The sequence below is a fragment of the Amblyomma americanum genome, chromosome 5 (assembly GCF_052857255.1).
Source record: "Amblyomma americanum isolate KBUSLIRL-KWMA chromosome 5, ASM5285725v1, whole genome shotgun sequence".
Lineage (NCBI taxonomy): Eukaryota > Metazoa > Arthropoda > Arachnida > Ixodida > Ixodidae > Amblyomma > Amblyomma americanum.
In genome coordinates this window covers 149,678,240-149,750,328 of record NC_135501.1, presented here as the reverse complement: position 1 = coordinate 149,750,328, position 72,089 = coordinate 149,678,240, and the positions used below count along the sequence as shown (strand labels likewise).

The window sequence follows — 72,089 nt, the reverse complement described above, 5'->3', positions numbered from 1 at the left end:
GCTAACAAAATAATTGAAGTTGACCCCAGAGGGTGAACCAGTGGATGCAGTTCGGCAATGTATCTGTCTTGTGTAATAGGTAACTAAGTGTGGGAGTGCATCTGTCTATTCCGATAAGGAAAACATAAGAAATCATTAGAAGAAAATGAGAGAGGAAAGTATATTTCCTCTAATGCAGACTTCATATACATGTGTGTGGGCGTGGAGGAAATGACCACTTCAAAATGAAATGTTGCAAAAGTGGTGTGCTCAAAAATAAATTTGAAACTGCTTCTCTAACTTGCTATCTCATTGAGTGCGAGCTTATGTCTTTGTAGTAGAACAAGAAAGGGCACTATGTCCGATTCAGGTATAGAACTTTTGCAGACAAAGCTATTAGCACTGCTGTAAAAAGCTTTGGCTTAGTTTTGGCATCAATATTGATAGACTCTGAAGACGTGCTGATGAGAAGATCAGTGAATGTATGCATTTGGTCCGAAGCACAACGCAACAAAGGCAGGACAAAGAAACAAAAAAGACGCCTAGATAAATATCTCCTGTTTTGTCATGGAGGTGATGTCTACGAGGGAGATATTATCAGCGTTAGAGCCTTATGTACGGGGACTTCGTTCCGTGTATGGAGTAGGGATTGATAGGTGTTTCAAATTCTGTGACTTCACATGGCGACTGAGGAGCTATTTTGAAGACCTGGACTTCTGGAACATCACAACGAGAAAAAATTCGTTCGTGGTAATATCCGCTAAGCAAGAAATACTATGCGAGAGCACAGTTTATAGTAGGCGGACCACACCATGTACATGAAAACGCGATTGAGTTGTCCTCTGACACAGGGAGCCAGCTACGCGCGTCTTCAACTTTTTCATCGTCAATGCCAATTTACTCAATGTACGCCGGCGACGTATACTTCGGTGCCACGTTTCTGCAGCAGTGTTGTTAATGGTAACGCGTATTTCTCAAGTGCAGTGCTTCTGGCACAACGTTTTCCAAGCCAACTCTTGCAGCGTACATCTGTCTGTCACTAACACCACATAGCTCACAACGCAAATATTAGTTTTAGAGTACTGTTAGTTGATGAAGAAGGCGATGCGTAATGCACAGGGTGAAATTGTTTTGCAGTTTAACACGAGACATGATCGCCTGCGGAGATAATATAGTGCTCTCTTTCAGTGGCCAGTGAAGCTGATCGGTTTTTGCCGCTCCAGGTTCAAACCCCAGTCGCGGCAGTATTTTATTTATTTATTTATTTATTTATTTATTTATTTATTTATGGTGTTTACAAGGTCATCATCAAGGTAAAGCTTCACACAAACTGGTGAACCAGTTTGACCGCGTAAAGTCGGGCTTTTACACTAAAAAAAGACCTGCGGTCAGTTGCTTAAAATAAACTTTGGCGGTTTTTGGCATCCGGAGTTCCCGGGTTCAAGCCCGACCGCGGCGGCTCCGTTTTTACGGAGGAAAAACGCTAAGGCGCTCGTGTGCTGTGCGATGTCAGTGCACGTTAAAGATCCCCAGGTGGTCGAAATTATTCCGGAGACCTTCACTACGGCACTTCTTCCTTTCTTCTTTCACTCCCTCTTTTATGCCTTCTGTTACGGTGCGGTTCAGGTGTCCAACTATATATGAGACAGATACTGCGCCATTTCCTTTCCCCCAAAACCTATTATGATTAATTTTTGGCATGCATCTTATTTAGGGAACAATTTCATCCCACAAAAATACCAGTGCCCACTCATAGAAACTAAGGCCTCACAGTAAAAGAGAGATGAAACGATTGTAATGTATTCTAGATCGGCGAAAACGCACTGCTTCGATTGGAAGAAACGTTGGAGACGAAGAAAGATTCCTTCTGTATCGCTTTTTCTCTTTTTTTTCGGATAAGGTTTAATATTCTTTCTAGAAGAAGATGAATCAAGAGCAAATCAGAATAATATTTTGAAGCCCTGCGGTCATTAAGGCATATAGAGAATATGCAGCATTTAAAAGCTCGTGATTTCGCAAGTACAGGTACATTTGCATGTATGTTTTACATCAGGGTGCTTTTTTTGGTCCTGAAACAACATTGGCGGTGTTGTGTCAGAACTGAAATTCTTCACTTATAAGTGATGATTAAGACGCCGAGCAGGACGTTCCGAAAGAATATTCAGCAAAAGACCGTATACACTCTTTCGTGTATGTTATAGAGAAATGTGCTGAATAAACGAAGCCATTATACACATTTTCATTAAAAATGTGCTTTTGAGATACTGGAGAGAACAGCGGTCATGCAGCCATTGCGTTAGAAGGGCATAAAAGAAGGTAATGTTAAGTTTATCATTAGTTAAAGGACTACCCAGCAGCGACAGTCTTCCAAAACATGAATGATGGAATAAGAATTAGGAAGCATGCGATGAAAGCTCGCACAATTTCTCTATTGCTATTCAGCGAGTGTATATAAGATATGAAGGTCGTTTATTTGATGACAGCTTGTTGTTAACTTGCACGCAGAATTTTCAGTGATCTCCGATCTGCTTATCCACGGCGATGCCACTTAAGGGACGTATTGGCGATATGTCTGAGACCTGAAAGACTGATCGCAATAATGTGGGGCTACATATTTATATTTAGTCGAGTCCTTAAACGAGCCTTGCGTGGCCAAAATATTTGTTCTCGTTGCAGCAATAAGAAAGAATAACGGAGCTGGTCACCTTGAATACATTCAAAATGCAGCGTTGTCTTGTGTGCGCAGTCATCATCCTTCTTTGTGTGCACACTCTAATGCCAAGGTATGTAGTCTGTAGTACCGGAAAGTGATTCCCTCTTGAACTTAAAAACGGCAGCATGTTTTGATACTTTCCTACTGGTCATTAATATTTCTTGTAACGCGTATTGACCTCTCATTGCAATAATTCCTGAACACCGCCTAATTGTTCACTAAAGAGCTTTGTGCATGTGGTAAACACAGAGAAGCGGTGCCGCCAGCCTTTAAACTCTTGTTCGGCAGACGTCAAATACCCCCCCCCCTCCCTTGGTTCTCTAACGCTTGCTTTTAAAAAAGTGCAAAAGGCCTTAAGTGGATCTCGCTATACTGCTTGCGAGACTGTTGTGTGCTCTTATGTCTGCCGTGAAATGTTTGCAGTATCCGGTATTACCGAAAAAAACTATTTATAGCTCTCTTTCCAAGCACCTTCAAAACATATAATCAGCATACTATCGAAGTAGTGAATTACTCCACCATACAAACTAGTGAACATTGGATGAGAAGATAATGAATTTCTTGTTGAAAGTTGCTGCTAGTGAATATCTGACGACTGGAATAAGAAGGGCAGGGGTGCAACATAGCGGATGTTCTAACGTGTTCACAACAGTAAACAACCCACATCTTCTATGCGAAGCCAGTGGGAAGGTTTCCAGACGGTGTTCCATGCGCGTGAAAGCCAAACTATGGAAACAAGTGTTCTACAAGAGGGAAGCAAATTGCAAAATGTCGGACTCAGCAACCTTCACTCTCACCCACGCCCTTATACATGATTCAACAGTTTGAAGTGACGCAGAATAGGTAATTGAAGAGACACCAATAAAACCCATGTCGCGTTTAATATACATGTCAATTTTTGAGAAAATAAATTCTACAAATAAACAATAATATGAGACGTGGACTTCGTCGTAAATGGACAGAAATTTTGCAGCAATAATATGAAACAGAAATATACTTACGAAATGAGAAATGTTTTCAAAACTCGGCATGTATTAATACGATAGTGTAAAAGGCCCCGTTACCCAGAAAATATGGCGTCCGTGTTGTCCGCGTTGCCGGCATTGTGAGCGAAAAATAAGTTGGCGTAGGCTGGCCCATGTGTACAGTACCACCAGCCGGAGAAGCAACCTAGGTGGGCCACCTAGGTCACGTGACCTTGAGGCGTCACCACAACCTGCCCGCCAAATTGTGAGCAATCTCTCCACCGTGGCGGGTGGCTGCCTAATCAATGTTTAATAGCGAGAGGTTGCTCGGGAAGATCAACTTGGGTCGCACAAGACCCACCAGTGGCAGCACCTGCCATCCCAGGGCAGTGCCACTTCGCTTAACCGCTGAAACATTCTGGAAGTTGTGGTGTAAGGGCTCCCAGGGGCCTGTGAATGTGATGTTGAGAATGACCAGTTCCGCATATATGGGCATGAACTCATTATCTGTGTTGCGTGATATCTCTGAGGCGAAGCTGAATTGTCCCTGTGATATTTTTCTCTGTGTAGTATAAACACAGGAAAAAACCACTACGCATGACTTAATGATAAGGTTTTTGTAAACTGGCTGCAATGCAACTTCAGCTCTAAGGTGGCGGCTGCATTCCTCGCACAATCCATCATATCTGACATAAGAATCTTTGAAATGATCGACCGCTAGACCAGACACATGTCATTACAGGTCCGTTACTTCATTTCACTATGAGAAAGGTGACCAAAATTTGTTTTATTGCCTTGCCTCATCACTGTGAAAATAGTGCTTTTGTGCAGCGCAAAAATTTACATACAGAATATACAACGCATAATCAATTTTATTGGCTGCCATCTTGGATTCTAGAAACCGAAACTATGCCGCCATTTCGTCCCCTGACCTCATACTCACATAGTTCCACATCCATCCACCATATTGAACCGTGACATCATCATTTGCATGCGGTGGGTGGTTGTTTCTACAATGCTATTACAGATAACGCTGAAAATCTCAGTAAGAGATGTGCCGTTTTCTCGTTGCTGCCACAGACGACGCTGTTATCACAGCGTGACAGCAGACCCCACGAAATATTGAAACGTGATGCGTAAGAGCTCACGCTCTTGAAAGTTCATGTTGTTATTAGTGCTCTTTTGTACTCGGGTAAAGTGACAAATCTTAAACTTGATGGAGATCTTAGACTTGCTAATTTTAGTCCTAGCCATGCTGACAACGCCCACTAGAAAGTATTTTCTAACCAAGCAACAGAAACACGTCGGTCAGTCATGGCTCAGAAATATACAAGAGTACACTTCGACACGTCAGGTACAGTCGTGAGTAAAAAATGTGAGCATAGCGACGTCACCGCAGTGGTTAAAACCCCACTGCGCGGCTGGCGGAGCGCCGTGCTTTGCGAACACACCTCGCACTTTTGTTATCGGCGGGATCGTAAAAGCCGCGCCGCCGAGTTTTGCTGTTGCCGCCCCTGTAGCACATCACTAGTGCTAACCTTCTTTACTGGCAACCTTACGCTTTAATGTGTGGTTTATTAATTAAGGGGGTTTAACGTCCCAAAGCGACTCAGGATATGAGGGGTGCTGTAGTGAAGGGCTCAGGAAATTTCGACCACCTGGGGTTCTTTAACATGCACTGACATCGCACAGTGCACGGGCGTCTAGAATTTTGCCTGAATAAAATTCGGCTGACGCGGCCGGGTTCGAACCCGTGTCTTTCGGGTCAGCAACCGAGCGCCGTAACCACTGAGCCACCGCGGCGGCCGCACGCTTTAAGAGTGTGACGTGCTACCGTTAATTGGTTAATGCCCATATATGCGGAAATGTTAATTCTAATCTTTACATTCATAAATCTCAGGGTGTCCTCATAACACTTGTGGCTCAGCTATGGTCAATCTATGGGTCACAGCCCTGCGATGGCAGGTGTTGCCACCGGTGGCACACCCATTGATATTTCCTAGCAACCTCTCACGACCAATCATTATTTTAACTGCCGCCTGCCACGATGGTCAGCTTGTTTAAAATGCTGTGGGTAACATGTGACGACGCCACAAGGTCAGGTGACCTAAGAGGGCCACGTAGGCTGGTTCTGGAGGGATTATGCGGCCACAGCACCGAAGTCGACGACGCCGGATTTTCTCCAGAATGGAAGCCTTAACTATTTGCGTTAATACATTCATTGGACTATCCACAAGCTACAAAAACTGTTTTGAAGAATATTTACACAACTGTTTGTAAAATATTGGTCCGTTGAGGCAGGTAGGCCCTTTAAAAGTGTGTACAGCCCTGTCTTGCAGGCTGTAAGCTTCAACGATAAGAAACATGAAGCCAGCAAGATAACATTTTTCTCGGTTTCCAGCGTGAACGGGTGTAACACAAAATAACGGCCAACAAGGAAACAAGGCGGCGTAGAATGTGTCGCGAGGGTAAGTGGCTAGCTTCATTACATTCACAGATTTTTCAACAGTCACCCGTTGTCACCGATGTTTCAACACTGATGTAAACCGATCACTGCTTATTGAATTTGGAATGCACATGAATGATTAGGGATGTTTAAGGAGCTGTCGATGTGCTTGCATGGTAAGAAGTATGAATTAGCGCCATTGCTATTGGTACGTTGAGAGGAGAAGGTGCTTTCCTTACAGTGTCAAACTGTGACTAACTAGAGCGGATTATAGAGAACGTACATTAACAACACAGGTCATCTTGTAAACTGGAAAACCAGATGGCAATGCCGTCCCTGCAACGCCTGAGACTCAGTACTGGTTTACGCCGTTCCGATTGCTCCCGATTCCATCAGCTGAGCCCTCTGACAAACTTGCCTTCACATCTCGTGGGTCTGCTTCACCTCATCGTCGCTCTCTCTTGCCAATGTGCCGTCCCCCTGCGTTTCCTGAAGCACGAACGCGTATCCATCAGAATACAAATGTGCTCGTCGTGCTCTCGCTAACGTTATTGCCGCCATCCTTGAAGGTGTGACTAGTCGTCTTTCTTCCTCTTACATTTTTTTCCGCCACCGTTGATGGTTCTACGGGTGCTGCCGTATCTGTATTAAGCAAAAAGCTTCCAATTTCTTGTAAATTTTAGTTCTCGGTATCGTCAATTAGAGCGTGGCCAACTATACAGGGTTCTAAATTATTGCTCAAAATAACAACCCTGCGAAGGTAGACACTCACGGCCTCCTAAATGAGGTTGTTCCAGCACCAGGCAGCAGCAGTCCGGAGGAGCGTATAGTGCGTGCGGCATGCAGCACGCGATATAGGGCCCTATAGGAAAGTATCACCGAGAGGGCGCCAGATAACGCGATTCGTCACCGAGGTGCGGGCGCGCCTGTCGCGTCAGGACCAATAAGCGGGTGCGCACTGGCAGCGCGAAAATCTATCAACTGCTCTTGAGATGGAACGAACATTTTGAGGGGCCTCTGAAAATTCCACACGCTAGCTCTGTTCCTATGACCCAACACAACAGCGTTGACATCGGCGGTACCGTCTACAAGTACTGCTGCCAACAGCCACGAACACAATCGCCGTCGGTAGCGACAGGCAATAGATGTCTCATGGAAGAAGATCGGCAGCACAATCACCTAACGAAGCGTCAGGCGAGATTTTCATCACACAAGAGAAGCGAGTTCAAGAACGCTTCGGAAGCGGAAACACGGGTCAGCACGCGCGTATCCTTGCAGTGGAGTAGTCTAGTCGTAGCAAGGATTACACCGATACTTTTTCTTATGGCAGCGCCTGGCCGCGCGAAGGCAGTCTTTCTCATCCCTTTCGACTCTACGAATTCAGCGTTATGCCATTCACACCATCTATTGCCCAGCGATGTACGTAAAAATGAACAACGTTTTTTAGGCCTTAACGGAACATCTGCCTCTTCCAGCGGTGGAATCTTGGATTTGGATAGTTTGTTCTAGTTGGTCTGGGCCGGTTCTTGTATGCATAGCGCTAGACAAGCGAAGACGACACAGAATACACAGGACAGGTGATAACTTGCAACTTTATTTCAGGAAGGCTTCACCACTCGGATTATATAGCAACAACGTAACCGCAACCAGAAGATCCACATGCGCTTTGCATTAAAATCATAGTCAAGATGCACAACGTTTAGACAGAACGCCCAGTTGCCGGGAAAAGGAAAAATAGAGAGGAAGGGGAAGGTTAAGAAAAAGGCCGGAAAGAAGAAACCGTTGAAATGGAATGATATTTAGGTTTCATGAAAAATCTGCTAAAATGTAATTAAAAGATTAAAACGAAGTAAAAGTTATAAGGAGTAACAGAGAAACAACAAAAACGCATGTTAGAAACTAGTGTACAAAGCTCCTTCAAAAAATATACGTGATTTAAAAGACAGTATGGCAATGAACGATTTTTTTTAATTTGTGATGCATGTGAACAACAACGGAATTGAAAAGCAACAAAAAGACGGCAAAGGCTGAAACCCTAAAAGCTTGAGCAAAATTAATACCAATAACAAAGACTCCAGCGTAGAAGACTCCTACACAAAATAGTTGTCGTTTAAAAGAGACTAAGACACTTAATGAATGACATTAAATCATGATGCATGTCGATAACAAATGGTCTAAATTCCAACAAAAAAAAAACACGGCAGAGGTAGAAACGTACAGCTAAATGTCGAAATAATAAAGAAACTAAGACCCAAAAACAAACAAGTTTTTGATGAAGCAGGGAAACAATCATGTGCAGCAGCATTAACACCCCTACAAATGACCTTCCAGAAATTCTAAGTCGCTCTCGCGCAAATTAAGGGAAGGGATGCTGACGAACTTCCGCCAGTACTTTCTTATCAAATAGGCTTCATTGACTTCAGGGTCTGTTTTTTTTTCTTAAGTCGCTCTTATGAATTCATTACTCTGTATCCTAAGTAGCATGGTTGCTCTCGCTTTGTCTCGCATGCTTTCTAATGCAAGCCATGCGAGACAAAGTGAAAGCAACCATGCTAACCTAAGATCTCGGATAGAAGGCCACGTCTCCTGTTTACTTAGACAGGACATAGTATTAACGCTGAATAAAAGGGACGAATAGAGAGAAGTCAACGCAAAGACTGGACAATAGGCATCAACTGACTTTATTCACAGAGGACTACTAGGCAACGATGGCTTTCCAAAAAAAAAAAATTACTTCCAAACCGCATGCGCTGTGGGCTTTCATATTCATGAAGCTCACTTTCTGGGCAGAAAAATAAACACTCGGTTCACTAAGATAAATTTTCCTTTCCATGCGCATAAGATAGGCTACCAGTATCTCTCGCTCTTTCTGGTCCACATGCACAGAGATTACACATGTCTCCTTATAAAAGAGAGCACCATATTATTCACCGTGTTCACACAGTGTGCAATGTACCGCCAAGTGCCTTGATTCTTATTGGTCGCTGCAACAGTCCTGTACTCTATGAGGCGGAGGTTTATACATGCCAGTATGACCGATGTAACATTTTCATCAAGATTAAGGAATGCTGCAGACCGATGTGGTCCTGTAGGCAAAATACGGCTTTTCATGTTTTGTGACACAGGGCAGGTTTTTCTTGGTTGTATCATTAACAACTTTGCATAGTTTTCCGGTTTTATTCGATGCAGTAAGCACATTCTGATGTTTCCTTTCATCTCCATGTTTTAAAGGTGGTGTGTGAGCTGGTGAACATAAGGCAGCGCCACGCATCTAGACTGCTTTTGAGCTTGTCGCTGAGTCGTCTCCGTCCGTTCCGCCGTTTTTGTGTCGTTTATTAGGCTCTCAGCGACCGATGCTAGTAGTCTCATAGAAAAACCTGTCTTTGTCACACGACATGCTTGCATTTGCACAATTTCTAGCACCTTGTGCGAGAAGGACTTTTCGCGAATAGCCAGAAGGCATGCCTTACACTGCCTCCTTTTACCAATTTGGAGTGGGTTAAATCGAAATTCGGAATTCCTTTTTTGGGCCTGGGGTAGTCTATGCATCAAACGTGAGTCACGATAGAAAAAACACGCATCCATATACTATAGGCTACCATTATGTCAAGTCTATGAGTGAAATTCTGAACATAGGAACAAGGCATAAAATTCAAAGACATGATAGCCTACATGCTCATTTCTGTCTTTTTAGATTTTCTTTCTTTTCGGACAAGGTTGGAGCATAACAGGGCAACTGGAAATTAGTGGGAGAGCCGATTTTATGGCATGGCGTGATCCTGGTGATGAACGGTGCTATGTTTCGGACGTGTCGGATTTTTGCCTACGGCTGGAAGTAGTGAGAGTGACAGCTGGGAGTCTTCACCCTCACTTCTTTAGCCAATACTAGTACTTCGCCATCGGAGGAATAGCGGAGCCAGAAAGCGTTACTTATCTATTATTGTGTCACATATTTTGTTTCGCAGGACTGCTACAGGAGCCAGTGTGGGTATCAAGGCTGCGACGTCTGCGTAGGCTCTAATAACTGGTGTCACGGATACTGCAACGTTGCCACGTAGCACTGAAATAAATCAGCATTGATACCCCACAATGACCTTCTGTTCTTGGTGTTTTAGCTATATTATTTTATGCCGTTTTCTTATTCTTGTTATGTGGCACATCAGCACCTCACGGAAGCATGTAACCTAAAACATCTGATTGACAAAATGTTGCGCACCAAAGCTCTAACAAATATGTTGAACAGTTGTGGGAATCGATGAGCGCTTAAGGCCTCCTTAGACACACTGGCATATGTGGTACATGACCATTATCTTGCTGGCATCGATATGCAGAAGTCAAGGGAAAGATACGACGTTTCAGTTTCTTGATTTACCTTTCTGCCGCACTAAAGCTTGCGTCCGATGTCAGTGGGACTACAAAGTGAAACTCTGCACAACAGGAGCCAATTTTTAATAAACATTCAAAGCAACAATTTGTTTCCAGAGAAAATTTATTGGGGATCTGCGTCCTGCCTGGAGTGAAGGCGTCGGCGATTGTATGCTTTTCTTGTTACAAAATGATACAGCAGTTTAAACAATGCGTTTTCACAATAGGTTAATGCCTCAGTACTTCACATGCAAAACTTTTCTGGCGATCACTGCTTGACTCCGCTGAAGCATGGAGTCGAGGAAGCTGGCAGTGAATGTCTTGTCCATGTTTCTCTAATTTTTCAGCAGATATATATCTTTTTGGTCACCGAGGCTAACTCGTTATTTCTCTGTGGATACGTGACGCTTGTCCAAATATAATAATTTGACATAATTTCTGCAGCCTGTATTGGCCACTGCTTATGAACCCGGTCCTCATCTTAAGGCAATTTTTGAAAAACGTACAAGAATGCTTTGGGTCGTTATTTTGTTGCGACACAAATCCTAAATTAAAATTCTTGCGTCCCCATCGACGTGGAATCTTTTCAAGAATTCTTTGAGCAAGTCCTTCGCTCGTATTACGTTTAATTTGGTCAAGGAAACAAACTATACAAGCGGAGAATCAACCTAGCTCCATTACAATCGCGCCTGTGTCGCTGAACGTAGAAAGGTGATTTTTTCGAGCTAGTGGGTAATTCACATAAGGTTCAATAGCGCAAAAAGCAGGGACAAAACAGAACACAAGCGCCAATTTCCACGAAACGCTTTAGTCGCGCTTAGAGGGTTTATTAAGGGTATAGTCAAGAGCAGGGGGACCATGATGGGTTAACAGGCTGACGATGTGAAATCAAACATGCAGAAAGCAAAAACAAAACACAACCAATTGCAAACCAAAGAACCCCTAACAACATGCAAGCACATTTTACAAGTTCGCACAGTGCCCTGCATCCAAGAAGGCAACGTCTTTTGTTGATATTGAAAACGATGGACTGCTTACACAATTTTCGCTAAACAGGTCTATCGCCTTCTGGAAGGTGGTCATCACAGGCACATAAAAATCGCGGTTGCACAGGGCCTGCACAGGCGGGGAAAGGACACAAAATATACAGCTGAACGTGAGGGTGGTAACAAAACAGTGGTGATGACGTATATACATATGGTTTCGCATGCCATCAAAAAGATTGGCCAGAAAGTAGGATTGCAGGTTTGCATGTCTGCACCTGAGAAATTGTCCCGCATGTGCAAAGCCACCAGCTCCGACAGCACTCATCAGAGTCAATGTTCGATTAGGCACCAGAACCCGTTTGCACCGTGCACTGGCAACATGGTACAGTACAAGACACCGCTTTCCTGCGGGAAGTAGTATATTGACCAAAAGGGTCGTTGCCTAAATGAACGCTTAGGTGAGCACTGGAGGAATATTAGAGATGATGATGATGATGATGGCCTCTGGTTAAATGGCACGTACCCACGGTGGGGAATTGGCCAGGGTACATTGTTGATACATTGTTGATGCATTGATAGGGATGAGGGAGGGTCTGGACATTTGACACATCATTGTCGTTTTCATAAGTCAGAATTGAAAATCTAGCTTTGAGGAATGCCTAGTGATACGAAAAACGGAGATAAAAGACAAAGATAGAAAATTGAAGCCTTTGCGATGGAAAAAACTTGGGATTGAAAATTGTGTAAGCAGTCAATCCTTATTACCGTCAACGAAAGATGTTGCCTTCTTGTATACAGGGCACTGTGAAACTTGTAAAACACGCTTACATGTTTTTAGGTTTTCTCTTTGATGCAATTGATCTAGTTTTGTTTTTGACTTCGCGTTTGATTATACATCCTAACCTGATAACCCTTCGTGTGGTCCCCCCTGCTTTTGACTTTACCTTCATAAACCTTTTAGCCACCAGTAAAGCGTCGAGTGGAAGATAGCGCTTGTTTTCTCTCTTGTCCCTGCTTTTTGCGCTATGGAACCAAAGGTTTATTGTGATGGGTTTATAATTAGGTCTATATAAATTGCGTTTCGACGGCTTACACAGCGAGTCTGGTCATTTCCGCACGGCAAGAACTTATATGGTGTTTTACCAGCCCGAGAAAACGCGTACGAAGGAACATGGACAAAGACAAACGGGCGCTGAGCTGCAACGTTATTTTGGAAAAACACGAAACCCTTACATACAACCCTCCGAGGCACCGCCAATCAGGAAAAAAACTCGGGAAATTAATTCACGTGTCAATCAGCACGAACAATGACTCTAACTACATATAGACGAACGGATAACAAGCCAACCCCATATAAGTGAAAAAACAAGCAGCGCGCAAAAAATTGCACAAAGGAATTTTTTCTCCTCTCTTTTTTCACATAAAAAAGTAAAAGGTGCTAATAAAACGCGACACGAAAAAACGCGTCCTTTAAAGTGAAAAACAAATCAAGACAATACACAATATGGAAGCCCTAAGACCATGGACCCGATGAAAAAACATGATGCACATTAAAGCCAAGAAGGAAAGCGTCTATACGAAAGTCGAGGAAGATGACAATATGCGTTGAAAACGAAAAAATGCATCTGCAAGCAAGCATGCCAATAAAAGCGAGAAAGAGAGAGACGCGACCTAAAAAAGCCGTGAAGGCAAAAACACTGTAAAAAAATAACATACAAGCATTGGCTTCCAACAAGGAACACAGATATATAATAAAATATCGAGGCAAAAGACAAGAAATCATAACACAGAAGCTAAAATTTAAATACTACAAGGGGAAAAGAAGGCATGGTATGGCTACTATGGACGGTGGGTAAAGAAATGTAAAATCAATGAAAACCAGACAGGAATGCGATCTCCTTCCGTGAAAGTAAAACAGAGGGCATACTAAAACATTCCCTCCTGAGATTTGAAATCTTCACTGCTTCTATTATTTTGCGAGTCATCTTACTGTGGAATTTATTTAGAATCGTGGTTTTTTCAAACACGGGTGCGCATTTTTCATCACGGCCTAGATGTTTGTGCTGACATTCCCTACAGTGGTGTGGAAGGTTCCTGAGTGAAGCTCCAGATAAATCCCCTTCTGTGTTCTATTAGCCGTTCGTTGATACAACGGCCTGTTTGGCCAATTTACGCCGTCCCACATGTCAGAGGAACAGAATACGCTACTCCTTCGGCACATGACACCAGCGGGTCTGTGTGGCGTATTCTGCAATCGGTGTTCTTTTTCGTCAACGAATTTATTCTCCGGCACAGCCTGGAAAGGCTCTGGGGGGCCGAAAAAACGTACATCTGGTTTTTTACCTATTTTTAGGGTTGTGGGAGATCTTGTGTGTATAGGAAATAACGACTACCTTAACATTTTGCTGTCGCACTTTGGCTGAAGCGTTGATTCCTCTACGCCTGGTGCTTCTTAACACCTTTTCAGCTGCAGAGGTAAGAATTTGATGCGGGTAGCCTGAATGAGTTAGCCTACAGACTTGTGTAGCAAAACTTTTCTGCATTTTATGCTCGCACGATTTTGCTGCGGCAATATTGAAAGTAGTCTGAACAATATTTGTTTTTACCAGCTGCGTATTCAGCACCCTCGAAGCTGGTAAAAAGAAGTAATGTTCAGTCTACTTTCAATAACGCCCCAGCTAAATCATGCGAGCAATAAATGGAGGAAAGGTTTGCTACCCAAGTCTATAGGCTGACTCATTCAGGCTACCCGCATCAAATTCTTACATCTGTATCTGAAAAGGTGTTAAGAGGCACCAGGCGTAGAGGAATCAACGCTTCAGCTGAAGTGCGACAGCAAAATAATAAGGTAGTTGTTATTTCCTATAAGCACAAGATCTCCCATAACCCTAAAAAAATAGGTAAAAAGGCAAGTGTAGATGTTTTCTCGGCCCCCCAGCGCCTTTCCAGACGGTGCCGGAGAGTAAATTTGTTGACGAAAAAGAACACCGATTGCACAACACGCCACATAGACCCGCCGGTGTCATGTGATGAAGGAGTAGTGTATGTATTCTGTTCCTCTGACATGTGGGAAGGCGTACATTGGCCAAACAGGCCGTTGTATCAACGAACAGCTAATAGAACATTGAAGGGGACTTATCTGGAGCTTCACTCAGGAACCTTCCACACCACTGCAGGGAATGTCAGCACAAACATCTAGGCCCTGATGAAAAATGCGCACCCTTGTTTAAAAAAAAACACGATTCTAAAGAAATACCACAATCAGCTTACTCGCAAAATAATAGAAGCAGCCAAGATTTAAATCCCAGGAGTGAATGTGCTAGTATGCTGTGTTTTACGTTCACAGAACGAGATCGCATTGCGGTCTTGTATTAATTAATTTGACCTTTCTTTACCCACCGTTCATAGTAGTGATACCATGCCTTGTTTTCCCTCTGTAGTATTCAAATTTTAGCTTCTCTGTTTTCACTTCTTGTCATTTGCCTCAATATTTTATTATATAGCTGTGTTCCTTGATGGCTGTTACTGCTTCCATGCTGTTTTTTACAGTGTTTTTGCATTTACGGCTTTTCAAGGTCACGTCTCTCTTTTTTTTCCCTTTTAATGACATGCTTGCTCGCAGGTGCATTTCTTGGTTTTTAACGCATTTAGTTAACCACTTCGACTTTCGTATAGCCGTATTTCCTTTTTGGCTTTCATGTGCATCATGTTTTTTTATCGGGTCCATGGTTTAAGTGCTTCCATAAGATGTATTGTCTTGTTTTGTTTTTCACTTTAAAGGGCCCGATTTTTCGTGTCACGTTTTATCAGCATCTTTTCGTTTTTATGTAGAAAAAGAGAGGAGAAAAAGCTCCTTTGCGCAACTTTTGCGCGCTGCTTGTTTTTTCATCCATGTGGGGTTGGTTGTTATCCGTTGGTCACCATGAAAAACCAACTAGCCCGTCAGTTGACGCTGTTCAAGAACTGATATTCGTCTAATGAAACTACCCTTTTGAATTCTTGACGTATCCACGCTGGCGGTTGCTTTACCTACATCATCCTGAAAAGGTGACGAAATTAGTTTCATTGGCGTATATGGTTGGAGCTGGAGCCCTGTTGTTAAGTTCAGAACATTGCGCACGACGTCTCAAAGACCGTTCAGCTACTGTAAAGCCTGTTGAGAGGCCCAAATCTTCGGAAATGTCGATAAAAGTTAGTCTGCAGTTTTCAGACTCATGCGAGCAATGTGTTTTTCGACAAGCTGATTTATCGTTCAGTTGTGTTTTCGACAAAGGTAAACAAAAAACCGAACCTCCTCTGAACCTATATCTGTTAAAAAATGGAGAAGGCATGGACAGCGCTCGTTTGGACTCCAGTGAAGGCTGATTGTTTTTCAACCCACAGTTGTGACTGTGGATAATTGCTCTTCAAAAACTTTGTGACATTATGCTGATCTCACAGTCCGCCTATTGTTATAAAATTATGCAGTATTACTTGAAAGAGCGAAATATGACATCGGAAGATCACAAGTGAATATTAATTTATAAATTGCAGAAAATGAAGAAGAGGACATTATTGATTTGGTTAATGGATTTTAACGTCCCAAAGCGACTCAGGCTATGAGGGACACTGTAGTGAAGGTCTCCGGAAATTTCGACCACCTGTGGTTCATTAACGTGCACTGCCATCGCACAGTACACGGCCCTCTAGAATTTCGCCTCCATCGAAATTCGACCGCCGCGGCCGGGATCGAACCCGCGTCTTTCGGGTCAGCATCCGAGCACCATAACCACTGAACCACCATGGCGGCCAGAAGGTAATATTATATTATAATATAATCAGAAGTAGCTTATAGGTCTTTCATAATTATATTTCTAATTTATTCAAAAATTCAGAATATAGTATTCAGAATATTATAATTCAGAATTTCGTTCACTAGTGTGTCTAGCCTCGTTACATGAGTCGTCATGCAGCCATGTCGAGAATTGAAAGAAAAACACAGATCTTACTGCAGTTGGAAGGGATATTTTTAATAGAGAGGTACCTGTTACTCTGATGCTTCGGCGAAGCACGTGTCGATGCCCTTACTCAAGAGAGGGCCAAAGCGCAAAGATTTTTTATTGTTATTTGTTTATTCTTCAAAGCTGCCGGCACGCAGCTTTATCGCCTGGTCTGTGAGGCAAGAGCCTATTGTGGTTTCTTGGCAGGTCGTATGTCGAAAGTTCTTTTTAAGCTTTAAATTGAGCAAGACCTGGAGCGGCCAATAAAGTTTGTTTTAGAAGCCCTTTCTAGCATCTTTCTGACTACCGTCACCACTACGTTACAATATTCTCGTTTGCTTGAATAAAATATCCAGTGTCCAGTTTAGCGCTGTGTTTGTGTGTGTATGCATCACTCTACTTTCTTTTCGCTCACTATTCTTTCATGTCGAACCAGAACCGTCACGCTCAGCTTGCTGTTCTTGTAAGTGTTGTTATGCTGATTAAATGGGGCTTTCTTTTAGTATTAAATTCGCATGAGGACTAACATGAAGCTACATGTCAATATTGATGTCTCAAGACGAAGATTATTCCGCTCAGGTTGGCGTAGATTTACGGTGGCAGGCAGCGTTCACTGGCGATACGCCTGCGCTCCATAGAGAAAACGTTTTCTCTTTTAGCAGCGAGTGTGCTTTAAAAACAGACACATACTTGAGACCGGGAGATGCTGGAGCTTAACACAGAAGCGAATACTTTGATGTTGCGAAAATTTAACTTCCTAATTTATCTTAACTTCCTAAGAAATTCCTTGATTTAAAAACTTGATGAAACCGTCCGGTAATTCGGGCGTCAGTTCTAATTATTCTAGGCACTTTGAAAACATGTTTATATGCTTGCTCACATGTGCAGAAAACGGTTGCTTGTAACACTCCACAAAAACAAAAAGTCATCATTGTGAAATGTCACAAGGAACCGTTTCCTGCATGTGTGACCAAGCGTATAAACATGTTTTCAGAGTGCCTAGAACCATTAGAACTGACACGCGAATTACCCAAAGACTTCATCAAGTTTTTAAATCAAGGAATTCTTTTTGCAAATAGGCGTGTTTGATGGGCACTCGAACCTAGAGGCAACAACCTTTGCTCCCTTAGAGCTCGGCACACTCTAAGTTGGTTAAAGGAGGCATCGTAAAATCGTGCCCATCGAGCGCTTTGAACAAGCCTGCCCACATTTAATGGGACGCTGATTCAAGGGTCAGGTGTAACGCCTCTCAAGAGCAGGCTAGAAGCCATCTTTGTTGACGTCAGTTGCCGAATACCTGCTGAATAAACCAGTAAGCAGGCGGCCCGATCAAACGGAGCAAAAAAAGATGGCAGTTATACCAAACCTTCACGGCATTTGGCACAACCTGAACAAGATCGGGGCCAGGGCAGGCGTCAAGGTGGCCTTTTCCGCACCCGAAAAACTCTCCAAGATTCGCAATAGAGTGAATGTGCAAGTCGTGCACATAGCCTGTTCAAAACGCCACGAAAAGCGATTCGTAGGATGTTCTAAGAACGCCGTATACTCCATACCGCTTACCTGTGGTAAGCCGTATATTTGTCAAACTGGGTTGTGCCTCATTGTGTGTTCATTCCTCAGAGCTGCCGCCGCGCCCCTGTATGAATTTGTGGATGCAAGACGCGACCAGATTTTTCTTGATTGATCGCTTCTAGGTGGAGCCAATCCTACTTCGTTCAAGAATGTTCTAATAACTTTGAGCGCTTTATCTGAAAATTCGCTATCAGCTTTGAAATGAGCACGGTAGGGAGCGGCGGGCATTCTGTTCGACGACCGTCGAGCACGCTTGTTGCTACGCCGCCGCCGAGTGACTCAGTTCATTGTGGGCACAAGTCTCCAACATAAAGAGTTTTGTTTATACGCCATTTTAGCTGTCTTCCTGCTCTCCGGATCGCAGTCACCACTTCGTGACATCTCGTAGAGGTGTTGGGAAACCGTTCTTGTACCGGAAACAACCTTCAAGTCGTGACGCCAGCCCTCTGCGTTTCGCACCGAAGGACGAGCCAGCAGTTTCCCGAGCCAGCCGATGTACGTCTCCAGAGAAAGCAGCCTGAGCCTGAGTGAGGGAAAGCAGCCCTGTCGGATCGCACCTGACAATGAAAAGACGCCGCAACGTCAACCATGCCATCTTCAAAGACGCTGACCCCGATGGTCCTGCAGCAGCCGGAAATGCCGCGAACATTCATTGGGTCTCCAGGTGAAGATCCCGATGAATTGTTGGACCATTTGAGCGCGTTGCATCGTTCGACAGTTCGTATGATATCACTAAGTTAGTGTATACCCTTTTCTCAGAGGCGGGCTCAGCGCGCAAGTGGTATTAAAACCACGAGGCTTCCCTAACGATGTGGGGCTATTCAAGGGAGAACTTTTGAAGACATTCAGCACTGTCGTGAAGAAATAAAGAGCCGCACGACTCCGCGAGTTCAGGAGAGAGCTTCCAAAAGAGCCCGTACCCGGATACGTGGAAGAAATGAAGCACTCCTTCCGCCATGATGATCCCGATATGACTCAGGAAAAGAAATTTAAGTTTTTAATGCGCGGCGTAAAAGCACAACTCTTTGGCAGCCTCGTCCGCCCGCCGTCAAAAAAATGTTGAGGAATTCAGGCAAGAACGCTGCACCATAGAGAAGACCCATGACGTCCGGACTCGGCAGTACAACCGCTCTGCTTATGTATCTGCAATTCGTCCGGACACTGTGACCACCACCAGCGGCACCTTGCCAGAAGTTATCTGCGAAATCGTCTTCGAGGAGCTATGACGATTGCTGCCATTCTCCGCACAGCCCCAAGCAGCGACTCTCATGAATGTGATGCGGGAAGAAGTGCTGCAAGCACTTCGCACCCCGGTGGCTACAGAACCCCAGGCGATGACCAACGCCGCTGCCATACGCACTCATCAGCCCTATCGACACCCCCTACGTCCTCTCTGAGATGTATTACTTGTTTCAGAACGCCTCCTCCCTGCGCCCTCCCGCCAAGACTAAGAGCGACGCTCAAGTCCCAGAAAATGCTACGTCCGGAGGACTTCCGAAAACCGGCTGTTGTCCTTCCATTGCGGTGAGGCTGGCATGTTCACGTCCCTGACCGTACCGATGTATCGATCTTCGTGGAATTGCCGTTGACGCACAGCGACCACGCTTCGGCCAACGTCCGCAAGATATCGGCGAGTACCTGCGTCGAGAGGAGCACGGTCGAAACACCTTTCACGGACACCATCACCGTCAACCTTGCGCTTTGCGTCGCCACGCCGCAGCTACGCAGCCGCGGTACAAGGAAGTCTTGTAGGGAATACTAAAGAGAGCAACCTGGGGAGGTTAGGTTGCTCATGAATGAAGCATCGAAGATCCTTCTCACATATTAAGGAGACAAAATAAATTATAAATATTATAAATTATTATAAAAATAAGCTATTTATGGGTAACCTTGTGACTCTTCTAACTTACAGCTCCCACGCAACTCGCAGCTCTTCCGCACGACTAAGAATCCACTGCGTGTACGAAGCTCGGGCCATGCGCGTCCCGCAAGCTTTGATGCTAGCGGGCCTGACGCGTGGTCTTAACATCGTGGCCACCGCCTTGGCACCCCTCTCGGACCATCTAAACGTGTCTGCGTAGGGGTTGGGGGTTAGAAGTAGTTGTATGGAAACGTGCGGTTTCTTTTCCGCGTCTGCTCTCTATCTGGCTGCTACCGAAAGCATAGCCTATGCTGTGTGTTTGACTGCCTCTAGAAAGTTCTTGCCCGAGTTAACACGCAAACTGCTCCGCCTTGAGCTTCGGCACAGGTTTTCTACATAATGCGCTACTTTGCCGCGTGGTGAGTACGCCCCCCACTGACGCGTGAGTGACATGCGAGAACTTGTTACATTTGCAACACCTATAGGCTACAGAGATGTCCTGACAGTGACGTAAGCAGCAATTGTAACTGAACGCTCACTGCTTTGTCTTGACAAACGTCCAATGGCGCTCACACACAGCGGAACAGGCAGCAACGGTGGTAGAGTACCTCTATTCTAGGTATCGTAACCTTGATGGCTCCGCGCTGCCAGTTCTTTAAACGTTTATTTCGACAAGTTTTGGCATGTTTTAAGCGTGCGGCTTCATTAGACGATGCTGCACTACAATGCAGGCCTGCATGCAAAACAAGCCGCTCAGTAAGACAAAAATTCGCTGATTTAATTGCAGAGTCGAAAAGATTTTAACGTATTTTCGTGCTCTATTCTTTGGTGCAGTATCCGTTGCACCACGGATTATCGTTGCCGATGCACTTACAACCGCTTCCGGATGCTCCTCCTGAACCGCAGACCTAAAAAAAAATAATTTACGCATTATAAAACAACACAATCATTTTGGTTAGGCATACCGCAGGAAACAGCTCTACTTAAATTTAAATAACCTCCCATGCCACTAAAGATAAGTGTGGCATGTTTACCTTTGACTTTTTTCGCTGATTCTACCCCATAACTAATAATCTTACTAATGAAGAAGTGTATCTGTTCGAACGCTCTACTCAGGCACTCTTGCAACTTCTCGCATTTTGTGATTCTGTTTTTAATTATTTAGAGTACCTTCAAAGACCCACAAGGGGTGTTACAGAAGGGAAGGGGGGAGGGCACATTACTATACGCTAAAACAGAACACGGAACACAAAACTACGGGCATATACAGATGATGAAGCAGCCCAAGAAGCAACATACTTATTAATAGACGGTACGTCTGTTGGAAGCTCGTTCCCAAGTTTAATGCCTAGCAGCAATGGTGCAAATTTGAACTAGTTATTCCTGGAATTCGATAAATATATGTTTGAATGGGTGATCGAGGCATTGAAATATATGCGATGAAGGGCGAAGCTGTTCGTGTCGGAAGTGGATAGTGATGTTTTACACTTTGAAAAAAGTATTGAAGGAGATAACTGTGTCGTCGTTGCTGCAAAGTTTGAAGATTCAAGGAGTTTCGGAGCTGCGTAATACTGTTACGAGTGTAGTTGCTTCTTACAAAAGAAGTCGCACGGTTCTGTAATGATTCGAGTGACTGTGTTAAAGAAAGCTGATGCGGTTTCCATATAACACAGCCATATTCCAGCTGCGGTCTGACTAGTGTGCTGTGCATTTTAAGTTTTTATTTAAGGTGTTGCCATGTTAATGTTTTTCTATCATTCCAAGTGTTCTAATTGCCTTGCTGATGGTGTATTCAAAGCGCTGATCCTTTTTAAGTCAGTTGCCTTTATGACACCGCGGAATTTAAACTGATTTACCCCTTCAATAAGAGCATCGTTTATGTTTGTTTCGTGAGCTCACTGGCCCTTGTGGGAACAGGAAGCAGTTCCGAGAGAATCCGGTAGCTCGGGTGCCAGGTTCGAAGTGCTTATGTCGGTTTTTGCGCGCCTTTAGCCACATAAGTGGTTGATGGCCGGGAATAGCCCTCTGAACCCAATGCTGCTCGTGGTAATATGAGCACCATGGATGCTACTCCCATGTGCACTCAGGAGCCGTTTACCTCGCAAGTGGCGCCTAGCGTTTTGAAGCCCCCATTACTGGTACTTGAAGGTGCTGGAGCATCAGTAAAAACGCTAAGAGTTATGAATGAAGACGATGAAGTGAAGAACAAGCTAGAAGCTCCATCTGCAGGACAGCTGCAGGTATGATAGCACATTTGACTATGTAGTTAGTGAACGAAAGGATAAGGAATGTGACGAGGTACCGCTTACACTAGTCACATATAAGAACAAACAGACTGAAAGAATTCCTAATGTTTCGCCTGTCAAAGGAGTGCAGAAAGTTTAAACAGGTTATTCTGAACAGCGGGTCATCAGAAATATGGAAAGCCTCCAAAAAGAAAGTAACATCACTAAGAGTGAACAAAGGCAAGAGCTTCTCTTAGTGTTGCTTCCTACGCTGCTGCCAAGCGTCTTCTATTGCTAACAGATGTGGCGGGCACAGGTGCCGTAACCTTCATACCTGAGACATACAAAATGAACGTAAGGAAAATACGTACTGTACCGCTTCAGTGCCGTTATGGGCAGATGCTAGCATTTTTGAGAGACCCTGGACTGATACTAGCTAAACGTCAGACAAGATTCCGCCGCCAAGAGGATGGAGAGGAGGAGTCCTGTCCTTTTACTTCGTGATTCTCACGTTCTGAGATGATCGCCCTATGCCGAAAAGGGTGGACTTGCGATCTAAAAGTCATCCGTTCAAGAGTACTTAGATATTCCCCTTAGATTCTTCAAGCGTGAGCGGTTTGGCCTCATGGCGGAGATCTGTCACAGTCCGCGCCGATGCGACATCTGTTCGAAGGCCCATGAAAACAAAGAGTGTAAACCACTTCGACCCAAGGGCGTGAATTTTCAAGGTGACCATGCAGCTTTGTTGTCTGGATGCCGTCAGAACACAGCGCCTTCATATCTCCAACGACAAGAAATAATTATTGGATGACCACCTGTTCGAATTGCTCTTCTTCTTAATATGTGATGTCCATGGATTAGGAGCAGCTAATGGCAGCAGCTCTACGAGATGCGATATGAGCCATTAAGAGCATGGGCTTTGGCTCTCGAAGGCGGCGCCGCGTTCAGAGGCCAAAGGAAATCGTCAATAAAACTCAGTATCGCGCGTCAACCAAACCCAATAGCCTGGTCTTGAGACTAGCGGATGAAACTTGCACCTCTTTTTTAGAACTTTAGCACAAAGTCACATGCTGTGTTCTGTCTCCTTTCTGTGTCTTGTAGGCCGTTGAAAAGCCATAAACTACCAATTGTAGTTAGCCAATATCAATGGAGCACCATGTCGTAATAAAAAGATGTTACAGTTAGTGAACACGTAGATTTCATAGGCTAGAAAGAAGAAAAACTCGTGTCGGCGGGAGTGCCGACACGAGTCGGCACTCCCGCTGTTTTCACAAGCCGACTGCATTGCGTTGACAGAAAGCTTTTCAGATGGATTCCTAAGGCTAGGCATTATACCCATTCCATTCTGAACGGTGATTACGGAAACTACAGTTCAGTTTCAAGTTTTTTCCACCACCAACGTTGAAAATTGTGGCATTGGTGAGTACATCGAATGATGTCACTGTTTTATTTAGCGCTCAGCGTTTTTTTTTCTGCCTACGGTAATAAAAGCATTAACAACCATGATGAAAATACACTGCAACATCAAGACGCATAAGACATCATTATCGGCTATGCTGAGCATGAATTTTAAACTAACCTAATCACACTCTACGTTTTAGAACAACCTGCGCGGACGACACTTGGTTGTCCTTGTTTTCAGCTTTGCAGTGTATAAGGCTCCCGCGATAAGGATGTCTTCGTTATTGGCCCAGTTTCTGCTAATTTTTCATTACAGGAAAACTTAAATTTTCCATAATCGTTGCCATCATTATCAGCCTAGCTGCATCCACTGTAAAGCAAAGACCTCTTCCATATGCGTTGAGGCAACCTTTTTTTACCAGCTATAAGCACCCAGCTGACTTCCTATTACCCCACGCTGCCCTTTACATTACTTAGAAAGTGCTCCGTCAGCCTAAAAGACTTACCACTATCTCATGGTCAGTTTGCAAGTACTACCAATACCTATTCTTTCTTCGATTTTTACATACCATGAACTCGCATTTCTTTCCTGACCCATTATTTCCTCTTTCTCTCTCTTAACGTTACATCTATTATTTCCCTTTCTGTAGTTCGCAGCACTCTCCTCAGTTAATTTTCCGGCCTTTTCGTTAGCCATTAATTTTCCGCACCATAGGTGAGTACTGGGCAGTTAAGCCTGTTGTTATTCTTTCTTCCCGAAGCACACAAGTGAGTTGTTATTTGTGGCTGGAGAGTACCTTTCAAGTGCATTCTATCCCATTCATTGCAGTATTTATCTCATCCGTTTGTTCCGGGTTCGTGGTTACTACCTGGTCTAGATAGATCTATTCCTGAACAATTTTTTCTATCTTTCACTGCCTATCGTAAAAATTTTCGTGCTTCCGAAAAGATTGAGGCTAGTTCACATTTTTCAATCGTACTTTGCAGTCCACCTTTGAGTTAATGAGGAAGGCAATGCCATCAGCAAAACGGAGAGTACTAAAACTGTGTTGCCCATTGGGGCAAGTTCAAGGAGGATTCGTCCTCAGTATTCCATTTATCAAGGCACCACAACCTAGAGCGAATCTTGAGCGAATTTACACTGATCTTTTCGATATTTCGTATCAATTAGGTACTTATGAAATTCAACAAACACAACCCATATGACGTCACTAGTGAAATCGGTGTCGTTTACCACAGAGCAACCGTTGAAGCATCTGTGAATGAGGAGGAGCCAGCACTTACTTTTCCGACACATGAGTTTTTCTTATCTCTACTTGGCCTCAACTTTGAGTCGCAGCCTTCCACCCTGCATACCACAAAATATATAAAATTAATAGACGCAGTTTTGCTACCTTAACATCTTATCGCCTACATAACAGTACTGCAAAATGTTGAGAAGACGTTGACGTTTCTTTTTGGCACATGATTCTGTAAATATCGGGCTAAGCATGGTTCAGAACATTTCTTACATTTTATGAATGATTAAAAGAAAGAAAATCATGTTGCTTTCAGACCGGAGGCTGTGCAACAAGCACTTTCGTGGTGGCTGTAGGCTTAAATGTATCAAATCCAAAGCCTTCGTCAAGTCGAAATAGCGTTACTTTGCCCAAGTAACCAAGGCTGCTCATCAGAATGATAAGTGTTCTTTTGCCATAGAACCGTCTAAAGCACCTTGCTTCCGTCTGTGCGTGTGTTCACACAGCAGACATCGGGTGCTGAAAAATTGTTTTTTCACGCAATGTGCTGCAATTTCGGAGCCCACCTCGAGCCAACGCGTGGATGAAGCCCGTCCAATGTGACCGGTCGAAGGGGCCAGGAGGGAAAGCTGCAGTGTCGAGCGGGGTGGGGGGGGGGGGGATCCGCGGTGGGAGAAACAGGGAAGAAGTAGACGATGAAAAAGGAGGGATGGTGTTGCCGACAGAGAGACTGAAAGAGGAGGTCAGCGCAGCGACGCTGCTAGCCTATCGCTACCGATGCCACGAAGGTGATCGGCAACGTGAGCCCGTCTAATCGGGTCAGTGTTTCTCTTTCTCCCGAGCGGCTGCATCTCGTAAGCGAAGTGCTCGGTGAGAGATTCCGTCCAAGATTCTCTCTGCGGAAAGCAGGGTAAAAAAGTAAACGAGAAAACCAGCGTGCGCATGTGGCGCAGTAGCTGCTCTTTTAATACCCCTTTAATCGCCTTTTCAAGAGAAAGGTAAAAATATAAATGGACGTAGGAGAGAACCTGGACAAGCATATATTTTTCAAACTTCAAACCAATGAAAAATAAATTAAAACGACGGTCGCCGCGCTCGTGTTTGCGAGACTCGCTATCGACAATACCCAGTTTTGCTCGCCGCAGCGCTAGAAGCCGATCGACGCCGTAAACTCAGAGGAACTGCGGCCGACGAAGACCCCCCAGCCACGAGAGGGACTCTCGACAACGCGTGAAGGGCAACTTCAGGAACTGCCATCGCGGACAAGGTTCGCGCTAAGAGCACTGGGCGGCAGCGATAGCGTAGGAATAGGAAGCGCGAAGCATCTATCGCCGCCTCCTCCGCCGGCACGCACCGGTTGTTTAACTGAGCTGTTTAGGTAATTTTTTTCATTAACCTTAGGATAGAACGACCAACATGTTTAGACCAGGCCATTTTTAATGGACCTGCTTATGAAGCCAATACTTCATCGCACTTGGATTGATATGTCCAAAGCCAAACCCGAAATTTTCAAAGCTTTCTTTACCCACGAGATATTGCTTTTGTCAAGGAAAAAGGACCGCCATTTAAAATAGGGTAAAATGTAACACATTAAAAAAGGAGAACCAATTGGTAGGGTTTCTTTCGTGCTTTCCTCAGCACAGTCTTCATTAATCAGAAAATGTGTTCAGATCTTATTCACAATTTTTAAAATAGTAATAATCTGCCCTTTCTGCACCATTTTTTTTCCTTGGGCCGCGTCTGGAAAACTACTATTCTTGTTATTATTTTTATCGTGGTGATGTTCTCTGATTTTCTAATCTCTATTATGTTGTTTAGCGTTGTGTTATGCTGTCTATAAAAGTGACAGGTCGAGGAAGAGCACTGTGATCCGGGCAACTCTTTTTGCTGGAATAAAATTATTTGCCTCTGACATGCAAAGAACACTTTTATTTCAGAATATTGAATTACAAAGGTAAGGAAATGTGCTCTGTGTAGTCATGCGAACGCGTGCAAAATCAGACGTCACCTTTCTCTCCATGCCCGCCACGCACCAGCCGAAACAATTTTTTGAAATGAACCTTCGTCGAAGCGGTTAAATATATTCTGTCAGTGTTCATTGCCAGAATTTAGTCCCCATCTTCATCACCATCATCATCATTATCATCGTCATCTGCCTTACTACACCCACTGCAGGGCAAAGGCCTCTCTCATATGTCTCCAATTAACCCTGTTCTTTGCCAGCTGCGCCCACCCTATGCCCGTAAACTTCTGTATTTCATCCGACCAGCTAAATTTCTGCCGTCTCCTGCTACGCATGCCTTCTCTTGGAATGCACTCGGTTAACCTTAAGGGCAAGCTGTTATCTTGCTACTGCATTACATACCCTGCCGAAGCCCATTTTTTCCTCTTTATTTTGACTAGGATGTCATTAACCTGGGTATGTTCCCTCACCTTCTTTGCCCGATTCCGGTCTCTTAACATTACACCTATCATTTTTCTTTCCGTAGCTTGCTGCGTTGTCCTAAATTTGGTCTGAACCTTTTTGTTTACCTCCGTGCTTTTACCCCGTTGCTGAGTACCGGTAAAATACAGCTGTTGTACACTTTTCTCTTCAGGGATATCGGTAAACTGCCATTAATGATCTGAGAGAACCTGTCATAAGCGCTCCACCCCATTCTTATTCTTCTCATTTTTCTTTCTTATGATCCGGAGCAGCTGGAACTACCTACCGTAAGTGGACATATTCCTTCACCACCTTCCCTACCTCGCCACCAGTTGTGAACTGCTGTTTCCCTGCTAGACTGTTGAACATTAATTTGGTAATGTTTGGTAATTTATTGGTGGAGCATGTTAACTCGCATTCTCAGCGTTTGGATGCGCATATATATTCTACTCAATTAAGTGGCGTCATTTTCCCGGAAATCTTAGATATGCGCGTTAGACAGTACAGAATAAAGCAGCCAGATTGGCTCTGTCATCTTGCGCCATCACAGAGCAGCAACACTGAAGCGCACCTTGAATCTTTAAACTCTTGAAACGCGTAGAAGGTTTGCCCTGTTTTCATCCCAGCATGCGTTTTACCATAGCATCCAGCCATTCTCCTGGAATGAAATCTTTCCTCTGCCTCACAGCTCACCTAGCCTAGATGATGCGCACGAAAGGCCGCCTGATTTTCGTTCGCAGAGTAAAATGTATATATTCGCAGCTGGTATTGCAGTAAGTGAATGAAACACACTGCGAACAAATATCGTCAACCACAATAAATCATCGTCTTTGCGAACAGCTTAGTTTAAACACAGAAAAGGTGTAACAGCGCTTTATCCCGGTAAAAGCAGTTATATTTCTGGCGCTACGATTTGATGTTTTTTATGGTGTGGTATTTCTTATGTAATGCTAAACGATACGAGAGTTTTCTTTTTTGTAGCGACCTTTTTAACAAGCTTTGATTCTTCTGTGGCGTTCAGTTGTTAACTTGACTTTGCCTACTGTATCTCTCTGCCATTTGATATCGCACTGGTGCGGATTTTAAACGTTCCTCCTCTTTGTATTGGCAAGATGCATACTAAGTGTTTCGTCTAATACTGCCTTTATTAAGTCATTGCAGTCGGTTTACGTGCTCCAGCAGTCCCTCGAGCGATACACTGAAGGTTTTTTTCCATCTTTCGAATGTTTACGTGGTTGAGACACAACATGTGCTTATTACAATCTCCTGACCACACGTACCAGTGCTCGCGTCATTGTTTCTCTGGGCCGACGACACAGGCACACATAAGTCAAGTAAGCAATATGGCTACCCGCGAACAGCGTTCCGTGGAGCGGTGTATAGCGCATAATTCTATACCACCCCTCCACCCGCCAGGGGGTAAGCTTCAAAATATGCAGCCCTTGATAAGTTCCCGCCGTCGGAATCATGTTCGCGACATCTCGGCTACATACCTTGGCACCATGATGTGCATGCACAGGAGGAAGATGACCGCAACCCCGAGATAACGCTGCATTTTTTATTCTTTAGATGATATTTTGATATCCTGCAACGATAACAAAGAAATGTGCAAAACAGGGCACATTTCAACATATGACAAAATATTCGCACTTAGTTTTCTACAATGGTTCAGCAATCGTTCATAGCAATTGTTTTCCCAAGTTACTTAACAGGGCGGCGTAACATGCAGATAGGAGGGAACCGAGTTTCTCTGCCTGAACTTTTGCCCAAACTGTTCCCGATACAAACCTCTAAATACATCTTTTAAAATCGCCGCGAAAAAACGCTCCAGAAGCTCAGTTTGCGTGAACTGGAAATTTTTTATCACTCTTCATGTGTAGGACGATGGTTGCTGCGAGCTCTCTATGGATAACTTACACCGTTTACATATGCCGCGCAGCGCCGGGTTACGCATTGAATTTATGGGTCTGAATGTGATCTGTGTATGAAATAGGGTTTTTCTATCTATGAAAACTATCTACTTTGGCGTGGTTTATCATTTGCATTTCTCTGCAACTTCATTGCTGAAGTCCATAGTCAATTTTGATTACGTTTTCTAAAAGCTAGTCAAATTTTCTTCTGTGTCACTTTCTCGAGAAATTTTCTGTTTATGGCGGTACAGAGCCAAGCTCATTTCTTACTGTTCCACCTTAGCAGCTTTAAGTTCATTTCTTTAGTTACAGCTTATCTCACAAGTTATTTCCAGAGGAAAGGAAGCTATGAGCCCGAGGATGTCAGGAGACCGACAACTCCCAGAGGCGTGATGTCCTCGCTTACTCGTTAGACAAACAAGTCTGTAAGACGACGCGTTGCGCCGAGCCAATAGCCTCTGCTTCACTTCGGACACATTGCGAAAAAGTAAAGTAACGCAGACGAAGATTTGTGGCCTTCCCCTCGCACTTTTCTTACTGTTGTACAGATTCTGAACACCACTCTGATTCCATTGCTGGCAGAGTTCCTCGAGCCCAGAGTCGGTTTTAAATTTTGATTTCACACAAAAATTCTGTGGCTGCTTGGAGTGTTGGGTGGTTTCATGTCAAGGTATTTCAGTTGTGCTTATCTGACCATGTGCCCGACTTTAGTGCTGAAGTCAGCACCCTTTTCTCTATTCATACAGGTGCCCAGTGTGTTTACAACAGAAAATTATTATAAGCACCCACAATCTAGAGAAGACATTTTGTGGTTGTTGCGGAAACATAATCGACTTCTCCGTTTTGCGATCTCTGAGGTCGCAAAAAGCTGCCGCTGTTTGGTTGTTCTGGCTATCGTTTTCATCGGGTGGGAGGCTTGGTCTTAGGACACCGTCAAGGGCTCCGTAATACCTCCAAGTCGTACGTCTTTATTTGGGCGGTCACGTGGGCCCTACCTACAATGGTAGCCGCCAAGCAAGGGATGAAAGAGGCAGACAGTTAAAAAATGCAACGTTTACTCTTGCTGTCAATCGATCGTGACTGTAAATTGCACGTTTGCTGTTCTCATATAATAATAATAATTGGTATTTTGGGGAAAGGAAATAGCGCAGTATCTGTCTCATATATCTTTGGACACCTGAACCGCGCCATAAGGGAAGGGATGAAGGAGGGAGTGAAAGAAGAAAAGAAAAATAGGTGCCGTAGTGGAGGGCTCCGGAAAAATTTCGACCACCTGGGGATCTTTAACGTGCACTGACATCGCACAGCACACGGGCGCCTTAGCGTTTGTCCTCCATAAAAACGCAGCCGCCGTGGTCGGGTTCGAACCCGGGAACTCCGGATCAGTAGTCGAGCGCCCTAACCACTAAGGCACCGTGGCTGGGCTGTTCTCTTATGTCCGCGCGTCAGTTCTTGTTGCACTTCATGATATGGAGGTACTTACCGGCGCCCTATGGATAACTTTGAATTTTCAGCGTGTTCTCCATTATCGTTCATGTGGCAAACGATATATTGTGAAGTATTTAATGACGGCAAATATTTTGTGGAAGAGTTTTCTAGCACAATTTTCAATATTCGTTTAAAATAGGCCTTAAACACACTGGAAGAGTACGTCCGCGAAACGGGCTTGGAACTGTCACTACAGACGCCGAGCTACATTCAAGTGTCCAATATTGCCTGGAACAAAATAGCAAGCTGCAAGATTTACACTCATGATTGGTAGCCATACATTACAAGATGCGGATTAACTTAAAGTCATTGGCCTAGAAATATGCACATAAGTCAGTTAAAGGAACACAATAGCTCCATTGGACAAAGAAAGCCGGAGAGACTACACTGCACTTGACCATTCGTATCATGTATATGGGTGGAGAGGCAAGGACCGAGACGGCCAGATGTCTTGTATGTTCAGTACTTCAATCCACGATACTATACCAGGCTCAGTTATATCAGCTGAGGAGACTGCAGTGGAGGGCGCTTGAAACACTGAATAGGAATGCAAAGCGCACCAGCATGGCCTTGCCAAAACTAATACACAAGCTGATTCTCCAGGAATATGCACAGTTGACCTCTCTGACACATCTGTTTGAACAGCGAAAGGCAGCAAGAGATTTCAAGAGAAATTATCTTACGCCCGTTGTAGCTGTATACAGTGAGCTTAGAGCACAGTCACCGAAAATATTGCACGCCCCCCCCCCACCTCCACACACGTCATTAAAAATAAACAAGGTAACCAGGCTCTATTAAGGCGAGAGCCTTTAATGGTACATGCTCGCGTCCGTCCGCCTGTCTGTCCGTACGTCCATCCTTTACGCTCTTCAACTCGATAAGAAAAAATCATTGTGCAAGATGGCATTCGAACCACCATGCTTCCGTTCAGCCACCGAGTGTGCTAACGAATACGCTACTTCCTGCAATGCATACGTAGTTCTCCTTGTCTAGGACGATGGAGAATGTTTGCACAAAGGCGTCGAATCAGAGGGTGCCTCCCAAACGCCGTCCAGTGCCACTAGCATTTCAGTGTTGTATGTTGCTTCGTGGTTATTGGCGTATAAGCAAGTAAGGCTATCATGCGCCAAGATCAAGGTGTATGAAACTGTACTCTCTAGATTTTTAGAAATATGTGAAAAAATATGGCAGTGTAGAAAGCTTAAAATGTTATTTCCTTCTATCTAATATTGAGATGAAAAAGTAGATTTATAAATAGCTAACATTTCAAGTTTCAAAAGAGATCGGGTAGCCTCCTCAGCCGTCCTGGGCTGGGCAAGGAACTGGAGGTTCACAACAAATGCAAATCATAACCTTAGCCTTTTTCTCAGGAATGAGAAAGTAGCTGAGGTGCATCAGGGGAAGCACTGTGTCATTATTTACTTTTTGTGAAGAAAACTAGCTTCTGTTAAAAATCTATAAACGCAAAACGTGCCTGCGATTGCATTATCACCACAGAACAATGCTGGTTGAACAGGTGTGCATTGGATATAAAAAGGAGAGAAACACTTTTTTCCGTAGCTTTTTTAGCCCCGAACATGAAATTAAAATGTGATTGACTGTAAGTTCCCCTCCAAATGTACAATCTTTTGTCTTCTTTCGCTAGCAGAAAGTTGTGTGTCGCCTATACGGAGGCGGCAGATAATTATTTTCTTGTAACGTTTCTGGTGCACGCATGACTTGCATTCACCTAGAACTGGTTTTATTAAGAGTAGCTTGTTATTTAGCTCGTTGTACCTAGCGGACTGCCATTTGTTTCCATTACTGTGTAGTATTTTCATGGATTCTTTAGAGGGCATATTTACGTTTTTAACTTGCTTGTCACGTGTCTGATCAGCGCGCAAGCCTGCTCTTTCGTTGCCCTTTATGCTGACATTACTTAGTACCCAGCACAGTCGTATGGTTTGTCCTCGAGTTATGGCTGTTGTAAAGTTGAGTATGAGGTCGCCAAGCAGCGGATTTATTGCATTTCCAGAATGAAGGACTGCAAATGCACTTAGTGAATCTGTGTATATAATCCTGTTGGCGAGGTTCTAATTTCTTTTCTAGGGCTACACGGATAGCATAGCATTCGGTAGTGAAGATGGATGCACACTGTGGAAGTTTTAATGTTCTATTATAATTTCCTTCTACCGCTGCGCTTCCAACGTGAGCATCTGTTTTTGAACCACCTGTATTAAAAAGTGTGAAAGTATCGTATTTTTCCTCGAGTGCAAGGAATTCTTGTATTATAGCTTGTTCTGAAATTTGTTTTTTGCGAAACTGTGTAAGAGTGAAATAACAGATTTCAGGCAAATTGCACCATAGTGGCAGTGAACCTCGCCTTCGAGCAATGTTTGGCATTATGTCTAGCACGCCAAGGTTCTGGCACATCTCTTCAAATCGTAATAGCAGTGGCCGGGTAACATTCGGTTTATTGTTAAAGAGTATTCTAGATAGGCACTTTGTAGCGATGGGATAACAAACATGTTTCTGCAGTGAACATATTTTTAGAATGTAGGAGCATGTGAGAATGAGCTCTTCTGTCTGCAAGTGATGGTTCGTTGGTTTCTACATACAGACTATTTATGGGTGTCGTCCTGTATGCAGCAGTGAAAAGGCGCAAGCCTAAATTATGTACTGGATCCAGTAGTTTAAGGTACGATGGTCTCGCTGATCTATAAACTGTACTACCATAGTCATAGGTAGAGCGTGCTACAGAGCGATAAATTTGTAACAGATATGTCCTGTCGGAGCCCCAGTCTTTTCTTGAGAGTATTGTTAGTATAGTCAGTGATTTGGAAGCACTCTTTTTGAGGGTTTTTATGTGCGGCAGCAATAAAAGTTTTTATGAAAAGTTGTTGCTGAAAATTTGTGCTCAAATTTACTGGTATTGTGTCTTCTTTCAGATAAAGAATGGGATCAGTGTGTAGACCTCTTTTCAGCGAGAACAGAACAACTATTGACTTTTGCATGAAAAACTTGAAACCATTTTTATCTGCCCATGTCGTTAGTTTGTTTACTGTCAGTTGTACTTGCCTCCCGCGTGTTGTTATGTTTGAGGATGTGCAGGCTATTTGAAGATCAGCGACGCAGACTGAATGCCTGATGGACTTGGGCATTATTTCAGCTATGGAATTCATTTTTGTAATAAAGATGGTCTGCTTAATATACACTCCTGAGGTACTCCATTTTCCTGAATGAATTTGTCAAGAGAGCTTTGAGCAAAGTAGTACGTCAAAGGAACGGTTGTAAGGGACACTTTCAAATGATTTCGGGAGTCAGCTTGTAAGCGGTATTGGCCTATAGGTTTCAAAGGAAGTTGCTGGTTTTCAGGTTTAAAGAATGACACTTTGACGACTTTTTTCCACTCGTTAGGTGGAAAACCTGTATGAATATTGTATGAATTATAACATTGTATGAATATTGTATGAATTGCATGAATCCCAACAAACTCAGAATGCCTCTATGGTAGGCTATAAAAGATGGGCAAGCTTTTATTAGCGTATCTGGTCGGGTCCTGAAGCGGTTTTTTTGCTGGCAGACAGTGCTCTATTCGTTTCTTGGAGAAGAATTAAATCGCTGTTCTTGGTTTACACGTCCACTTTTTGGAACCCTTTCTTTTTTCGCTATAATTTTGTATATTAGGAAATACAGCGTATAGTGTGACGATGTGGAAACTGCAGCGAAGTGTTCCCCAAAAATCTCTGCCTGTTCCTTTATACCTGTTTTTGTGCCAGGTGTTGTCAAAAAAGAAGTTTTGAACGGTGAAAAGGTGCCATTAAATTTTTGAACCAGCTCCCACATTTTATATTTGTCATTTGACTGTTTATAGAAGAAACATTACTTTGTCACTGGGTTTTCTCTACACGGCGATGGATGTAACGAGATTTGGCTTTTGCCTTTTTAAAATGTACGAGGTTATCTCGTGTTGTGTACCTACGAAATTTACCCCAACCTATATTGTGTAGTTTTTTCCTTCCTTGCAGTTTTTTGTCCACCACACATTGTGGTTTGGTCGCACCACCCCTGAAGACTGAGGACTAGCTGAATGTGCTGCAGTTAAGATGCAATTCGTGAACTTCTCATTTATTAGTTCAATGGTCAGATTTTGTAAAACTTTTTGTAAAGCGGCAACTGTTCTAAAAAGTTTCCAGTCTTCTAAATAAAGCTTCCAACGCCGCGGCTTTGTTGGGGTGATTTGCGGTGGAAATGTTAAACTAATTAATACAGGAAAGTGATCACTGCCATGTGGGTTGTCAATCACATCCCATTTAAAATAGTTTAATGAGTTGAACAAAAAGGCAAATCTTGGCAGCTCATTTTCCTATTTCTTGGAGAACAATAAGTGTGTTTGCCCATGTTAAAGAGGCAGACATTGTTGCAGAGAATAAAATCTTCTAGAATCCGGCCCCTGTCTTCCGTTTGATCACATCCCCAAAAAGAGGAATGAGCCTTAAATTCCCCAACTAAAACATATGGCCACGGTAGTTGTATTACAAGTGTTCCTAAATCGTGAAGTGTGACGGTTAGGTAAGGTTCAATGTATATAGATCATATTGTTAAGGTTTTAATATGAAGGATGGTGACAGCAACTGCTTAATATGAGGTGTTAAGGTCGATTTTCCGAGGTGCAACGCCCCCCTAGACCACTGCGCGGCACCTCCAGAGAGCCTGCTTCAATTCTCTCGGTCGTAGCAAAAGACATGATACTCTTTAAGAGCATTTTTTTGTGGTCCTAGGTTAGTATCCTGGAGGCAGAGTGCTATCGGAGAGAATGAAGTTAAAATATCTGTTACGTTAGTGTAGTTGTTTAAGAGTTTGCGACAATTCCAGTGAACAAGAAATGCCATGATGTACACTAGTTGGGGATAAGGTTCAAAAACTAGGTTGGTTTGTCTTTTGTACATATTATATGCACTTTATCGTTTTGTGCGCTCGAGATAGCTTTGTCGCCTCTGCAGCGCGGGCGAGGGTGGAGTTGTGTCCATCACCTCACAAGAGGTGTTCTCCAGCATTTAAGATTCACAAACAATTGTGTGCTTAAAATCTTAACCACACCTCAGTGACACAAGTAGCTACACCGCGCTAAAGGCTTTCGGCTAACCGGACTTTAGGTCAACAAAGTACCCCCTGAAGTTTTATGCAAATTAAAGCTCACGAATCGAACGGTGGTTGATAGAAGTCTGGACACGGGTATAGCTTATCGGGCGCATGTCACATAGAAAGGGCGGGAGAACGACATATAGAAGCGCAACCCATTCTTATTTAATCACACATCCGGACTACGCCTCTGACTGCACTTCTACGCTTGTGATGGCGCTTTACGTTATTCGGGATGCCTTTGAGTCTACAAAAACATCCCGTCTGTATGAAAAGCCCATATCTACACGAGCTCCTAAGCGGATATTAAACAAGTAAAATGAGTTACAAAAGCACTAAGCATCACTCAAGAGGTACATGCTCTGAATAGAAAAATGAATAAACACATACAGATACATTAGACACAAGATACTCAGAACCTTTACCAGAGGAAGGCAGATGTCCGTACCAATCACAGCCCAAGTAGGAATGCGTTGCCAACAAGCCTCCCTTTTGGTCTACACTCTGCTCTTCCCATCTTGTCGTCCTGTCTAAGTGTGCTTTGATTCCCCGCGCACTTACTTCTTTTCTGATAGCTTCACGGGATTGGATGAGGTATTATATAGAAGGCTAAGGACTGGGGCCGCCCTTACCCTGCAGATATTAAGCCGAGGGGTTCTGAAGACGATGCAGTGCTCAGCACGTCTCAAGTGCTCCACGCCAGCCGCTCAGGTGGGTCTTCACCACCTTTTGTGGACTTGCTCAGGAACGTACGGCTCAGGACGACCATGGTTACTGGAAGTTGAACTTAAGTCCGCAAGGAAGAATGGTCTTTGCGGCTTACGGAGAATTCTAAAAGCTGGTTCCTGCTGAGCTTCCTAAAAGAACAGGCTCCACGACCTACTCTAGGTTAGGGACATCCTGTTCTTATGCCGCAGAGCAATTAACCGAACAATAAAATGAAGGGCCGCGTCAATGGGACGGTTCTCTTATCGTAGCGTAGGGCATAGCCAGCACCAGCTGCTAGAGCCACTTCGCAATCATCAGGCGAAGTGTGTGCTTGGCGCATGCCAATAGCGGAAGCGGCTACAGTTGGCACACTCCAGCTGAATATTCTCCCCCTGCGTCATATAGTCCAAAACGTGGTCATCAGCAGTACTCTCGGATAGCCGGAAGCTGTGCAGAAGTCTAGGGCTATTCTCTATTGTGGTTCTGTCGCATCACTATTGACCCTCTCACCTAGTAAGCGTCTATTTATTGTTTGAAGCAGCCCGTGTTTAAAGTCAGGCTACAATTACAGGCCAGAACTCAAGCCGAACGCACTACCTCGTTTTCTTATTGGTTTCTTTGCACAACTTTACTGCAGATGTTTTTAATGTTGCATCGTAAAGAAGCGCCGAAAGCCACGCGAAGCCGAAATATAGCATTTGCCCCATTCATTTCGTGAAATATTGCTTTGTTCACTGCACTGCGCATATGAGGTATTGGTTCCTTAAAGCGAAAGCGTCGACAGAGTGGCGATCGCTGTCTAAAAATTCGTAATATCGCCATTTAGGCAGTGAGTTTACCGCGCGTAAAACGCCTTTTCTCACTTAATGGCTGAGCAGGAAAGCGACTGGTTTAGGAACAATTGCCTATTGCCGAGAATATTTCCAGTGTTTGTTCGTTTTTCAAATCTGCCGCCACACCATCTTATCGCATTCTTTGCGACGCAAGACGCGACTAGATTTATCTCGATTGATCGCAGCCAGGCAGAGCTGATTCTACGTTGTTCCGGAATGTTCTAGCAACTTCGCACGCTTTATCTCGAAAGTTCGCTGTCAGTTTTAAATTGAGCACGGCCGACAGCGGCGGACATTCTGTTCGACGACAGCCGAGCACGCTTGTCGCTTCGCCGCCGCCGAGTGATTCAGTCCTTTTTGGGTGCAAGTCAGCCCAATATACAGTTTTCTTTTAGAAGACGCTTTCGTCCGTCTTCATCGCTGCTTCGACTGCCGTCACCAATACGTGACATCTGGTGGAGGTGCTGGGTAGCCCTACATGTTCCGGACGCCCCCTTCAAGTCGTGAAGCCAGCCCTCAGAGCTTTGCAACCGAGGACGAGCCAGCAGCTCGGCCATCCGGCCGACGTCTCCAGAGAGAAGAGCCTGAGTTGGGGAAACTGCCGGACCGCACTAGACAGCGAAAAGACGCTGCTACGAGCACCGCAACCTCGCCGAAGATGTCGACACCGATCATAATACAGCAGCCGCGGGTGCCGCCAACTTTCAATGGATCCCTCGGCAAAGACCCTGAATAATGGTTGGATCAATTTGAGCTCGTGCCGTCATTCAACAAATGGAATGATGCCGCAAAAAATGGACACGTGTTCTTCTCATTGGATGGCTCCGCACGCACGTGGTACGCAAACTACGAGTCGTCCCTTACGACATGGGAGCTATTCACGAGAGAACTATTGAAGGTATTCACCAGTGTCGTGATGAAAGAGAGCCGAACGACTCCTCGAGTCCAGGATCCAGCTTCCGAATGAGCCCGTCCGCTGTTAAGTCGAGGAGATGAAGCGCCTATTTCGCCGCGCCGACCGCGGGATGACCGAGGAAAAGAAAGTTCAGTTTTTAATGCGCGGCGTAAAAGAACAACTCTTTGGCAGCCTCGTCCGCCAGCCGCCAAAAACAGTCGAGGAATTCATGCAAGAAGCCTGCACGATTGAGAAGACACTCGACGTCCGAGCTCGGCAGTACAACCGCCCTTCCTCTGCCTGTGCAATCCGTTCGGACACGCCGGCCACCACCAGCGACAGTTCGGGAAGTTATCAGCGAAATCGTCCGAGAGGAGCTACGCCGATTACTGCCATCTTATCCACAGCCACAAGCAGCGACTGTGATGGACGTGGTACGGGAAGAGGTGCAACAGGCACTTGACACCCCGACGGCCACAGAACCCCAGGCCATGTTCTACACCGCTGCAGTAAGGACTGCTCAGCCCCAACGACAACCCCCACGTCCTCCCAGAGATGAGCCCCTTGTTCCATAACGCCGACTCCCAATCCCCGCACGCCCACCCTACGACCGACGCTCAAGCCCCAGGAAATGCGACGCCTGGAGGACTTCCGACAACCGGCCGTTGTGCTCCCATTGCGGTGAGGCCGGCATATTCTTCGTCACTGCCCGTACCGACGTATCGGTCTTCGAGGATTTGCCGTTAACGCCACGATCACGCTAGACGCCATGCTGCCCAACGTTACAGAAGAAGGGAACGTCGATGTTGCCGCCTACCTTCAACATGCAGAAAAAGCTCGAAGGCTTGCCCGATTACGGATCAAAGATCAGCAGCGGTCCGACGCCAGACGCTACAACCTACGAAGACGCAACGCGGAATACAAGCCAGGAGACCAAGTCTGGGTGTGGACGCCCATTCGCTGCCGTGGATTGAGTGAAAAGCTTTTGCGCCGCTATTTCGGCCCGTACAAGGTTCTTCGTCGGCTAGGTGAACTGGATTATGAATTCATCCGTGACACAATGACTGCATCCCAGCGACGCCGCGTACGACCAGAAGTTGTCTATGTAGTCAGTCTGAAGCCGTATTATGCGCGCTAAAGGCCGCTGCATTTCCATGCTCTATTTTCGCAAGATCCGTTTTTTTCTCTTACTAGTCGCATTATTTGTTTTAATGCATCGGGTCGATGCTTCTTTGATAGGGGAGTAATGCCGCGAATATTTACAGTGTTTGTTCGTTCATCAAATGTGCCGCCTCACCATCTTATCGCTTTCTTTGCGACGCAAGCAGCGCCTCCCCTATTTTTACAATGCCTGCCGAATGCGGCCGATCCGACCGTCCAACGCCCTCTCCTATCCTCCTTTCCTACTCTCCCTCTTCGGCTAGCCTTGGTGCCTGCTCTACATTTGTGAGGGAGGGTGACCATCTGAGTGGCGCCTGACGACGGGAAACAGACGAAGACAGTTTTTGAAACGTTGCCTCTTCGTGAGGCGGCGCTCTGCATCCCTCATAGTAATCAGGCTGCCTGTCAGGTAGGAGACCGGTCTCGAGGAGCGCGCGCCGCCGCCGCTACCAAGGTAGATGTATACTGGTAGCGAAGGCTCCATAGACGCCCATTGGTCCAAAAAATGGCGGCTCATGGGCACTCCAGCGCCCCTGTATTTTGGGGGGCAAACTACGCAAACGTGACGTAGAATGACGTCACGCATACGTATGCTTTTGGCGCGAATTATAAAGCGGTCTTTCTGTAGAAACCGCGTTTTCGAGCCCGTATCTCTCGAAGGTTGCTGCCTTTCAGCACGCCCCAACCTTTGCCAGTCAAATGTGCTCGAGTTCCTGCTAGTTATGGCCTTGTTAATGTGCAATTGGGAACGCAATGAAAGTGACTGGTAAAGGAGGGGCAGCATAGAAAGGCAGCAACACTTCCAGACACTGGCGAAGCATGCATGATTCGTAGTGCAAATACTGGTGCTAGTACTTTTGAGAGCTTTTGAGTACAGCAAGGTATGATGCACAAAACACTGGCTCAAGTGCACAGTTCGCAATAGAGTGTACGGCAAGTATTGTTTTCATAGTTTCATATTCATTGTTTATTGCAGCAACCAAACAAATACAGTCACAAAGCACACCCTTGGCACACAAACAAAAAAATACATGTCACAGGCAGCACAAGCAGTATTGTTTAAGTTGGCTAATCATCTCAATAGTCACAGTGCAGATAGGAAAAAGCCCTGAAGTGCCACGAACGTTGTCAGGAAATTGAAAAGTATAGAAAACAATGCTACGACAGCTTCAATTGAAGCAAACATAACATGACATAAGTAGGCGCATCAACACAGACCATAGAGCACACTGGGATTATTCTTCACGTTTAATTTCTTCAGCTGAAAGAATATAGCAGGTGCGTTTACATCTGCAAGGCAATGTTAAAGCCAGCTTTAGCACCCTCAAACGTGCTCAACGTATGAGCAAATACCATACACTGAGCCGGCGTACCATCTCCAGAGTACTTCTACTCGTTAGCCGGATCAATTTGAAGTAATTTTACGTCAACAAAAGTACACATGTAGTACAGCGTACAGTGAAGTGCAAGGACATTCGCGGGGCAAGGACATTCGCACACCTCAGCACTGAAAGTGTGTGCCCTGCAGTGTAGTACATAAATATCCCCGAAAACATGAAGCCAAGTACGCACGAACGGGTTACAGCTATGAAACACGAGCGAACAGCCCGGCGAAACCATATCGAAGCTATCGCGCATACCTAGAGCAGACGACACACCTGTGAAAGTCCAGCGGGAATCGGTGTAGCGTGACACCAATGGTACTATCCACGCTGTCGCAGTGTACCACGGAGCATCGTTTCTTCACATGCCGCAAGCTCATCTTGAAATGAAGCGCTAAGCGCTTCAAAAGAAGAGCGCGAAGCGTGCAAAGACGGAAAAAGGCTTCGCACTGGCCGCACGCCGAAGGAAACGACAAAACCGAGAAAACTGCCGCAGCGGTGCAGCGGGGTGCAAATCTTACCGAACGGTGACAAAGAAGCGACGTGCAAGGACGACGAAAACTTCGCAAAAGGAGCATTTTGAGACCGGCGAGCTAAATTTATACGCTTTACCAGGCGCGCCATCGCAGACAGCTGGCGATAAGAAATCGCTTCGTGAGCTCCCGCCACTGTGGCCGGGTTAGCCGGGTATCGAAACAAGGCCTGCAAAGACGCGCTGTAATGCACCGCACACTCATGAATAGGGGGCAGGTCAAGAGTGTTGCAAAAATACAAAATTTGCCAGGTTTTAATAAAATGACTTACCTCTTTCATAAAACAAGGTGCTATTATATTTTTTCTTTTCTATTGGCAGATTACATTCCAATTTTGTAGTTTTATCATTTATTTATATGAGTGTTTTGCCCCCCCATCCTCTGGTTGTGCTGCAGTCGCGCTAAACCACTTTTCGGCCCAGCCTTCGCCACCACTATAAATCCGCCTTGCCGCTACTCGAGCCCGGCCGTGTCAGGAATTGACGCGTCATCGAGAGCGCCGTGCGTGGCGCTGCTCATCGTGGAGCCACTTTGAGGACCGATTGAGAAGGATGGAGGAAAAGCGGTGGGCTAGGAAAGTTTTCAGATACCTGTATATAAAGAATGTTGACACGAAATGGAGAAAGCGAACTAGAAAATTGACAAGCAAATATCTGGACAGCAGTAAGGGGGCAAATCAGCAATTATCGGTTAAGAAAAAGGTTAAAGGAACAGAGAGAGCTTTGTGGAAAACAGGGATGCTGACGAAATCGGCACTAGAAACATACCGGACCTTTAAACAGGAAATTGTCAAAGAAAATATCTATGATAATTGTAGGGGAAGTTCTTTGTTGTTTGAGGCCAGGACTGGAGTTTTGCGGACTAAGAAGTATAGAGTCAGGTACCAGGAGATAGACACTTTGTGCATTGCGTGCGGAGAGGAGGAGGAAACGGCTGAACACTTGATACTTTTCTGTAACGGGCTTCACCCTACAGTGGAAGGCAGCGGGGCTGACTTACCCAAGGCATTGGGGTTTAGGGATAGTGAAGGGAAAGTGGATTTTAAGAGGTTAGAAGTAACCAAGCGAAGGTTATCTGATTGGTGGCTAAAAGCAAGACAGGAGTAAAATTTCACAAGACATGGCTAGGTGGCTTGAGCCACCGCCCGATGTAAAGGGTTCAGCCGTATCCATCCATCCATCCATCCATCCATCCATCCATCCATCCATCCACTGCAGGCGCTGGTTTTAAAAGGGGCCACAGAGAGTGGGGTACAGCAGTGTTAGCTACAGAAGATTGTGGCGACTTGTTCGAATCGTGTATCTATTTTAGCTACAGTGCTGAAACATTCCGGAAGAAGTACTGAAACTTCTTGGCGGAAATGGGAAATCACAGGGCAAAGGTAGTTAGTAATAGGTTTGCTATATTGGTTTGTGTTTCAATCATGTTTAGTCACGAATATGAGAGAAGGAATAAACATGTTAAATGTCGTAAATCCTCACGAGAAGGCACTTTTCTAAAATAGCAAGTATCAACAGTTTCAAGCCGTCACTCTAGTTTTCACAGGGTAAGCTGTCATCGGTACGACGACATTATGTTTTTCTTGGTTCGTGGCATCTGTCCGCAACAATTGTTTTAAGAAGCGAAACGTGCATTCTACCCTGAAATGCATCTCGCCGCAAGTGATGCCAAAGCACTTTCTGGCTGCCAGGTTACCGGCTTATCCTCAGTTTTATAATTATGCGATGATGACATTTTTTTGACGTATTATTCTGCTTAGCAGCGATTGCCTGTTCAACCCATGACCGTGGTGGCCTCATTTTGGTAAACAGTGAATGGAAAAACGCTCGTGTATTGACACTTAGGCACACGTTAATCTGGAGGCCTGCATTAAGACACGCCTCGAATACGGCATGCCCCAATTAATCAACCTATTATCGCCTAAACTGTCTCAATAAGGTTGTACACATGCAGTAAAGGCGTGCGTGCCATGGTGCTTCGGCAAATACAACACGCTGCTTCGACGAGAACACGACGCGCTACAGATAATTTAATAGAGAAGGGCATTCTTGGCCAGCACCTCGCACTATGTGTGATACTGTGCAAATTGTGAGTATTGTTTCTATAATAACATACGCGCGTCGTTAATAAATAGTCGCTTATAAATTTTCACGAGAAATATGATAACATGCAGCAGTTGTGGATGTTTCATGCTTCGAAGGCGCGGTGCCTTCCTAAAAGATGTTTTTGCGTTGCTAATTTGAGATCGTGTGCAGCGTATGCAGTGGCTCACGTTTTCGCGTCCGTTGAGGTCAGTGCACTCGTCGGCCATGCAACAAAGCTCCTTAAGCATCAAAACAGGGGTTTGCTCTGTTTTCAAGAGTTCAGTTCTTCACCGTTGCCGCTTCCAAACAGTCGGCTGAATTCCTTGCAGAAAGTTCATGGAGATTTGTGGGTCTGCCGCTGAAGCACTGCTAGATCAAGATTCACAATGGCAACGTACTGAACTTCCTAAGACGTGGAAGTCTTGGTTACTTTCACCACAAACCACCTATGGACGATGTGCCCTTTCGGGTATCTGCTTTTCTTCCTGCGCTATTAAATAAAATTTCTCGTCGGGTGTAAAAAACATATCGGCGACTTAGGGAGGCAAGAGGTGGGGAAGGGGAGCTTCGGAAAAACCAGCGCCTCCTCTATTTTTAGAAATAGAGGGCGCGCTGGGAAAAACAGTTAAGAGGTGCGTACGTAGGAAACTCACTTTCGGCGACTCACTGTACGGACGTTCTGCTCGGTGCTGACGGCAACAAACGGCTGAGAAAGCGATACAAAAATGAAAAAGAGCTGGTAGAAGAAGAGGCAAATGAATCAAAAATCATGTCCGCTTCAGCTGGTGGCCAGACGCAGTCATCGTAACATCGATGAGTGAGCGTGACCAAAGCGAATTTTCATACCGACCGGTTCAGTAACTGCTCGAGATAAGATACGTTTTCACGTCTTCAGCTTCAAAGCTTGGAAGCTAGCTTTTACCTCGTACTCCTTGCTTCATTTCCTAAGGCGATACAGCGCAGTCTGCGGGATTCCATTTGTTGGTGCACGATGCGTTACTGCTGTGTGCCATCGTGCAGGTCGAGGACAGACAGCATCGATGCTAATGTCTCGTTTCACGAGATTCCCAGTGACGATGTGCTGCGTGCGCAATGGCTGAAAGTGATCGGACGCAAGGACTGGCCACTCAACTACGCGCCGTCTCGCTCCACCGTCTGCAGCAAGCATTTTCTACCTGAGGACTTCAGAAAGGGCTGCAAGATGCGCACACTGAAAAAAGGGTCAGTTCCGAGTATTCTCACCTCATGTGCCCCGCAAATGCAAGCAGCGAGCTCGCCTGGACGCTGCAGTTATATTCCGGCCAAACGTCTGTCAGAGGCGGGACACGAACTTGACGAGGACGGCGTAGCAGTCAAAAAGCCTCGCAAGGAAGAGCTCCAAACCACTTGTGATGAGCTCTCTGTTGATGCTGCGGGAGGCACGTTTGGTGGTCATGTTCCTTACATCACCGGTGACCATATGGATGTAACCAGCTCTGTCGCCTCTTCAGTACCATCCTTGCACAACATCTCACAGGATTTTACGTCGACGCCTGAAGGCGCGTCTAGAGAGCCAGGAACACTCAACGCTGTGACCGTAGTTACACCTTGGGCAGAAATGACCAGTTCGGCAGATGTATCTCGGCAACACAACCATGCACCCCCGAGCCCGTTGGTCGTGGGATCACCTTCTGTGAACACGCTTTTGAAACTTACCACTTCTCTAATCCCTGCATCCCACCCGCAAGCGATGTATACTGCAACAAACGCGCTTACACTGCCTGGCAGTGGTCGGAGGGACGCCAACAGAGTGTCCGTGCGCCGAAACGTAACACCGTTACTGAAAAGAAGTTACAGCTGTCAGATGGACCCAATCAAAACAAGTTTCAGAATCGTGGTGGAATGCAGGAAATTGAAACGTAAAGGAAGAGCCCTTCTACAAAAGATAAACACCCTTACGCAAACGATGGTACGTTACAAAGAAGATGTGCGCAAGTTGAAAGAAGATTCTGGAGTAAGCGCATTCTTGTGAATTGTAGAAGCTTCCATGGAAAACGATCTGCAAGCGTCATTTATGCACGATCTAGTGAAGAACTACGAACGAAAAGGGCCGTCATGGTCGGAAGCGACAATCAGATTTTCGACCATCCTCCGCAGCCTCTCTGCAAAGGCATACGAATACCTGCGGTCAGAATGCCTCCTTCGTTTGCCTTGCCGGAGCACTTTGCAAATGAACCTTGGATTCACAGCCGGACAAGTCGGTTTCAGTACTGTCGTAAGCTGCAGGCTGGAGGCAGAATTGCTGACCCTAACTGCTCCTCGGGCAAGAGCACGCAGCTTAATAGTTGATGAAATGCGAATCAAGGAACGGCTGCTGTATTATAAGCAGCGTGACGCTTTTTTGGGAGAAGTCGACATGAGCCCAGAATTACAGCACTTGGTGGGCACCGAAAATGATGAACTTGCCAACAGTTTGCTATGTTTTTTGCTCTGTGGTCTTAGCGCACGCTTTAAGATTCCTGTCGCCTATTTCTTCACGAAAGTTAGCACCGGAGTCCAGCTTGCTGAGACCATGACGTACGTCATCAAGAAAACTGAAGAAATTGGTTTTGAGATCGTGCGCTTGGTGACAGACAACTATAAAAGCAATGTCACTGCAATGGGCATCCTCTGCAAAGGGGCTGCCACGGCTATTGCTCCGTACCCTTTGGGCGAGTCTAGGCGCATTTTCCTTGCATTCGACCAGAGCCACATCATAAAGAATGTAAGGTCGCAGTTCCTGGCAAAGGATATGGGGGACAACAAACAGATTACAGCGACACCGCTGAAGAAGCTCTACAAAATGCAGCGCGGCTCAACAGTGAAGCCGGTGAGGTTCCTCACGCGTCGCCACTTGTATCCGTCCAACATCGAGAAGATGAGCGTAGACTGCTGTACAGATTTTTTCCCCTCAGGTTACAGCAGCCCTGGAATACATGAAAAGTCATGCCGGACACACATGCGATGCGGAGTTCGTGTTAGTGGGCCCAAGAGTCGAATTCATGCTGGTAATGCGCCGGTGGTTCGTCCTCAAGGATGTTAGCAATACAACGCAACACATTCACAAGAACGACCCGGACAGGCGACCGTTCACCGACGCCGAGGACCTGAGACTAGAATGGCTTGAGCACGACTTCATTTCTTACCTGTAGAGGCTGAAAGAAGAAAGCAGCCAAGAGAGCTATCTCAGCAATGAAACACACCACGCACTCTTGCTCACCACCAAATCGAATGTGGAGTGCATACGTTTTTTACTGATGGACAAGGGCTTCAAATTTGTGCTCACTCGAAAGTTTTCCAGTGATCGAATTGAGGCATTATTCGGATTTTTGCGAAGGTCCGCTGGCTGCAACGACACTATGGATGTGGCCAGTGTAATATCAGGACTGGAAAAGATGCTAAAAAAAGGCATCGTGTCTTCCTCGATGTCAAGCAATGTGAACTGCTCTACATCACTCTGCTGTGTCACTGCCATTTCTACTAAAGTGACCCCCAACAGTTGTTCATCAAAAGCTTTTTCCCCACTGCCGCCGAGGAATAACTATAGCAACTGTGCATATCTCCAAGTCATCGCCTTCCGGATCCAGAGTTAGCCAGCATCTCGATGATTGGCGGATACATCGTCCGAGTTATAACAGAAAACTGGAGCTGCGAACGCTGCTATCAACTTGTACAAAAGCCAGTCGGAGACTCGCCGATCGACTGCCTCATCTAATACCAAGATCGTGGAGGGCTGAAATACCCTACAAAGGAACTTGTTTCTGTGTTGATGGCGCTTAAGGCCTTTGTGGACGTTGTGCTGCAACACAGAAAGGCCATTAACAAGCCACTCAGAATGAGCGTCGAACACGTCGTTAGTTTTGATGAAGGCTCCTGTCCTGGTGTGTGATAACGAAGGCCCTGCTCACAGAAGAATCTTTTTAGAGCTTTTGTGCACGAAGTTTATTAGGCCCCTCCTTAGCAACCATGCCCTTGATATTACGGACCAGAAGTCTGTCGCCAAATTATACGCGAAAAAGCCACTCTCACGCAAAGTGCTCAAACTGTGACTATATGTGATGTTGAGGGTGCATGGATGTTGGTAAAGGTGGCATCACTTTCATTGCTGAGTCCGGCCAGCCATATATAAGAGCCAGATGATGGAGCTAGCCCAGTACAGAGAGATAGCTGCGGCTTCATCCGGGCGTTAGGTGAGTTCTGTTTCGTTCGCTATTGCGATTCGCTCGCGTACGAGGTGCTTCGTCCTGCTCCTGTGTACGAAAGTGGTTGTCCTACACTGAAAATTTCGTTTGACGGTAAATGAAAGTTATTAGACAGGAATTTTGTAAGTGTAAATGACTGTAGATGCAAATAGTTGTAATTTATATAGCATCAGACACATGCAAAATCTTGTATGTGTTATTACTGTATATAGTTGTAAATATATAAAATAAACTTACGTAAACACCACCTTCTTTTATACATTCTATGCCGTGAATTCTTCAGCTCCACATAGATAAGCTTAAAAACTCCCAGACTTCACGCAAAACTGAAAGCAGCAGACGTAAGGCACATAATTAAATGGTGCTATTTTACTGCTGCTACGATGACAACAGTTTATCAGCTTCGCGAACCACATCATTTACCCGCACAAAACAGTTTTCTTTAACAATGCGGCCACGAAACAAAGTAAAGTAACAGCTTGCAACGCTTTATTCGTCTGCAAGGAAAAGCAAATATTCAGGGGGGGGGGGGGGGGGCACTTTATTGACCGAAAGTGCGGTGATTCGGAAACCTTTTGCGCGGTGTTGCTGCTTGTGTCGCTGATGTGTTGTGGAGATACTGATTAAAGAGTGCGCAATTGTTTATGAATTTTCTAATATATTTACTTGAAGGTAACGTAATCAGCTGGGTGAATGTCTGCTTCTAGGTCATATTTCGGGGGGGGGGGGAGGAATTTTGGAGTGGCTTAGGCCAAATTTGGAGGTGACTATCGTGTTCGTCGTTGTGAAGTTAGGTTGAAAATCGATTTTGGTCCGAATCTGTCGAATTCATATTTCGGGGGTGGGGAGGTCAAATTTGGAGGTCACCATCGTGTTGGCCGCAGTGACATTAGGTTGGACATAGATTTGGTCCAAATCGGCCCTGTAGTCATGAGCCTATAGTTGCTTTCGTATTAATAAGTGGCGCACACTCCAAGCAGCGCCTCAAATATGCCAGCCGCAATCGTCAAGTGATCAGCGGCGCGAACGCCTCAGCCCCCCTCTGCGAACAGCGAGCAAAGCTCCAACCGCTGGCGCTGGAAGAAACGAGAGCTACACAAGAAGGGGTACGAAGCCAGAATCTGACAGACGCATGGGGTAGGGAGGGGCAGAGCGATAACCAGAATGCCAACAGCGCGCGCCTATACGTAAGCATGACGCAAGCAGTCCAACCATCTGGATAGCGCCGCAGAGCGGCAACTAACTGAAGTGAGGCGTACCGGTGGCTCCCATTGCAAAGCGGGCGATTCGGCTGGCATTGTAAAAATTGAAGAGGCGCTGACGCAAGACGCGACTAGATTTATCTCGATTGATCGCAGCCAGGCAGAGATGATTGGATTCTACGTTGTTCCGGAATGTTCAAGTAACTTTGCACGCTTTATCTCGAAAGTTCGCTATCAGCTTTAAATTGAGCACGGCCGACAGCGGCGGGCATTCTGTTCGACGACCGCCGAGCACGCTTGTCGCTTCGCCGCCACCGAGTGAATCAGTCCCTTTTGGGTGCAAGTCAGCCCAATAAACAGTTTTCTTTTAGAAGACCCTTTCGTCCGTTTTCATCGCTGCTTCGACTGCCGTCACCACTACGTGACAATATATAGCATTCGGAATAGCGGCCAATTATACACGTTAAGCAACCTCTTGGCCCATAAATCTGATCAGTTAAACTGGCAACGCAAGAAAAGTGGCAACACAGAAAAAAACAATCACTTTTTATATCAGAATCTCGAAGCAGGGCCGGAACAGCAATTTAAAAATGTGATAAGTACTTCCCGATGCTTATTTTTATATAATGCGCTTTCCTATTCATGAGACTGAACTTCATAGAGTGGTGAGTAAAATATATTTGAGCATGTAACCGACTAAAGTGTTACAGGAGACTAGAAACAGACAAATATTTCCTATCAAGCATTGCTTCATTAGCCATCCTTGACAAGAAAAATATTGTGCTACAATGAGCTCTTGTTACGGGCGTGTCCGTGAAACGCACTATCGCAGATCACGTGATCAGACACTAGCTATTTTTTCTCTCGCCACTTTAATTGAGTTCTACGGATTGTCTGGCGTTTTGGCTTATTTGTTTCTCAGCAAAAAACGGTGCGCAATTTTGTCAACCTCATCTTGTTTTTTGGCTGCATAGTTGTAGAACTGCTCTTGCAAATTTATATGGTTAAATTGGTCCCACAATGCGTTTTCATTTTAGTATAAGCTCGGGCCCAGCGGCATTGTTTAGGAAGACATGCACCAGAGGAGCCATTCTGATGAGATTAAGATTTTGAACGAGTGTAAATTCTACATATTTTGCCCGGACTGTTATTTTGTGAACTGCTGCTCACGAATATGTTTAAGAGTGATTGTGCAACCGATGAATATTGCCAATACCCACCAAACGGACTGAAAAGTGACGGATAACGGAACAGTGTGATGTATACGAATAAGAGTGCAGTGAAGGTTAAAAGCAGAATGACAATTGTTCCAAACCAAAGTGGAATGCCCAATAGCCAAAAACACCAGCTTATATTCGTGTTCACATTAGGTCAAGAAATCGACTGGCGCAATGTATCTAATTCATAGAACGTGTAATCAGTGGTTTATTTTTTTTTTGCAAAGTAGACAACGCCTATTTTAACCATGGTCTGCATAAAGGTACTCGGAGTGAGGAGAGCAAATAGAGAGTATGCAGTGCACTTGTGCCCGCTACTTACGCAGAAAACAGTGTGATGACATATGAGATGAAATAAAGCGATCGAATGCCCGGCGCAGTAAACTGTCACAGCGACAAGGTAACATAACGATCATCTTATTGAAATATTGGATACGAGTCGTCACGTGGAATCATGAAAACATGGAGCCGAATTACGTGGAAAATATGCAGAAACTCGCTACCTTTCTTTGTGCTTTCTACATGGTATCTGCACTATATTTGTATTGCTCCCGTTTGATTTCTCTGTAATACGTAAGATGCCATATGTGGTCTATATGACTGCTTTGCCCATGAAGGGCATTGAAAATCATGCATAATGGATTTAAAAAAAAAAGATGTGAAGAGTAGTAGGCTACACACAAGTCGTTTCTCTGAATCCATTATGCCGCCAAACGAAGACAAAGTGTGCTAAAAATTGTCAGTTTATACAGAGGAACGAACAGAAATGCATTCAATACCTTTCGATTCACTGCATATAGCGTGTACGTTTATATTCAAAACTTAGAGACATTGACATTTGAAAACCATTATTTTGTAGAATATTCGAAACGCTACCTGCGTCCTCGGGTATTCATCTCTAAAGTTTCCAGCCCTATCTGTCTAATCACGCATGCAAGACAGCAAAGTTGGATATGAAGTGCTGTCTCATGTGAAGAAGCTGTTGTGTCACCTGGCAAAAATCTGCTGTTACGGACGACGGTTATAAATTTTTGCTCCTGAGCCGCAGTGAGCTACACCTTCGATTGACCGCATGAGATCCAAAGCGGTACAACATGTTATCACCCATTCTAAAAAAGCAATGCTTAACGAGCGCTGCCCAATGCCACCAGCACAGTGATTCTTCGGTTTCACTAGACAAGAAGGAAAGCTTATCAGCGTCGCCCGCAACTCAACGTCCCTGTCAGGAAGAAGGCCACATGCAACAGCTGCATCGCACCTGGAAGTAGCCTCGATCATGCTGACTGCCGTGGTCTCGCGCAAGTAATTTCTCATTTTGTGCTGGAATTTTATACTTTCATATCTCAGGACAAAGGCGATTTACTAAAATTGTTCATAATAGAACTGACATGAAATGTCAATGCCTCATAGTCTTCAATATAAGCGTGAACGCAACTGCAGCGGATAAAAAGTTTAGGAATGAATTTTAAATAAATACTCAGGTTACAATGATAACTTTCACACTCAGTGCCCTCCTGGCCACTTAACTCATTTAAAATAAACATTAACTTTTGTGTACTGGTCTTGATCTTTGTTTCTAATTCGCGAATCCTAATACTGAACATCCGGCACATTCAGCAAACTATGGAAGGTAACTCATGTACGCGTAAAATATACATATGAAGGAAGCCAACAGTCACTGAAACCAACAAAGGATAAGTGCATGTCGTTTATTTTTTGTGGTTTTGGTAGATTGGAAGCTCCTCTTTTTAGTTTTTATCTGACGGATATTTTCTTTCGCAGGCGAAGAAAAACATCCAAATCCGCCAGGTGCAAACCGTGCTGACGGCGTCCGCATTTTGATACCGTTCTCTACCAATGCAACTATGGTAGAGGCTTTTCATTCTACTTTGAAGTGTGGTTCTGTTGCGTACAGGCTAATTTTGAGTGTTCACTAGCGCCACCCTCGTCCATCGCGGCGGATGTAGTACGTCCTGTATTACTGCGAGTGCCACGTGAAACGTGTTTAAACGGTGAGGGCGGCAGCTGTGCGAGAACCCTGTTATGTTACTGTGGCATGCAGACTGCCGGAACCGTGGCCATCGCGGTTGAGCAGCCAAGGGAAGAGAAGTTCCATTGTTCTTGTTACACCAGCAATCTCTTTTTGTTTTGTTTTAGTACGAAAGCACTATTTCACGAGGTCAACCCGGCTCACCGAGTTTGTGTGAAGCTTGACCTTGAAGGTTAATTTGACCAAGCCATATATAAATAAATAAATTGAATATTGTCGTGCCTGGGAGTCCATACCGCGGCGGCACGAACACATCAACGTCTTTGGCCACTGCCCGAGGGCACTATGCTATCGCAGCAGCCGATAATCCTCGTGTTAAACTGCAATATACTCTCGCGCTTTGGATCGCACATCGTCGTCTTCATTAACTAATACTACTATCGTTCATTAACTAATACTACTATAAAAGTAATATCGTCTCCAGATGTGCCTGCGACCCAGCAAAAAAACCAAGAGCCAACAATGCTAAACATATGATTTCGCACGTCTGTTCGGTTAACTACGTTAAAACGCCCAGCATTTTCTTCTAGTTTTTAATGAAGTTACTTTCAGATAAAAAAGATTTACTATCAAATTTTCTTTTCTACACACCGCAGACTAAGAACAAACGATATCTTCACTATAGTTAAATAGGCACTATTTATTTCACAACGTTTGCATGTGAAAAATACGGAAAAATAATGTGATAACCGAAAGCGTCATGTGAATGCTTCAAAGGAACTGCTTAATGATGACGTTATCGTGCACTTTTTCAGCGCCCCGGAAGTTTAGCGAGACGAAGCAAGTGCGTCAGAAGACCTACTTCACTAGTAAATTGCAAGGCGCATGTTCAGCACACCGAAAGCTTACCTATAGATGATATGCACCCCCAAAACATCTAACAAACACACTGGAATCAACCCAGAGCGGTGCCGCCAGCTTTGTTCATAATGCATTCTCACTGTTCATCAGCGTTCATCTCTGTAAATAAATTCAATCCTCGAAGACTTCGCATATCGTCGCCACATCGTCAGCCTGACTACTTCACAGGAATTCGCACTGCTCACTTAATCAGGTGCCTTACATTGGGTATATCACCGACATTTCTCTACACACTGCGCATCCATTTCAGATCAGCTGGGCACTTGGCCGCTCTGCAACTTTTTCAGGATCTTTCTTCCCCGAGCAGTTGTGGAATGCAACGCATTTCCCCACTAAGTCGCCGCCATCGCAGGCGCATCTGCGTCTTTTTATGTCGTCACCAATCAGACCCAAAGGCAAAATAACTCTAGCGATTTTCGTCAAAAATCTAACACCATCAATTGTGCATCACGCCGTAAAGTGGTCTTTAAGGGATTAAATATGAAGTGAAGTAAGCAACTTGGAAACGTTTTCCGTCGGTAATTCGTTGTTTCAACCGCACCTGCAGCTTAGTTACAAATTTTGAACGCCTGCGTTCCTGCAACTTGCTGCTTTCTCTATTATGTGCGTCTTCTCTTAATAAAGCACTCTTTTTGATAACATTTGAAGCGGCAGCAAGTAAAATTTCCAACTCCGATGGAAGGTTTTAAAATCACTACGCTATCAATTACACCTCCCATTATCGGGATTGCCTCTAAGTACTGTACTTGCTCGTTGCTTCATCACTGCTAACACAGCAACTGTGATAAAACGCTGTTTTAATTATTAGAAATAATTAGACAGTTTATCAATACTTTTACTACACAGATCTGCGAAATGTAAAACGCGTTCCGAGTTTTCCGACGAAAAAGCAAATTACTCACAGGCAGGGTGGAAATGACCAACAGAAACGCAGTTGTTTTAAAGGCGACGGCTCTAAGCACGAGCAGAGTCTCTAGCTAGAGAAATGCGGACATGAAATACGCGCGTATTGGATTGTGCGCAGCGTCTTAAATAGTGGGAGAACGACAGCATTTGTGCAATTTATTTTTATTATTACAGAAAACATGTCCCGAACTATTATCAAAAACGTGGCACGGAAGAATTCATCAGCTAAAGTTTAGATCTCGCCCGATACTAGATATAAATTATTTCCACATCGCGTATGCTTGGGAGGGTGAGGGGGCAAAAGAAATGTGGAGATTACCAAAAGCCCTGTGTTCATTGTTTGGCTGAGTGGAGAACTTCGCATGTGAATGTCAAAAAACGGCACCCTGCTCTTTGCCCAATCCAGTGGACAGAACAAGATATAGCGCATTTTTTATGAACTGCCTTAAGGCAAACCAAACGATTTGTCACAACTAGCGGAAGGTATATGATTTTATACTTGAACTCCCTTTCTTAAGAAGAAAATTTCACCGTACGTGAAGCTGCGAATTTTTTATTTTAATCAGCCTTTAGTTCAATTTGATTCTAATTCACAGCTTTTCAGAGGAAAGCAAATAGAAACAAAACAGTCTCCTTTCGATGCGCTGCAACAGACTTTCGCGCAGTTTTCGCACAATAGCTTACAACACGTACTGTTGAGGTTGCTTGATTTTTCGTTCAAACTTTGACTTTTATCCGCAGCCAAGTCAGGTTCATGGCCGCTGATGCCGCAGTCGTTCACGTTAATTCTTGTGTCACATTCATAGGGAAACCGCACGCGTGTTTCTGCCGTGCTCCTACGATAGATGTCCTGAACAGCGGGTGAGAATGGGCGCCACTAGGCACATGTGCGGAAAGAGCAGCCGGCCATGCTTATTGCCCACATGCCTTTTCCGCCGTTTCTCCCCGTTTGTCGGCAGCAGAGCATCAACAATCGCTGCGTCGCTCCTTGTTTGCCTGTAGGTGTGGAACAGCCTCTACATCCAATTATTTCGTGTCCTCTCAATCATTTTTATGATACATTTTGTCATTAGCGTAGGTGCACTGAATTTTTCTTCTTTACGGCTCCTATGCAAAATGCAATGCCTAAACACCCACTTATCCTCTGTAACACGGAATAAAAAAATGACTGAAAATTGTCTTGAAAACGGGCCTATACGTGGCATGCCGCAGGGTCAGTATATTTACTCTTTCCCGCAAATGTTTCTTTCTGATTTCAATTGGAATATTTGTTGACGATACCCGACACGTGTTCTTATATCGAACTGAATGGCTATCGCGGAATAGATCGATACAGTTAAAAGTGAACCGAAGAAACTAGTTTTTACGAATTCCCACTCTGTTGAGGAAGTTTCGATTCCCCGGCAAGTATACATAGTTTTCAGCGTTCTCGATAACCTTAAATAATGAAAGGAACAACCCCTAAGCTCAATTTAATGAAGTTTATCCGGGAAAGAGTGGGTGGAAAAGGAGGTGATATCTCACTTAATTTGACAACCATGTCTCGCAAATTGTTGGCAGCGTGCCGGAAGTAACTTCTAGGCTCCCAAGTCAGGTCCTGGTTTTGTTTTGACAGGAGTGCGAGCTGTGCTCCTGCATGGAACAACGGACTCCATAGTGGGCAGCGCTTCCCACGTTGGCATCGAGTCCGTTTTACCAGATGGCCCTTTCATGCACAAGCGATTCGGGCTGCCTTCGCGGAGTTCTCAGGCGCGCGGGCGCGGGCATCGGCAAAAACAATGCCGCAGTAGCTTCGGGTGCCACTGCAGTGATTTTAGATTGAGAATGTCGCAAAACTCCGCTCCTCGATTTTATGAATTTCCGGATAGAACGAGGTACTTCGTGGCTGCTATTCTCTTCGTACAATCGAGTTTTAGCTGTATATCGATGATTATATATATAAGAAATGGCAGTAGATAAGCTTATCTGTAAACTAGAAGCAAGAACATATAGCAGCCTCTCTAGTGACGTGGTTCCTGAATTGACATGCCACCAGACAGCAGGCTGGAAGCGAACTGGGCGCGAATTACGAACCACTCTACAATTGAGAGCGCTCTGAAATGTCCGTTTCTATTTGTCGCCGGCGCCATTTTGAAACGTTTCGTCACGGGAAGCTGCAATGGCGTCACGGACGAGAAAAAAACACGTGACATTGCACACCTAATTATGCCCGCGCTTTTAGACTCTTTTTTGGCGAGCGCGATGAGTCGATCTATAGAGTTTTAGAGGAAAAATAGCGACGTCGGCATCAGCTATCTATTGGTGGCGGAGGCAGCAACGTCGGCGGCAGCAACGACAAAACGGTGTACGAGGACGCGTATGAGTTGCTGGACAAGCTGTTCCGTCGCTTATTTTGACTGGATAAGAAGAAAGTGGAGTGTTTGTGCGGCGAACTTGCCGACGAGCTGCGAGGCGTACGGACGAGCGCTTTCTCGGTGCGATGGCAGGTGCTGTGCGCTCTCCGTTTTTTTTTTGTCTCTCAGGGCTTTCAAGTGTGCGTCGGCAACGAGCAGACCATCGCCCTCGCACAACCAATGGTCAGCAAGTGCGTGCGGTGTGTGGCTTAGGCCATATGCAAAGCCGGCGCACAAAAGTAATGGGTGCGTTTCCCGGCGTTGTCGGCTGCGAAGACGCCACTCTAATTGCAATCAAAGCGCCGCGGGGAGACCCAGCAAACAGGCCAGCATTCTGGAGCCGCAAAGGATACTATGTGGCAAACACCATGATCGTGAGTAGACTGGTTTTCTACCCGCATGAGCCCGAAAGCCGCGACCTCGACAATGGAAGTTCACGTCTAAGTTTGTCTGCTTGTGCTTCTTGCATATCTCCGTCGCAGACATGAAGATCCTTGCGGTCCACCCCTTGTCATGATGCCTTTTCTTGGCGTTATTCAAGGCTGTGTCGGAAGGTGAAGCGCGGGCTGCTGGAGGATAGAGAGTTTATTCTGTGTAAGCAGCCTGTTGATCATCGGACCACTTCGACAGCATATAATAAGCTACAGTACTGCGCAGTGGCTCATACCTAAATGAGGTGGATTTAAGATAGAAGACATGTAACAGTATGCTGTATCGTATTGTATTTTTGTGTATTTATTGTTAATACAGGAGCAGAGGCACAAGACACATTGTTAAAAAGTGAGTCGTACTTCATGCGTAAAACACTAAAGCAAAAGAGGTGTGCACACCGCTAGTGTTGTGTAGAATGCCAAAGTACATCATTAACGTAGAAGGCTGTGCTTACAGAGCTACACCTTAGTCATGAATCTTCTGCATGCCTATGAATTCTGGTTCAGCAATCTGCTTTTGGGCTGCTTCGTATGAATCATATATTACATAGACAATAACACGCTTTACTGCAAATTTAGGTCGTGCAGGAGACAGCGAATATCCACTGGAGCCGTAGCTGCTCACACCAATGTCTGTGCATCCTGATGCAAACACTGCTGAAAGGCAGTAGAACGCAGCGCATTCCTCAATGCGATGTGTTCTGGAATGCTGCATTGGTGTTCTGAAAAGCCGCTTCCAGTGCCTTCAAAGGTACCGGACACTCCACTACGAGCCGGAGCGGGCGGTGGTCATCGTTGTGGCGTGTGCTGCATAGCAAAATATCTATCGAAAGCAAGCACTGGGAGCAGACAAAGGCGCCACTACCGATGACCCTCACAACAATGGGCCTCCTCTGCTTGCGGGGTATTTGGCGGGGACAGTCTCCTGCATCACCTACCTGCGTAGCAGAGCCATGCGAGACCGTATCATTGACCTCTTTGGCACAAATCAGCCCCAGAGGCAAGCACACCTGCAGGTAGTACGGTGACAGTGACAGCGGAACCAGCAGCGGCAACAGCAGTAGGAGCACCACCACCGACAGTAAGGCCTACACCATCTGGCAGCTGTGGCTGCAGGGACTCATCGCGCTGAAGTGGCGAGTTTCCGCAGCCACTCTTGCTACTGGCAGTGCCATTGCCTTGTGTTAGTGCGTGAGCCCCTGTGTGATATCATGCCCTTGGCCAGAGGTAGCCACATTCCAGCATTTCTAAAATACTTTTTCTTACGTGTGCTTGAAAGCCTCTAATGGCAAGATATCAAGTGCACAAATAAGCTGCTGCTGGACCGACAGTGTTCACCAGTATGTCTTTCAGTGCATCTGCAAGCTTGCCGCAAGGCTTCTGCACTTTCTCCTTCTAAAGTCGAAATACACGCCGAAACAGCTCGCCCAACAAGTGAAATGTATCCTTGTAAACCGTCTTTCGCCGTTGCTTACGTCGACGTGCCCATTTAGCCATACAGTTGCTGCGGTCACTACGTGTTTGATGACTGGCACGATGAAAAAGTGTAGTCTTGAGACAGCAAGGCACCAGTAAAGTGTCTGCTTTTGAAGCGAATTTATCCATTAGTCACAATAATTTGTTTTGCCGCAGCTGTTCATTCATACCAGTTTCCCAACTGTAAAAAACAGCAGGGAAACAAAGGCATGTAACATCAACAGTGATTCGCATATGCCTTGTCGAGTGCTGCGCAGAGATTGCACAAAAAGAGTTGTATCTTGCACGGTGGCCAAAGGGGCGAGTTGGCTGCACACTTTTAAGGGCGAACAGTGCGAAAGACAGCCGGAAAGCAGAGGAAACAGCGGACGAGCGCTCGTCCTAAGTTTTTTTTTTTTTGCCTTCCGTCTAAGTGTTACGCTCAGTTTGCCTTAAAAAAGTTTTATCTTGACTGGAAGATTGAGTGATAGGAAATACAGGTTTGGCATGTTGTGCATACTTGTAGGCCCGTTGTAGCCCAGGTTTGCATTTTGCTGAAACACATTACATAACTGGTGGAATGCACAGTAAGTGCTGTACAAGACATTGCTCTTCGTCGATTTTACTGGGCTAAAAGACCGTGTTACGTGTACAAGGCAAACGAGTATCACAGACGATGATGCCAGCATGGCTGCGTTTGAAGTTGCTAAGGAACCCACAAACGATAGCCATTAACATTGTTGCATCATACCTTTAAAGGCGGATCTGAAGCATACCCCAAATTTTTTTGCCTGCATTCAACACCAGTTCAGAAGTCACTTTGGACGAATGCTGGCAAGGCTCATTTTCCTCAGGTCTTTTGAGGATGGAACATGTTACAATGCACAAAATGGACACTGTATGGAAAAGCAGGAAAAACGATACGAAAAAAAACGATCCACGAACATGCGAACAAACTTAACAGGCACAAAATCGAAGTGTTCATAGTTTATCCCGAATCCCCAAATTATGACGCCCCTCACAGCTACAGTTACTTCAGAACATTTTTGCCCACATATTCCACTTGAAAATGAACAAAAGAAGCACTAGAAATTGCACCTTTTGGAGCTGCCACAGCTGCATGTAAACAATTGAAAGATATGGAGAATAAAAACAGTATATGAGGCTTACCCACCTGGCAGAGCTTAGAATGCATAACTGAGAGAAAATAAACAGTGTGTAAAGCATCTGGGCCTGCAGAGCTTACAAGAAATAAAAGAAATAATGCTATAGCACATGGCAGAGGTGATCTTGAATAAATACAAAAACACAAATCTAACAGGGAAACAAATAATGTAAATAAAATTAAACATAAAACAGCGCTTGAAAAACACAAACTAAAAATCGTATGTCTCTGCATCTGACAGAGATGCAAATAAGGTAAATAAAAATAAAGAGACAAGAAGAAAACTTTAAAATACAATAGTTCAGTGCGTCTGCACCTGGCAGAGAATTAAGTAATGTTCTTGAATAAATATAAACATATGAAGCTGTTCTTTTATAAATATAAAAACACGCAAGCAATGCAAATAAAAGTGAACAAAATTCAATGTGGCGCAGGTGGCTGAAGCTGCTTTTTGCAGGATCAGCGTCAGTATACTGACGTTCTGGATGAGCAGCTCTTGCTGCCCATTTGAAGCCCGCACAGCAGCTGCCACCTCTGCATGGCCTGGAGGTAAAAAAGCTGCATTACAAATTATTAGTGACAACCAATATTGAGATCTCGTTTAAGTTTTATGTAAGATGTCAGGTGCTGAGATATTTTGGACAAAGTATGGTTGTAGAAGACTCGTGTCAGTTTCACAAACTCAGCTGTCCCAAGCACGCCCAACAAGAGGCGTCAAAACAGGAGTAGATGTCCTGAAAAGAGAGCACTGATATTTATGCTTAAGGTTACAGTTTCTAGTGTGCAATGTGCAGTGAGCGCAGTGAGTACACACCTCCAGCATGCTCTGCTGAAACGCACCGTCCTGGCGGTTCCGCGGCTCTGTAACGTCGGCCAAACGCCGCGATTCGTATAGCGTCTGGCGCAGCACCTCATCGGCATCATCGTCTTGCCGACGCTTCCCAAGAAGGCTAGGCGTGGCACACGGTGAGGGCTGCAGTGGGGGCGCTGGTGTGGGCTGCAGGAGGGCTCTGGTGTGTGCTGCTGTGAGGGCTGAGGTGAGGGCTGCGGCGAGGGCACCGGTGTAGCTGTCGGGAAAGATAATTAGCTCATCACGCATTGCGGCATGTGGGGGAATAAGCAAATCATTTGGTTCAATATAATACAAGATATGACATAAATATACAGGACAACCGCAGCAGTGGCCAAGAAGTTGAGCCTCCTCGCATGCGGGAGGTGCGGAGTTCGATCCCCAGTACCGCCACGTACCCACTGGTGATACAGTGGGTAGAAACTTTCCCCTGGCATGGTGCTTGGCTTATGAGGTGTGAAAGGCTTGGGTAATGGGTCTTTGACCCTAGCTTGAGTAATAGAAAAATACCTTGTGCCATGGCGCTCTTTGGCCATAGCTGCCCTTGCGCCATAATAATACGTAATCACCTAATTGCCTAAATATAGAGGCCAGAAATCTCGGGCGGCATTCTTATACCATATTTCATGTGCACATTTGCTAGACTTCTAGGAGACATCGCAGGCTCACTGCAAGAGAAGTAAACATTCTGCACAGCGTGGCAAAGCCAGAGAGAGACAGTTTTGTAGGTAGGGCAAAATCACTGGAGTTATTTCCCTACTGCTGCCAATGCTGCCAGCAAAGATAGTGCTATTACTTTCAAGCAGCTGCCAGAAAGGGTAGTATGGAGCTTGAATAATGACAAGCCAACTCACAGTCTTTGGGGCTCAGTGTGTCTTGTCGACAACTTGCTGAGGGTCCCTGTTCCTCTCCTCTGCTGTAACAGGGTAAAAGGTGTGCCTGGTTGGTAATGGCAAACCATGAAACGAAAATAGCGCTAGAAAAATAGGAGCAACCAATAATGCGCAACCACTAGCTTATGCATTCCTGCACCTCCTCCGAGACTAAACTAAATCACAGATGAAGTAAAAGTGCTTGTAAGGCGCAAGGCGCAGACAAGTAATTAAAGGGTTCACCTACATGGGGTTAAGCACGCAGCCGCTCGTCCCCGCCTTAGGCACACTGGCGACGTGCTTAGGACTGGCGGCGTGCTCACAGGGGCACTGCCGGCTTGGTGCTGGGAACCGTTGGCAACAGGTTGCTGGGGACCATTGCCGACTGGCTGCTGGTTCTCTTGCTGCAAGAAGTTATAGCACCGTAAATTCGTACATGAATGCCTTAAAGTTCTTCCAAGCAGAAAACGTTTCAATTGCCCATAAGGTCATCGCGGTTTACACAGCTGGACTCCCCACTCCAGTTGTGGTCAGTATAGTACTGTGTGCGTGTTATAAGAGCGTTAGCTCTTATCAAGTTTCGAGATTTTGTGGGGTCTGCTAACCTTCTTGACGACAGAGCCATCTGTGGCAGCAACTACTCACCACGTTTTGATATTTCTGCATTTCTCCAACCACCATGAGATCAAAGCGCCATCGGTGGCTCCATGCAAATAGAAAACAGCGCATCTTGCACTGAGTTGTAGCGCCATCTACAATAGCATTGTATAAACAACCACCTGCCGCGTGCCAATGGTGACGTTACGGTCGAACATGGTGCATAGAGGTGGAACTATGTGAGTATGACGTCAGGGGAAGAAATCGCGGCATATTTTCGCTTTCTCAAATTAAAGATGGCGGTCCTTAAAATTGGTTGTGCCTGCTCAACCTTTTCCTCCCCTCGCCAAAAAATATCCTAAAAAGGGTAGGAAAACTTCCGTTACGGGACCGCTATATATATACTCCGACAACAAGGGGCATCCATCCGGGGACAGTTGTATACCAAGTTTGGTAGGCAAATAAAATCCTGTGTGTTGTGGTATAGCAATATAACCACAATTAAATAATAGGTAAACATTGTATACATGCAATTACTAATTGAAACGTTACCATATTGCACCGCAAGACGAATTCTAGGCCAACCTTGACCCCCAAAGGAAGCGAATTCTCTTTAGGACGTGTCTTGAGGGTGTGCAACTCGAGAATGGGTAGACGTGCATCGAAATTTCTCTGATAGATGGCTCTTGGCGGGGATCAATCCGCTAGGCAGCATGCGTGCACGCGTAGCCGAGCATGGTGGCAATTCACCCCGTTTCAAAGGGTATTACATTCCGTTTCTCGAGACGAGCGGCGCGTTCTTCTTCGCTTTGTTCATCTAGTAAACGAAACAGCTAACGGTGTTATTTCAACGTCTTCCAGACGGCGGCCTGTTTTTATTGCCTTACCATGAACTAATCACACACGCAACCTTCACACACTCCTTAATTTGTAAATAGTTTGTGCATATTACCTCTCCCTCTGTCCTCTCTTCCTGTCCCCTCACCCCTTTAATTTCATTTCTCCATTCTGTCTGCTATCCTTTATTTTCGCAGCCAGTGCACAGATGCTTCAGTATCGATGGCAGATACCGGGGCTGGCAAAAATCTTATCCTTCTTTTTTATTATTATTTTATTAAAGCACCGCTGCTGCTACTACTACTACTACGACAACTTGAGAGCACAGCCATCTCAGTTGCCTCACCATCGAAGAACGATGGCTCGACTCTCGTGGCGCTGGCATTGCCTATATGGGAGGTCATACGGCCTCCTCAGCCACCAACCACGCCTCCTCCGATGTGCCTGCGATAGGATGCGGCAAGGCGTGTTCAAGTGGCATTTCACAGACTGACGTTGAAGGGCTCACCTTCATATTTGTACAGTACAATAAAACTACGGGACACAACGAAGAATGGACAAAACAAGCCCTGACTCGCAACCAAATTTTTATTCACGTCAAAGGTATCCTAAATAACAAGAACACCAAACACAACCCAGATTGAAAAGAAAAGAACACAAAAGCTACCTAATCATCATGCCCACAACGGCGACAATCGGCACAAGCTTTTGTGTTCTTTTGTTTTGTTTTTTCTCTGGTTTGTGTTCGGTGTTCTTGGTATTCAAGATAGCTTTGACGTGAATAAAAATCGAGTTGCGAGTCAGCGCTTGTGGTGTCCATTCTTCGTTGTGTCCCGTAGTTGAATTGCGCTGTTCAAATATGAATTAGCACCAACTCGCCAAGTTCGCAGCCTTAATGAAGGACTCACCCGCCGCGGTGGCTCAGTGGTTAGGGCGCTCGACTACTGATCCGGAGTTCCCGGGCTCGAACCCGACCGCGGCGGCTGCGTTTTTATGGAGGAAAAACGCTAAGGCGCCCGTGTGCTCTGCGATGTCAGTGCACGTTAAAGATCCCCAGGTGGTCTAAATTATTCCGGAGCCCTCCACTACGGGCACCTCTTTCTTCTTTCACTCCCTCCTTTATCCCTTCCCATACGGCGCGGTTCAGGTGTCCAACGATATATGAGGCAGATACTGCGCCATTTCCTTTCGCCATAAAACCAATTATTATTATTATTACTCACCTGCCCCCTTGGTTTAGGTGTCCCAATTCTGCCTTTTTCCGGCAGCAAATAACATACCAAAGGTGCCACCAACCGTCGGTGGTTGAGTGCTCAGCAGAGCTAACGTTTCTGCGCAGAAGACGCAAGGAAATGCACCGAGCTCATTGTCTACTGTCTCGTAGCAGCCGCAGCAAAGACACTCGTCCTGAGCACATAGTAACGAGAATCGGTTTTCAAATGCAAGGCGCGGTTTCAGTCGATTGCGATAACCTGGGAGATGCAGTGGCAGTGGCGACAGAGTACGCAGCTGTAAGTCACAGTTCAGAAAAGAGGGGCGTGTACTTGAAAATTCGAGTGAAAATAGACAGCAGATGTTTTCATCGTCTAGGCGCACGCCAGGACAATAACAAGCTTGTTTACGAAAAGTGAAGGGAGCATTTTTATGCCTTAGCGGGGGTAGTTTATTTTAATATCATAAGCACATTTCTCACACTCTAGAAATTTTCCCGTGTTACTCGTGCTCAACTTTCAGCGATAGCTCATGGCAAGCTATGCAGAAAAGCAGCAAATAAAGCACTTATTGTATCATAGTACGGGCAAATGATGTTTTAACCTGCTCCGAAAAACTACTAACGCAAGCTGCGAACAAGACTGCCTTGCATCGCTGTCATTTTTTTTCTCGGCTGGCATTAGTGAGAGTTGCTGGGTTTATGAAGAGGAGCGTCTTCGAGGCCGCGTGTAGGTCGTTCAGAAGCGGTATATCGTTGTGCCAGCATCAAGCGCTTATTTTCACTATAATGGGTATAAGTTTTCACCTGGTTAGCTGCTCCTGGCCACAGTGCTTGCAGTCGAATACGTTGTGATAAGCGCAGCGTGGTTCCGTACCGACCTGTTCACAACGTCCATAAGAAAAGAAATGACGTTGTTCAATTTAAAGCACTCATCACAATTTCTGTGGCTGCTAACATGCTGATATTACTGCAACCATGCAGTGTACGGCGTCCAAGGGAGGGGTACCGCTGGCGCAAAGGTCCAATGTAAGCAGAGGAGGGTTGGTGGCTTTGGAACCGCACAGAGGCCGTAATTTGCTTGGTGCTGATCTGTAGCGTACCACATCGAATCTTTAGGGCGTCAAGAAACTGCACCCCTACAACTTATAGGATGTTCATACATGAGGGGAACTAGAGATTGAAATCAGACGAAGCCAAGGAACACAGCGCAAAGAAAAGCCAATCCAGGCTCGAGCAGCAAGAAGCCAGCGGTGCTTCAATGGAAACATGTCAGGAGAATGGTGTGCCGGTCTATATATAGTCGGTATGAATGCGTACTGATCTTGGACATCGTGGTTGCTGCGCTATGTTTCCCTTCTTTGGTCAAACGTTTAGGGGGATATCGCAAATGGGACCATAATGAATTCTACTAAACCTTGGGGTATACCCTTAAGCATTTCACCAACACTGTTCCCGCTTCGAGTTATTGATCAATTCGCTCATGCTCTGACCGTAAGCGTGCCGTCCCAGTTAGCTCAGTTGGTACATCGACTGCTGAAACTACTTCATGCTACAACTTCACAGATCCAAGGCCTAATTGCGGTTTACTCAGAGAACACTTCGATGGTCTTCACCATGCTTCATCGCAAACATCATTGCAGGTACAACTTGCGGGAAAAACAAATAAAGCTACCTCATCTAATTGCTGCATGATCGCACGGCTAGATTCAGTCTCCATGACTGCCTTGATCCCTTTTCGCTAAGCCTTGGAGCCCCAGATCTTATTCTATCCGCACCGTTTTAGACTAAGTGTAGATTTTCTATCCGATTAAGCACGCCTGGACTGGCTTGGGTCTTGTAAGTGTGTCACTCCATGCATTCTTCAATCAGGAAACTGAGTTTACACCTACATTTATGGTTTTAACAAAGCACGAAGCACACAACATTGGCGTACTGTTCTATACATTCCAACAATCACTCTCAGTTTCTACCACACACGCCTGCACAGCTTTTATATTTGAACAGAATCTTACCCCTTATTACTCGGGTACGCATGACATAGCAAATATGAAGTAACTGACTGCTCCGAAGTATATTTCGAGGTGAATTTCTAAATGCTAGGTAAATGCTAGCCGTTCCGGTTAGCTGAGGTTGTCGAACGACTGTTCTTGTGAATCAGGTGGTCCCGGGATTGAACCCCGGACTAGGATGAATTTTTCTTTAACTACGAAATTTCTGCGCAAGCTGTACAGCTCTCCTTCGTAGCTGTATGGATGAGCTTGTGTGGATGTCATTGAGTTATGAGGTCCGTTATTACAATATAATGAGGTATCAAATTAGACTTCTCTTTTATAGTAGTTGCGTAGCACCACCTTAAGCGAATATTATGATCTTCGCCACAGCTGATCGTCAAAGCAATTTTTAGTCGGCCTTCTCTTTGAGAACATGTGCAAGAAGAAAAAGAAAAATATAGGAAAAAGTCACCGCATTTCAGGATGCATATAAGTGGCGGTAGCCAAATAACAGTTTAAGCCACGTCTTTTGTCTATTAAACCCGGTTCCGCCTCACTAATAATTTTTATCAGCCTAACCGGCGCCCTAAGGGCACAAAGAAAGGCTTATATCCTTAGGTTTTCACTTTGTTGGATTGCAAAGAGTAATTATTCCCGTATTTGATTTCAACGCCACGTAGGGCGATTCTGTAAACGTAAAGCATTAATGTTTAGTTTTTATCAAGCACTGCTGACACTAGCCAGGAGACATGTAAGGGGAGGGGCAGGAAAGGCAATCGCTCTCATTTTACTATTTGAAATATAAAAATGAAAATAGGCTTTCAGAAAAGGAAATGGCGCAGTATCTGTCTCGCATCTCGGCGGGCACGTGAACTGCACCGTAAGGGAAGGGATAAAGGAAGAACTGCGAGAAGAAAGGAAGAGGTGCCGTAGTAGAGGTCTCCCGATTAATCTTGACCAACTAGGGATCTTTAACGTGCGCTGACACTGCACAGCACACGGGCGCCTCACGCGTTTCGCCTCAATCGAAACGTTGCCGCCGCGGTCGGGATCGAACCCAACTACTCCGGCTCTGTAGTGAGAGCCAACCACTGAGCGATCGCGTCGAGTTTACCGTAAGCTGCTTTCATTTACCGCTTGCTCCGTTCGTACTTTTTCTCTTGAAATGCGCTCTCACAGCTTCACTTTCTGTTGGCATTAAATAAGAAATGTCTAGGGATTCACACGAATGGAATGCCGGTGTCTCCACCACCAGTGGAATTTGAACACCGGCAGTGGTGTAGTGCGAAGGCGGTTGAGTGCGCAACACATATGACTTTTGTGCGAAGCACAGAGAATACGCAATTTCATTTTTCAATCATCTCGCAACAACGACATTAGCGAAAGTCAGCTTAATTTCATATAGCATTGAGGAAGAGCTCGTAAACCTAACACTCAGCCTCAGTGAACATAAAAAAAATGAATTTATACAGCTTGGCTAACTGCAGTGCAAAACAAGGCGAGGAACGCAGCTGTTCACCAGGGTTCAAGAAATCATGCATAGATTGAGAAACTGAACGAACGAAAGGAGAGTTTTTTTTTTTCTGCGCAAGACACACGCCAGGACAATGACTTCAGTGGGCATGCAAAAAACCCACTGCGCTAGCCGTGAGTCGTAGCCGGCGGGGACTGTCTATTTTTATGCATAATGTTATTTTCATTGCTGTTTTTTCTGCGAATATTCATTTTTTTCAACCAAGAATCCGCGGAAACTTGAATTATAAGGCTTTTTTATTAAAACATGACTGATGCATTCGACATCAGCGCAAAAAAAGCGTACTTCAGCGGAGCACGTCCTTATAATACGTTTTAAATAAAGAAAAACAAAGGACAAGGTCAATGCTTAACAATATGATCCATGTACAGCGCTGCAGAGATAGGCTCACTAGTAAATCAGTTCTCTCAAGAAAGCGCGCACTGAGCCGAATTTCTCCTGCCTGAACATGGGGTTGTGAGCTCATTGTTCCGGGCTTTTCGAAATACCTTGTGGCTAAAGCTAATAGGAGGCAAAAAATAGCTGGCTAGAAAATGTCCAATGACTCCAGAAATGAAAAGAAACCGACTTACAAAGTAAAGCAACGCTTCTCGTCGTCGGATTTCAGGAATGTTTGAATTCCGTGGAATAAAAATAATGCGTATCCAGAATATATTTCAGCATTTCAAGACATATAGACTTGCCAATTTCAGCAGAAAGTTTGAAAGCATCACGAAAGTTGAGAAACCCAAGGGCAACAAGAAATTATTCCTGCTAGAGAAGAAGAAGTATAACCTTCGTCGTGCATTCTTGTACCATACTCGCCGACAGGACTGCTGGAGTTTAGAAAGGCGGAGAACAATGCATTCACTTGCTCCGCTCTAACACGCTAGAACGAGCGACACTTTGTGGCCACGGTCTCGAACGCGTAAGTTCGTTGAAGAGTAGCCCTCTAGAGGGGCATTAGGTGATTAAAAGCAGGCTGATCTTGCAAAGGTTGTATTAGTTTCAGCACTATGGAAATACTGAGAGTGACACCCCGGGCGATTCTTGCGGCTTTTTATGGCTATTATGCGCGTCGATTTGAGGTGATTGTAGCCAGACTAGTGGGTGTCACCTTTTCGCGCACTTAAACGTCGACTCCCAGACACCATTAGAGCGTGTGGGTGTAGCGGTCTCGGTCACAAAAGAGATGCCCTAGACTCAGCGTGGCAAGTTCAGCCGGAGACCAGCTACCAAGTGACAAGGTGTTGGTCGTCTGGTGCCAAGATTTCGCCAGTCACAAGCCAGAGAATGGGTTGGGGCCAAATTTTCACAAAACAAAACAAAGTTTATGCAGCGAAGAGACGATACAAAGGATTTTACAGTCGCTCGTACGAGCACATACAAAGGGATGTACAAAACAACGCAACTCGTGCAAAGCAACACTTAAGAGATTAGAATACAACAAAATAATTGCACCTAAAGTGCACTAATGCCGAGAGAACCAAACAAACAAAACACAATTTGTTCTCCGGGAACTGCGACAGTCCGAAAACCTGAAGAGGACGACTGAGCCATCCCGCTGGCTTGCGAACGTTGCCTCGCTTGTCCGTGGCTGGTCGAGTGGTGTTCTCCTGGGAGTCGAGCAAGCGCGCTTCTCTTAAGCCTAAAAGGCGGTTCGGGCTGACAGGCAGGGATCGACGCCCCTCATTTATAGGCACGGCTCTCGTGTGTTCGTTCTGTGCGCCAAGACAGGCGCGCACGTACACGCAGCATCGACTTCGCAGTTTGCTTCTCGTTCTCGTGCCAGGCGCGCGACACTATTAGTCAAGTGCAACAACCACCTTCCATAAAATTCTGCGTAATTCTAGCGATGCGAAGCCGCCGGCGCGAAAGCGAAGCGGAGAGCGCAGCATTTTAGAGCGGTCAAGGCTACGCCCTCTCCGTCGACAATCAGTAGAAACTACTCGGACATTCTAGAGAAATCGACGGCAAGCGCGACATGTTTCCTTTGGCGCCACGCCGGCGAGCCGGGTGGAAATGTCAGCAGCACACGCAAGGTTACGGGTCTCCTGTGTTCCTTCTCCGCTATTTTTGTTTTAATTACGGTACGCGAAGGCGCGATTGCTTCTGTACTGCCCTTTTTTTCGAATGTGCGCCGAATTTTGTGACAGTGGGTCAGGCTTCAGTCGCTTCTGTGATCCATTTCCTCGGCTTGGTGAAGAGTCGCGAGCTGTAATCGAGGGTCCTCTTTGCTTGGACAAAGTCAAATTGGCAATTTCCCCTCTGCAGGGCACAGATCTTCCGGCTGGGATGGCCTGAGTAGCGAATTCTACAAAACGTTCTCGACTTCCTTGGCGCCTGTCTTGTTGGAAGTGTTCAGGGTTACATACGATATTGGCTTTTTGCCTCGATATTTATGCTGCTCATATCATACTGAGTACGAAAAGCACGATCAGAGTAGGTTGAGCACTATCGAAGGGTGCCATCCAATTTCGTTGCGGAATGTATACTATAAAATATTTGCAAAAAAAGTTTTGCCAATAGAGTAAATTGCTGGGCTAGTTGACAAATGTGGCGCTGGATATATTTCGCTCACATCAAGCATGTGGCATACAAGGCCGCAGTATCCAAACTCATATACACCTTGGATGTTCGGTGTTGGAGTCGGTAACAGATAAAGCTGCTGACGTTGCTCTAACTCAGATTGGTCTTGCGAAAGTTTTTGATAAGGTGCTTAATGGTTTTTTTGTTTGCAGCCTTGTAACGTGCAAACATTAGGGATGTATTGCTTAAGGGCATCAGACTATGATACAAACAGTCGCATACAAGGTTGATCGAAAATCATGAACTTAACAAACCAATTCCACCAACAGTGACTGTGCGTCAGGGCTGCCCATTATCATAACCTGTGTTGTTTGCTTTATACCTCGCACTCATGTGCCTTAGCATCGTCAGATGCCAAGCTATATGAGGATTTTCACTTGATCAATCAGAAATTATAATTTTAGCCTATGCTGACGACGTCGCCCTTTTCTGTTCAAATAAAAAAGGGTGCTTGAAGCTGTTAGCAGCACAGCTCGGTGACATCTCTGGCGCGGCTCTAAATATAGAAAACTCTGAAGGATTCTGGATAGGCTACCAGGGTACGAAACCTAACCGTTTTGGTGGCATTAGCTGGCACTCTGATTTCCAACATCACCTAGGCGTTCCCCTTCATCATGTCCGGAATAATGGGTCCTCTTGGGAGCCTCGAGCTCTTTCTGTGAGGCGCATAACGCAGGTGTGGATGGGTCGGGAGGTCTTGATTTTTGCTCGGGCACAAGCCTGCAACCTCTTCGTTGCAAAGCTAATCTATCCTTCAAAAGTAATGCACAGTTCGATGAAGAAGGCACAAGCGCTGCACAGACTATTCGAGAACTTTATTTGGCGCTCTCAATGGGAGCCTATGCGTCGAGAAAATTTGTTTTTTTCTATCGCGTCTTGAGCAGGTGGCCTTGTTTACTGCTTTGTTCACGAGCTTGTTTCGCGGTTTCTCTTCTTCAAAGCTGCAAGCCACCCACGCTTGCCAGCCAGCAGTGCTTAGAGGCGACTGAGTTGTTGCCTGCCTTATCTGTTTGCTTCGACTGATGACAGCCTTGAACGGACTTTGCGAGGTTTCCTGAAGGATGTTGCTGAGACCTTTCATTTTCCGACTGTTCTCTTTTCGTTGCAATATTTCTTTGAACTGTCAAGACGACAAAAGTACTAATATATTCTTTCTTCCTAGTGCCCGTGTATCGGCAGCCTTATCTTGGTTTTATGGATTCGAGTGTATTGAAGCAAGTTCAACTAATATTTATTCAACCCACTGCAAAATAGTTTTTTTTTAACTCCTTTCTTCGACTTTACCCCCGAGTACCTGGCCTCGCGCCAAGGGGACATTCGTGTCATGATCGGTGAACTATAGCCTGTGCGGCCAACCAGACGCGATTGATTATTGCTTTGTATGGTGCCGTGATGCAGTGTTTTTCTGAGACATGCAACAGCAAACAATAAAAAAGGACTTTGAGATCTCGCATTACAGTATAAGGTACTTGCCTGTCCTGAAAAACTCCGAGATTCTGTGTGATCTGTTAATGCTGATTGGACTTTTTAGCCAGTGGAAAAGCCGTATAATATATTGACACGCAGAACCACCTCAACCGCGCCGTAAGCACAAGGGATAAATGAGTGTCTGAGAGAAAAATGGAAGATAGAAATGCCGTAGTGAAGGCATCAATAATAATTTCGACCACCTGGGGATCTTTAGCGTGCACTGCAGCACACAGCACAAGAGTGCCTTTGCCTTTCGCCTCCATCGAAACACGGCCGCCGAGGTAGGGTTCGAACCCGGGTACTCCGGATCAATAGCCGAGTGCCCTAACCACAGAGTCACAGCGGCGGGTAATGATGGAGATTGCTTTTTATGGATCTCTTTGATCTTGATCTCAATGATCTCCGTCAATCGGAATGTAGCCGCTCTTGAGATGTATCGACGAGAAATGGTTGCCCTTGAAGAGTCTGTAAAGCTGTTAGAGGATTCCTAGAAAATATATGTTTCTTCGGTCGCTTCAAATAGCCGTAATCAACACATATTTTAAGCATGCTGCCCTTCTTCTTCAGAAATTCGCTTGGTTTTATGGCGTTTAATGTCCAAAAGCGAGTGATGCTGTGAAGGACGCTGTAGTAGAGGGCTCCGGATAATTTAGACCACCCTGGGCCTTCACAAAACACAAAGAGATGGCGCAAAACTGCTCTAAGACGGCTGGAGGACGTTGTCTCATAGCGGTTCTTCCATTCCATTCCTGGTACCTCGGTATTCTGGCTCAAACACTTCGCAGGAATCGATGGAGAGCTTTCGCCTTTGTTTACAGCTTTATTTAGTGATGGTATTCATTTGTAGTTATTGTAATCAGTACCAAAGCTTTTGAATTACGTAAAATAGCGACGGCTTGCAACGACAAAATTTCAGCTAGGAAGTGGGGCCTGGTGTTCTCCTTGATGATGCCTTCGATGTTCGAGCATCCGTGGCACCTACGGAAG

The 72,089-nt window shown here is 45.2% G+C and overlaps 1 long non-coding RNA gene across 1 annotated transcript; it reads right to left on the bottom strand.

The window, feature by feature from the left end:
• Positions 1 to 24,776: 24,776 nt before the first annotated feature.
• Positions 24,777 to 53,820, bottom strand: LOC144135144 (uncharacterized). Its single transcript, XR_013315392.1, has 3 exons — positions 53,723 to 53,820; positions 28,649 to 28,740; positions 24,777 to 24,840 (listed from the first exon to the last, which is right to left on the bottom strand). It is a non-coding gene; the product is annotated as an uncharacterized LOC144135144 (long non-coding RNA).
• Positions 53,821 to 72,089: the final 18,269 nt, after the last annotated feature.